Below are 72089 nucleotides of genomic sequence, written 5' to 3'. Positions count from 1 at the left end.
GCCACCATGGAGAACATGCAGAGACTCGTCCGCCGTCGTGGCGCAGCCAAAGGTAAGGTTTCTCGTATCCTTAATACTATTCGCCCAAATGAAGAGGAAGTGGTCCAGCTCACGGAGGCTGAGATCAAAGTGTACATGAGGAAGTTGGAAGCTGCCCATAAGGACTACAACGATGCACACGATCAAATCACTAACGTGGTTTCGATTGATGACTACGAGCAGCATGAGCAGCAGTATGAAGAGTTCGATATCCTTCACGATTCCGTTGCAATTTTGTTGGAGGATCAGCTCAACAGGATCAACGCAGCTGCTGTTGTTGATGCAAACGCGAGGAAACAGCAAGCACCGGTTGTGATCCATCAACCACTTCGCATGCCGGTTCCCACATTTGATGGCCGTTATGAAAGCTGGCCTAAGTTCAAGGCCATGTTCAAGGATCTCGTGGACAAGGGTCCAGATCCGCCGGCAGTTAAGTTGTACCATCTGGACAAGGCCCTAGTTGGTAGCGCAGCAGGTCTCATTGATGCCAAGACTATCAACGAAGGCAATTACGCCCACGCGTGGCAGATTCTGGAAGAGAGATTCGAGAATAAGCGTCATGCTATCGACTCTCACATTCATGGTCTGCTGAATCTCAAACGCATGACGAAGAAGAGTCATTTGGAGCTTCGTAGTCTGGTGGACGAGTGCAACAAGCATGTGGAGGGTCTCAAGTTCCTGGAGCGAGATTTCGATGGTGTAGGAGAGGATTTCGTAATCCATCTGTTGGCTGCAGCGTTGCACAACGATGTGCGCCACATGTGGGAGTCAACCATTAAGCACGGTGAGCTTCCCGATTACGACGAGATGCTGGCATTCTTGAAGGAGCAGACTTTTATCTTAGAGAGGGTTGAAGCCAGCAGTCAGAAATCATTATCAGCACCTATTAAGTCTGTGTCTGCAGCTAACAAGCCGCCGATGCAGAAAATCCATGCAGCCGTTTCTTCAAGCGAGACGGAAATTAAGTGTGATTTTTGCGGAAAGGCACATGCCAATCATAATTGCGCTGAATTCAAGGCCATTCCTGTTCCGCAAAGATTGATTAAGGTGAGGGAGCGAAACGTATGTTTCAATTGTTTGAAAAGAGGTCATCGTGGAGTCGACTGTTCTTCGGACAAATCCTGTCTGAAGTGCAAACGTCGGCATCATAGTCTCCTTCACGCCGAAGAGAAGCCCAAGCAAGTTCCAGAACCATCAAGCCAGCCGCTCCCAAAGCCGGCTGTAGAGCAAGAACCAACACCATCGACTTCGACGACAGCCACATGTTCCAGTCTGGCTCCCCGCTCGCAGCAAGTGGTGCTGCTTACAGCCGTAGTGGACGTCATGGACAAAAACTACCAGCCACATCCATGCAGAATATTGTTGGACAGTGGTTCTCAAGTGAATTTGATTTCACGAGCGATGGCAAACATGTTGGGCTTGAAGTTGAACTCCTCGAACGTCACGATGTTCGGGGTGAATAGCACACAGACTCGATCGTCTAATTGTGGTGTCGTACATCTTTCGTCGAGGTACAAGGATTTCCACGCCAAGGTCAAGTGTTTGGTAACTGATAAGGTGACATCAGATCTTCCTTCATCGGTTATCAATATCAGCGCATTGGACCTTCCCGCTGGCGTGCAGCTAGCCGATCCGAAGTTTTTCCAACCGAGTAAAGTGGACATGCTCCTGGGCAATGAATGGTTCATGAAGTTGATGATGCCCGGAGAAATTACGTTGGCTGATAATCTTCCCGTTTTGCGTGAAACCCAATTTGGTTGGGTTATTGGTGGAGTGTTTGAAGAAGGTGCGTTAGCTGATGAAGCAGTTTACTCACACACAGTCACGATGGACGAATTAAGCCAGTCCATTCAACGCTTTTGGGAAATAGAAGATGTGATTGGTGCCGACAAGCATGGCAGTGAAGAGGAGGAGTGTGAAGAGCACTTCAATGCGACTCATCGTAGAGATGCTTCCGGTCGGTACATCGTCGAGCTGCCTTTGAAGGAGTCCGTTAGCGAATTGGGTGATTCCCGATCACTCGCATTGCGAAGGTTCCATGCGCTGGAGCGTAAGCTTTCGCAGCATCCAGATTTGAAGAAGCAGTATCAGGACTTCATGGACGAGTATGAGAGTCTTGGTCACTGTAAGGAAGTGGACATAAGTAAGGATCCAGCAGGTATCATCAAGTGGTACTTACCTCATCATGCTGTGCTGCGGCCATCGAATACCACTACTAAGTGCCGTGTGGTGTTTGATGCCTCTGCGAAGGTATCTGGCCGGTCGCTCAACGACGTTATGAAGATTGGAGCCAACATACAATGCGACCTGCAGTCTATCTGTCTTCGGTTTCGCCTTCCATTACATGTGATGGCTACTGACGTGGCCAAGATGTACAGGCAGGTTCTGGTCAATCAGCGGCATACGCCGTTGTGTCGAATATTTTGGAGGAAGAGTTCATCGGATCCGCTACGTGTCCTAGAGCTGACAACGGTCACCTACGGCACAGCTTCCGCCCCGTTTTTGGCAACGCGGGCACTCTTGCAGTTGGCTCTCGATGAAGGCTCCAAATATCCTGTTGCTGCAGACATTGTGAAGAATAGCTTCTATGTGGACAACGCTTTGTTCGGGTTCGATGATTTGAACGAAGCGAAAGAGGCTCAAGTGCAGTTGATCCAACTACTCAAGGCTGGTGGATTTCATTTGCACAAGTGGTCTTCCAACGACCCTGTGTTGCTGGAGCGGATTCCGGAAGGCGATCGGGACGAGCTTGTCAGCATCGATGAAAGTGGTTCAAGTGAAGTGATTAAAACGTTGGGACTAATGTGGAACCCAAAAATGGACGCTTTGCAGTTTGTATCCCTTCCAACAATGAGTAAAAATAGTGCAACCAAGCGGCAAGTGCTGTCGCTGATATCAAGAATGTTCGACCCGTTGGGTCTAGTGGCGCCGGTTATCGTTATCGGCAAACTTTTAATGAAGACTATCTGGAAAGAAGAGTTGGAATGGGATGAAGAGCTTACTGGTAATCTGAAGAAGAGGTGTGATGAATTCCTGAGTGCATTAAGAAATGTTACCAATCTTCGAATCCCTCGTCACGTGGTTGTTACTGGGGCCGTTGCATTTGAGTTGCACGGTTTTGGTGACGCAACTTTGGAAGCCTATGGTGCCTGTGTGTACATCAGGTCAATTGTACCTGGCCAAGCTCCTGTGGTGCAGTTATTGTGTGCCAAATCGAAGATCGTTCCGAAAACAGTTTTGACCATTCCAAGAAAGGAACTTTTAGCAGCGCTTTTGCTGCATAGATTGGTGAAGAAAGTTTTGGCAGCAATAGCGCTGCCCTTTCAAGACATTTCGTTGTGGTCGGACAATCAAGTGGTGCTAGCATGGCTAGCGAAGAACCCGGAGCGTTTAGAAGTGTTCGTGCGAAACCGGGTTTGTGAGATTAACTCTACCGGACATCAGTTCAAGTGGAAGTATGTGAATACACTGGAAAATCCAGCCGACGTAGTGTCACGTGGTCAGTCTGCCGAAGTTCTAGGCAAGAACGATCTTTGGTGGAACGGACCATTGTTCTTGCGTAGTGAAGAGTATCAAGTGGTGGCACCAGAACCACTGTCTGATGAAGATGTTCCGGAGTTGCGGCAGGTCGCTGCAACATCTGCGGTGGTAACTTTGGAGAGGTTGCCAGTATTCACCAAGTACGAGTCCTTCAGGAAGCTGCAACGAGTTCTGGCATACGTTTTGCGTTTTTGCCGGAATGCAAAGGAGAAGGTGGCCATGAAGCGAATCGTCGCGCGGTTTCCAACCGTGCTTGAAATGCGCCACTCGTTGAAAGCCATCACCAGGGTGGTTCAGTTGCAACATTTTGGTAAGGAGGTAGCCATGATCGAGTCCGGTGAGTACTGCAAAAGATTTTCTGCGTTAAATCCCTTTTTGGACGATGGAATGATTCGCGTCGGCGGACGACTGCGACATTCAAATTTACCATACGGCGTTAAGCATCAGTGGGTCTTACCTAAGAATGATGAAACCATCCAGCGGTTGATTCAAGCGATACATCGTGAGAACCTACATATTGGACCGTCGGCGCTGCTGGCCCAGCTTCGTCGGCAATTTTGGATTCTGGGAGCCCGTTCTGCTGTACGCAAGGTAACACGAAACTGCGTGCGGTGTTTCAGGCTCAACCCCCCGTGCGCCAGCCAATTCATGGGAGATCTTCCCGTCGCAAGGTGCGACAAGGCTCCCGCTTTTGTGAAGGTTGGTGTTGACTTTGCGGGCCCCATACTTATCAAGCAGACTGGAAGGAAGGTGGCCCCCGTTAAAGGATACGTGAGCGTGTTCGTCTGTATGGTGACCAAGGCCATTCATCTGGAGGTGGTAGAAGATCTATCGGCCGATGCGTTTATTGCTGCTCTGCAGCGATTCGTTTCTCGTCGTGGTGTGCCAGAACAGATATTTTCCGACAATGGGACAAATTTTGTCGGTGCACGCAACGAATTGAACGAGCTGTACCGTCTCTTCAAGGGACAAGTAACCGAGTTCAAGATCAATGAGTTCTGCCAACCCCGGCAGATCGAATGGAAGATGATTCCCCCAAATGCGCCACACATGGGCGGAATCTGGGAGGCAGGAGTAAAGAGCGTCAAGACCATTCTCAAGAAGAAATGCCAATCAAGCCTCCTAACGATGTCCGAGTTTTCGACTTTGCTCTGCCAGATCGAAGCTCAACTCAACTCTCGGCCTTTATACGCTCCCTCTGAAGACCCTTCGGAGCTCGAGCCGTTAACCCCAGGCCATTTCATTATTGATCGTCCACTGACTGCCATTCCGGAGCCTAGCTATGATGGAATCCCAGCTAACCGGCTCTCCAGATGGCAATACGTCCAGCGCCTGCGTCAAGAGTTCTGGAAGCGCTGGTCCGAAGAATACCTGTTGGAGTTGCAGGTACGACAGAAGTGGAGCAAGAAGAAGGAGAACATTCTACCTGGAACAGTGGTGGTAATCAAGGATGACAACTTACCGCCTCAGCAATGGAAGTTGGGGAAGGTCGAGTCAACCTACACAGGATCAGATGGACTGGTCCGCGTGGTAGATGTGCGTACCAAGTCAGGAGTGCTCAAGCGTCCAATCCATAAGCTGGCTCCTCTACCTATATTGGACAATCAGGCTGTCAACGAGAACAAGGTTCCCGCGGGGGAGGATGTTCGAGCCGTTCGCCCCGAATGAATTTTTGTCAGTGCATCGCCCAGCCGCAGCCTGCTGAGTTGCGTGATGCACGAAAGGACATCGTGTGATGCAACCAGCCGCAGCCGCACGAAACGAGCGCGCAAAAATGAGCGCGTAAATTTTGAGGATGTTTTCTACCCGCGATTGGAAGACATCTTTGTTCGCCGTGCTTCCAACGTGTTAAGACGTGTAGTCGCAATTAAAGCAAAGTGAATTCTCTTAATATTAAAGTTATGTAAATAGGTGTAAATAGAAGTTTGAACTGTTAAGCAAGTGTTTTCATCCGGTATCGGTTCCCTGGTTAAGTGGTCGTCTCGGAGATTCGTCGGTCCGCCTATGTCGAAGTTTTTTAAGAAATACAGTCCACTCTCGTACAGTCAGCAAAACATACCTTTTCATGATTCAAAACAGACTTCAACCCAGTTTTGTACTTAACTCTATCATGTATACTGCCTTTCTTCTAAATTAAGCCTTACGAACGGTTTTCCATTTAAAATAATAGGACTTAGTATGGTGGCTCATATTGCCCCGTAGGGGGGACCATTTCGCCCCGTATAGTGTAGAGTCACACACAAAATAGTGTTTTTCAAAAATGTTCCCAACAAAATTCTAAGTAATTTTTTTTACCAAAATACAATTGTGGTATGAAAGGAAATACTTCAAACTACAAATTAAGCTTATGAATCGATTAAATTGTATTTTGTTTCTATGCATTTCAAGAACTTTTGCTTAGGTGGACCATACTGCCCCTATTGACCCTACTCAAGAATTTCTTGGAGTAAATTCTTGAGAAATTATTTTAAGCATCCTTTGAAAAATCGCTGGAAGAATTGGTAGAAGTGTTTCTGGAGAGATCCCTGTAGGAGTTCTTTCAAGTATTACAGTTGAAATCTCTATATACATCACTAGGGCAATTCCTGAAGCATTTCCGCGATGAATCTGAGAAAAACTTATTGGACAATCAAATAAATAGCCACGTAATAGTCTCTGAAGGAGTTTTCGGAGATTGTAGAATTTTGCATCAGAATTCACAACAAGCTGAATGGGGAAAAACGAGACGACCATTATGATTAAAACATAGACTTTTCATTAAAATACAGACTTTTTAAAGACTTGCATTAATATAGAGATCAATTATCAAGAGAGACCTGCTACTAGCCCTGCTTGGAGCATCTCGGGAACAATTACTGGTTGAATTCTTGAAGATGGCCTAAACAGTAATATTGGAAGAACTACTAGGAAAGTCGATAGAAGAATCACTTGATGAATTCCTAGAGGCCATAGAAATTTCTTGAAAAAGTTCTGAAAGAATCTTAGGAGGCATTCCTTGTGGAATCTCTGGAGTGATTTATGGGATTCTCCTAAGATAAATTCTATCCAACGACGTGGTCATTTTGGTTTTGGGATTTTTAAACCCCCCTCCCTCCTTGTACAAAAGCCTGAAAAAATACACCGTGGTCTTTGTGTTTAGGTAACTAACAGATGCCACCAAAACCTTATTTTTTGCAGCAAGACACCCAACATACAAACAAATTAACAACGGCCATCATGCTTGAACAAATAATGAAGCTAACAAAGAACAAGGAACACACAAATAAAACAACCAAAATATATTTTAATTCAAATGAGCGCGTCAGACAGAGTCGGACTAACTGATTTGTGTTTTATTCAGTTATTGTTTCGAATCGATACGGGTTTTGTGATTTGAATTTCTAAATGTGTTTTTTTTTTTTTATTCAATAACAGAACACTTACCAATCTTTTCCGATAACTGAAAAGGAAATTCTTCTAAAACAAGCGTAAAAATCTTTTTCTTTACTGCTTTGCTCTGGGTGTGTATCGGAGCTTTCTTTCACTAACGACTACAAACTAAACGTTATCTCCAGCTAAACGCTATGTACAGAAAAAAAATCAACTAAGGAAACTACACATAAAAACGAAAAGCTGCATTCTGCTGCATTTTGGTTCCGCTTTTGCTTCAGCTCTCTGTTTTTGTTTTCTATGGCCTTAGTTGGTTGCATGTTGCTAACGAAAAAACCGACAGAAAATCGCTGATTAATGTCTACTGAAACAATTCAATTCCAATTGCTGTGCTGTGCCTTATCGGAACCGGTACTGAACTGTGCATGCCAAGGGTTGCGCATCGCAAACCACTTCTATACAGCTTTTTACAAACTTACAAACATAAAAGAAACGATGGGCGATAAATTTTGTTCTAGGTCTATATCCATTCTGTTGGTCGATGATGGTGTGATATTTTTTTCATCGTAATTTGAGTTTCCTTTCAGTATGTTAGGTAAATGAATGAATACATCCTTGAAAAGAAGTCAATAACTTAGATTATTACCTGTTATCATTCTGTTTTCGAAGAACTCTGAAGCGTTTTCTTTTGCATGCTATTATTTCGTTAAGGGTCTTCTAGTAGGTACATTTTATGTTTTCCTAAAGATCTTATATCCATAAGAAGCATAATTTTTACTCAGCAAACAATAAACTTCATTCCGCTCTCATTACTTAGTAACGAGTATTTGTATGAGCGAAGCCACAGCTGAAACAGTCTCGCGTTTGATTTCCCATCGCACTCACATTCACACTCGCTGAGGGTTCCTAGCTTATTATTTTTTTAAACAGATTCTCGCCTTTATCTTCGAAAATTTAAAAACCGTTAACAAATCATTCTTTACCAGCGTTTTCCTCCGTTTCAGTTTTCCAACTATCTACATGACTATTAACCATTTCTGTTAGTTCAATGTTTCTTTGTCTGTGCTTTAGTTGATTTTTGCTTATATTACAAAACTAATTAAATATTTTATGTTTTAGTTTTACATGTTTCTCCTTTGCTTTCTAATATCAACAATTTTGTCTTCAATCTTTTGACCGACCGACGACTGACTGATCATTCTTGTATGCGAAAGTAGAAGTTCTTAATGGTTTATTCGCCGTTGTAGCTCACTAGCACCCTTTTAGGATGGGGATTTTAGTATCCCCTAATTGATTTTTTTTCCTTCAAGAATGTTCTATATTTACACGCGTGGAGTCGATGCTCCCTTTATCCCATACATGTTTTTGCAAACAAACCGCACCTACTTACTTTTCAAAAGCCTTTTTTCGGATGAAAACCCGTCATTAGTTCGAAAACTGCCGACGTCAAATTATATAAACCAGAATTGTTAAAAAACGAGGCTTATCCAATAGATTGCGTGACCACTGCAACAAGAGGTAAGCCAAGCTTAACTTTGAACGTTCAGCCCAAGAAGCCGACTGCAAAATGATGACTATACAACTTGGAAGGAGCGTCCAACATACCTCTTAGCCTGACAAGTCCCTACCCTGTGCTTCCACGGGTAGTAAATGGCGAAGTCGTCAAGGGTGAAAAGCCACGTTGATAAGAACAATCAATAAAAATAATGCTTCATCAGGTTAACTAGCACATTATAGCATAACATAGACTGACTGTACATGTTAAAGATGGCTACTTCGTGATTGACCAGAACGGGTAAGAATTGCACTTCGATCCAAATGAATAAGGCATGGAACTTTCCGCTTATTCTCGAAGTGCTCAATAACGATGCCGGCCAAGTTCTTACATATTCATAGATGTTTTAAAAAGTCGACACTAATGTCGAACTATTCAAAAATTATTTTTAATAATATCGAAACAGAAAGTGTGTACGCCAACATTTGTAATGACGAACCACTCAAAGATTATTTGAAAATAAAATAAACGTAGCATTGCAACGATAATAATGAATTAACATAAGTATGAAACGAGCTCACCAGTTTATATTTCTTCCTCGGCTGATCACAAATCTTTTCGCACTCGAGCAACGTGAACCGAACATTGTTGGTCTTGCATCCGTCGCTCGTCCCACAGGAACATTCAACCGAATCAAAAGACCACACACTACTCAACAATAATAATGCTTCCTCAGGTTAACTGATGACAAAGACTGCCAGCAGCTAAGCGTTGTGTACTTAGCTGGTAGTGCAGCATGTTGTCTTTGTGGCGTCAACCAGTGTGAAGAGGCGAGGAGTTGTGGCTCTAACAGCGTCACCCAACCGTTGGATCCGTTCGCTCGATACATTTCGCTCTTTCTTTACGAGCCGCTGAGCCACTGAACCATTCAAAAGATCCGATTCACTAAAAAGAGCCGTTCTGTCCATCTCTATGTCGTATAATATGGTTCGGATCATTGCAGGGTTCCGAAATCGGCTCTAGGATATTTCGGAAGTACTTGTAGATGACCCTATGTTGCATCTGTCACGAATGACCTTCCCTTGCTACGGCAATCAGGTTAAAGTGACATTAAGCGAATTAAGCCTATGTTGCATACGATTACTCAATATGGATTGAATTACACTTTTGTTGTAAAATCTTGAAGATTGATGTGTCGCATGATGTGGTTTGTGCTAATCAAATTGTGTGTCCCAACTTATGCCCCAGGAACCGGCTCCAGGAAATCCGAAACTGGCTAGAATGATTCCAAATGAGTTGAAACAGTTGGAATATACTAATTGTTTATGATTCAAAGAGAAAAACTTAGAATGTTTTATTTGATCCGAGCATATTAAATATGGAAATGTCTCAAATGACCTTCGGACAGACCTCACGAAAAATCCGTATAAATCCGGAACCCGACCGTCCCATTACAGGTCACGAAACTTGAATAGTTTTGTGATGTGTCAAAATTTTATTGAAATCGGCTGGAATTTTGGAAATAAGGGTCAAAACATCACGGAAATTTGGTTGTAACAATAGGTCAGGAACGCAAATGTTAACCTTTTCGATTTAGAAGAAAATAGCATTTTTTCTTTATTCTATGCCTTCGATAAATGCTGTGATGGCAACAAGAACAGCGCCCAAACCTTCTTTTTCTTTCTGGCGTTATATCCCAACTGAGACAGAGCCTGTCTCTCAGTATAGTATTCTCATGAGCAATTCCACAGTTCCTAACCGAAAGCTTACTTGCCAATTGACCATTTTTGCATTCGGCAGGTATACGAAGATATGCCTTGCAAGCAGGCTTGATAATACTCCTCAACATCATCAGAGTTCGGTGGCATACTCTAGAGCAGCATGCTGCCTTTGTCTCTTTGCGAGGGAGCAAAAAAATGCTGAGCAGAAAATAACGAAAAATTAGCGTGGAACATGCAGCTCAAAACACAACAGAGATAAAAAGAGTGCCATCACAACTCCCCGAGGACTGTCTTGTTCGGGCGGCACACTCGAGTTCTTTTTAAGTGTAAGTAAAGGTGAGCATCGCAAAAAGATAGAGCATCTATCTGCTGTTGTTGCACTCTCACTCGAATTTCTTGAGGATTTGTGTTCAAAATTTTGAGTTCAGTTTTTACTCCTCAGAAAAACGGCAAAATCGCCTCATCTTCAGAGGAGTTTCTATCAAGTCTGCTAGCAAGTCGAGAAAATTTCCATTGCGATAAGATCCTCGACCGATGGGATTCGAAACTACGACCCGAAGCTTAAGGCCCAAACGCAATGCGGAACCGGTTCGCCAGCAAGAATAACACCGTCTCGACTGAGCTGTCAACGAATGTAAGTGAAGAAACAACATGAACGACATGCATAGTTATAGTTCTTTCGCGGAAGCTAGAATCAAGATAGTCTCCCATCATGACGAACAGGGAAATATAGGCAAACTACTGGTTATAAAACTTTTTGTATCGGTCCTCGGGATAAAAAAAATCATACTTTAACGACAACGATTTTTAACGCGAAAAAATTACAAATAGTGGAACAGTGGTTGAAAGCCTGACTCATACTAACCATCTTATTGAGAAAAACTTTCGCTTATGAGTAGTATGGTGGAAACAAGGCAACAGTGCGATGCTAAAAAAATCTCTCACTGTTGTTCGTAGGCACGCTTAGGAGAGTTGAATTGGGCATCTTAGAAAGCCGAAGGAGATGCAGAGTTGTGAAGGAGAATTTGTGATGCAGGAAGGAGAATTTGAGATGCAGAGTTGTGAAGCCGAGCGCGCTGCAGAATCGTTAACCGTTCTGTAGCGAAGTTGATTAACGCGCCCAGTCTAGCGTATTGGGAGTCGTGGGATCGAAGCCCACCAGAACAATTCCATTATTTTTCACAATTTTACATCGCTTTTTGTCAAAATTGACTTTTGAGTCTACGGGATTTCTGTTTTTTTTTTTAAGAATTATAGCTTTCTTTCAAAAGATGGCTGTTCTTGATGAGAATATGTTATGCCAAATGTCCATTATGCTAAATGGTCATTATGCCAAATGGCTTTATGCCAAATTATCCAGACCCCTACTGGGGTTCGATTTATTATCGATTATTTATCAATAAAACGCAACATAGAGAAGTAGCGCCATATCTCCACATGATGCAGTTCACTTTGACATGAATCCCCTTTATAAAGAACTGAAAGAAGAACAATTCATATGATAACCAATCGAAAAGTGAAGTAAGGAAATGTTTTTTTTTCTATAATTTTCAGTTGTACTCAAATTGCGGTGCGTATGCTTAAGATAGCCAAACATTCCGAAACCAAATCTTAGAACTTTATTCTGTTTCTTCAGAATCTCGTAAGAAGTCGAAAGATATCACTCAGCATCCACTAACGTTCCCAATTTTAAGTGCACGTTAAGCTTATACGGGATCTCGTTGAATTTCGCTAAAATGCTCAAGAGTTTGTTAGGAATCCTCAAGATCTTATTATGAACCCTTAAATTCTGCGAGAATCTTTTCAGCATCCTCAAACTTTGGAAATTATCTTCAGACTTTTCTTAGAATCGTCAAGAGTTACTGGAAACTATCAGGATCACGCAAAAAAAAATCTACAAGATCCCAATAGGTATTCCATGAGCCGGTAGGGATTTCTTCAATCCGTCGGAATCCCGTTGAAAATAATGATCAGAAATCTGTTGGAAATATCTGCACCATGTATTAGAGATGGACAAAATGAATCGGAGCCGTTCAAAAGAACCGAATCACTAACAATTGAACGAGTGATCCGTAGCTCTTTTTGGCGAGAGTCGGTGCATTCGATCAGCAGTCACACAACGAATCAGATAAAAAGTGATCCGTAAAAAGACCGAACGGATTATTTTCTCCTATTTTCGATTACTTTTTTCAAATCGGCGTAAGTAACTTCCATACAGTTTTGAGAAAATTATTTAAGAAGAATCATAATCTGTCTTCTAAAACTGTTTTAAAATGAACAACCTTTTTAACAATTTTTCGTCGTGTACATTGCTTAAATTTTGCATACAATCAGCTCGCGTTTGAACACTAGGTAGTTTCTATTACTTTCCACGAACATTTTCTGACAAAATAATAAGTCGTTTCATTCAGTTACTTACGTTACTTAGTTACGTTTTTGTACCAGTGTAAAATCGCCTCAAGTAGTGTTTTGTTTTCATTTGTGGATAAGTCACAATGTCTCTCCATACAACGGAGTGGCGAAAGTAGCGGTAAGATTGCGAAAGTTGAAAATCCTACTTAAATCCGGAAATTCAACGTGCTAATAGTGAAAAATCGAGTTGGTTTAGAGCGGAACGTGTATAATTTCATCTGCGAAACACGTAAGCTCGATAAAGTTAGTTTGCTTTTCTGACTTAAGACTGTTTGAATAAGTTTTCGAGTATTCTCTTTTGTTCGTACCTCGGCTTTATTATAACACGCCACGCCACGATTTACGCGCCACGCCACATATGCAAGCACAGTTTGCTGATCCGTGTTCTCAGCGCTCTCCGCCTAGGCAGACAATCATGTTTCGCGCACTTGCATTACAGCGAAAGATAAACAGAGAAAAAGCCCACACGAACGACCAAGCGCATAGTTTTACATCTTTAGTTAAGATTCGGTTAGGGAAATTGGCCGAATATCGTGTTCGTGTCCTGTTAAATCGTGAGTTTTTTTTTGGGAAGAATGCAAGAAGAAAGAGGAAGCAAAAGATTGTCCAACATATGGTGTGCGAGTTGCGCGACACGGAATGATCGTTGGATCCGTTCGCTCGGTTCAGCTCGCTCTTACTTTGTGTGCCGCTGAGGCACTGAACCGTTCAAAAGATCCGATTCACCATAGTGAGTGATTCTGTTCGGATCCGTTCACTAAAAAGAGCCATTTTGCCTATGCATCCGCAAGATTCTGCTGGGATTGCTCTATTGCAGCTCAGTGTGCCACTAAGAATCTTCAAGTTCCTCTACGATTCTGTTGATAATGCTCCGCTGGCAATTGTCACGAATCCGTTGACAAGCCTCGGAGTCCTACTAGGAACCTCCATTTCACTGAGGGTCAAAGATGTTTATGCTTCATCAAAATGATACCAGCGATAATCTTGGAACTATCCGTGAATGAGAAACTTTGTAGCCCGCAGTGTGCTCTAGCTTGAGCAACGACCTGATACAGAATAAGTGCAGACACGGCATCAGACATCAGCTTTCGATGAAGTTCATCAACATCAATCCATCTACGTCGGGGTCAAGTGTCTGTTTCTGCCTCAACGAACAGGAAAAGACTCGGAATATGCCTGAATGTAAAATATACAAATACCTCCAGGGCATTTGCTACACGTTAGTCAAGAAAGGACCGTTTATCGATCCAATTTCAAAATAGGGAAATGATATGAATTTTCTTTCTTGGTATACTAATCCTAACGATCGGTTTCAATAGAAAGAATCAAAGGAAGGTATTGCACCGTTCCATCCTAGTCCACAACAAGTCCGCTTTCATGCTGATTTTAACTAACTTTATTCGTTCCGCACAAATAACACATTTCTTTGTGAGTGGCTAATGTATAAAAAATCATAGATAACGTATAAATTCTTGACCATTATTGTACATAAAGCTAATTAAAACGAGAAAGCTTCGTTCATTCGTCATGAACGTCGTTTTCTATCTTGCGAAAAGGCTTCTGCCTCCCATCATAGCGGGCCCAGCGCACTGACGTGTGGGAGGAACCGGGAAATTTGTTCTTAAATTCTAATCTAGATAGCTGGGGGCGTGTAGTGACTAAAAGAGGACAGCCCTGTGGGTGAGTGGCTGGTGTGTGCTATAGTGTTTTTCCCATGTATGTGGATTTGGAAAGAATCAACTTACTTCAACAAGGGTGAAGGAGCTTACTTATTCAAGTCGGCGGCCGATCTCCGCCGGTGTTTACTAGCTAGGGCGTTAACCACACTTTGATGGTGCGTAAGCTGTGGCGGCGGCGTGATGGTGGGTAAAGGAAGCGACGATACGACACTATTGTTGATCGTTATTTGCTGTGCCTGTTGCTGCTGCTGCTGCTGCTGCTGCTGTTGTTGCTGTTGCTGAACTTGAACTTGTTGCTGCAATTGCTGTTGAGCCTGGGCAAGCTGCTGATGCTGCTGGATATGGATTTGTGTAGCGGCGGGTTGATTTGCTGTGGTTATAATTTGTTGAGCTTGCTGCTGCTGATGCTGTTGCTGCTGTTGTTGAAGCTTCAAATGAAGTTGTTTGGTAGTCATCACAAGTTGATTGGGGGCAGCATTTGTGGTCACGTTCAGCGTTTGGCCCAATTGCTGGTTGTGATGTGTGGCTGTTGGATGTAAGCGTAAAGATGTTCATTATTATCAAAACTTCTTATTTTTTTCTTCCATATAATGGAATTGAATTCTGTTTTCAAAACAGCAGAAATATCAAAAATTGATTCAAATTTCGCAAAGTTATAACAATTTGAATTTGCGACAGAGACTTTCTTTGGCACAAACAGAAGGTGATGTATAGTCGTTCTGACACTAAACCGAATAGTGCCTTCCGCTTTTTTACTAAACCTTATGTCGGAAGTAATGCGTTGTATTGCTCATCAAATCAGAAAAAAACGAAAGTCGCTGTTTGGTTAAGTGCCAGAACGACTTAAAAAAATACGTACCTGTAATTGGTGTGGCTATTTTCAGCGTGGACCCGCTCATGCTGCGTTGCTGAGCTGCTACCCGTGCGGCGATTTGCTTGGCTGTGATCGGTGTAGTGACGGATGATACCACCGGAAGTTGCCCACTGCGTGGCCGCTGACTGATGTTCAGTAACTGAATTTGCTGACCCGGTTGACCGGTGTTCACTGTCAGAGGTGTAGCAGCACGTATGCTTTGTTGGCCTAAGCCTTTCATACCGGAAGTTACGATTTGAGCTGCAGTATGACACTCGACATTAGAACCACCATTGCGTTGAATTCTTCCGTACAACTTACCAATTGGCAAAGAGAGCAGACTAGAGCCGCCAACGCTAGTTTGAGGGTTGGCGAGAACCACTGTTTGGGTGGTGGTTTGGGAGTTTGCACCGAGTATATTGGCAGCTGCACTACCAACGGTAGCGGTTCCTGTAGCGCCTGCGGTCGTACCTGCGTTTCCGGCGGCATTCAAGGTATTCAGCTGATTTCCTCCGGCACCGGCGTTCGACACCGGCACGGACACCAATAGGCTAGTGGTTTGATGGTGACCTGTGCTACCGCCAGCGGCAGCATTGTTCGCCGCATTCAGGACACTAGCGGCTGTCGATGATCCCGTGGACGGAGCTGAAGACAGCGACAGCGATATTGGCTGGGCTAATCCTGGGATTTGAACCTATGGAAATAATATGGAAACCTGCGTTAGTACTCGATCTACCAAAACCGGGGGAACTTTAACGATCAACGCTCCGTCATCGTAATCATCGTCATCATCGAAACTACAAAAGCAGTTTTTCTGTTCAAAACTAAACAAATTTCGATGGAAATGTGTTCACTGTTTGTCGGTTGGAGAACAGAATACAGTAAAACACATTTTCCTGTAAATTTTCTTGATTTTGAACCAAAAAACTGCTTTCGAAAATTCCGAAATCAATGACGGATCCTGCCCCCTTAATGGCATAAAATCATTCGTTATAAGGTTATTTGGCTTGGCTATTCTTCTTCATATTAATCTTTACAGCACTGAGTGTCGACATCGAAGTATCTGAATTCCATTACTTCGTCATCGTTCGATCGATTTTAATGAAATTTACATTAATTAAATACCATCAGTGTACCGTAAAATCGGGTGTAATTGATCAGAAGGGTGAAATTGATCATCGTATCACACGATTTTATATATTCGTAATGGAGCACAAATATCAATGTAAGCAGCAATAAATGAACATTGATTGTCGTAACTATTGTCGAATTGTGTGTTGTGAAGTTTTTTTTGCGTTTAAGAATGCTTATTATTATGAAAATAATGTAAAATTTCAAAATCATGCACGGTGCAGTATTGACAAACACCTATAAACTTCTATTTCTAAGCAAGGATTCGAACATGGTATAAACCTGAAAGTTTGTGAGGATGCTTGAGATATATCCCTAAACCAGATTTTATTACCAAAACTCGTACCAATTAGCTCATATGGTTGAATTAATTGAATTTCTGTTAGATATCATTGAATTCCTTAGGAAATTGCATACATTTAGGCGTTTTCCGCGTAATTGTTGAAATTTAACTGTTCGTTATTTATTTAAATACTGCATTGTTAAGAATTTGACAAGCGAATTCGGATTCAGAGAGCTCAAATTTATTAAGTAGAGTTGTTTTGAAAACTAACAATAATGGCATTGACATGTGATCAATTTCACCCCGAAATGAGATCCCCTGATTTTTTATTTTAGAGATATTTGTTAACACTAAAATGACGTTTGTTAGAAAATTTCGCTACATGAGTCGATGAGGCTCACTTTCGTACTTGTTTTCCTGCATTTTGTTATTTGGCATTGTTGACATTATAGAAAACAGACTAGAAAAACCGTGAAAAATGATCAATTTCACCCGAAATTACGGTACCAGATTCCGCTCATTTAAAGGAGGTTATGTGTTCAAATGTTTATTACAAAATTACTATTGTGTCGATAGAAACTATTTGTATGTCACAACGTAGCTCCAAGTATAGATAATCAGCGGCAAAAAAGAATTTCTTTATGAAAACACAAGACCTCGTGAGCGGTTATTGGAACACTAGGTATTTTTGTGTGTTCCAATAACCGCTTATGCAAAACATTAAACAAAATTTTAAGGACATGTCGATTTTAGTATCAGCCTCAAGATCGTAGTAAGCGTTGATACCGAGCGGTTGTGTTTTTTCTGCGTCTGTCAAGATTTTTTCTCGTAAAATATAGAAAAGATGGATTTTCAACAGAATTGTGAATATTTATAGTGACTAAAAGTAGCCAATATGTGCATCATTCCTGTGACCCGGAGTGGTGCGGGTGTGTATATGCGAAACTAGATGTTGTAATCTGGGTCGGTACGGAACAGGAAGCAAGTGAATGCCAAGGATGGAAAGCCACTCGGCAGAATCGCAAAGTTTTTCCCGACAAACAAAACCAACAACGACGGGAACAAGTTCAATGCTGTGAAATTGTCTCACCGGTACAATGTACTGTCAACGTTCATCAAGGGAAAATACAGGCAGGATTTGATAGCAGCGGGTTGAGCGATCCGAAGCTTGTGGTTTTGATGGGAAACTACAAAATGGCAACGTCGGTAGGTATTTATGGTGTCGATGGTAAACGGATGTGATGTATCTACCCAGGAGATGCAGAGGTGATCACGGTATCTAGTAACAACGGTAGTCACACTAACATTATTTCTATTATTTTACGGTAAGATACTTTATTAACACTATATATGATATATTACTATATATTGGGTGTTGGGGAGGGGTAGCCTAGGGGAGTTAATTGAACTGTTGACTGGATGAAAGTGCGTGGGGTCGCCAGCCTTTTGTCATGAGAAAACAGCCTTAGTGTTGTCTTCCAAAGGTCTTCAAAGATATTAACTAGCCCTGCTACAACAAACCATCAGGTAGATCATACCATCCCGGTATGATTCTGCAGCCATAGGTAATCCTTGCGCTGATGGTGGCTAAATAATCATCATCATCATCATCATCATGTCGATTTTAGTATCAGCCTTCTTTTTTGCAGTAGTAGCTATGGTTTGACCATAAACAAAATCAGGATAAATAACGCGGGGCCAGATAGCCGTAGTGGTAAACGCGCAGCTATTCAACAAGACCAAGCTGAGGGTCCCACCGGTCGAGGATCTTTTCGGGTTGGAAACTTTCTCGATTTCCCAGGGCATAGAGTATCTTCGTACCTGCCACACGATGTACACATGCAAAAATGGTCATTGGCATAGTAAGCTCTCAGTTAATAACTGTGGAAGTGCTCATAAGAACACTAAGCTGAGAAGCAGGCTCTGTCCCAGTGGGGACGTAACGCCAGAAAGAAGAAGATTGGGACATAAACATAGTGTTGATCGACACAATAGTAATTTTATAATAAACATTTGAACGCATAACTTTCCTTAGGCCTTCCTTATCCGAGTGGTTACAGTCCGCGTCTACAAAGCAACGCCATGCTGAAGGTGTCTAGGTTCAATTCCCGGTCAGTCCAGGATCTTGTCGTAATCGAAATTTCCTTGACTTCCCTGGGCATAGAGTATCATCGTACCTGCCACATGATATACGAATGCAAAAATGGCAACTTTCGCAAAGAAAGCTCTCAGTTAATGACTGTGGAAGTGCTCGTTGAACACTAAGCTGAGAAGCAAGCTCTGTCCCAGTGGGGACGTAAATGCCAAGAAGAAGAAGAACTTTCCGGAATCTGGTGCACTGATGGTAGGTCACCTCAATCCTTAATTTTCTTTTTAGAATTATATTCCGGAGCAGAGCCGTCTTCTCAGCTTGGTGTTTTACTAGCACTTCCACATCAAAGACCTGACAGCTTTTTTTAGAAATAAGGTACCGCGGGGGTAAGTTCCAGCGTAAACCATTGATGCCATTCATAACTTTCGAACAGGAGAGAAATTCATGAAATTCAGCGATTATTATTGCATAATATACCGAAAGATTGTTAACTTGTCCACAACAAATTGATAGTGTAAAAAAGTGGCTTTTTAAATTTATTCGATGTGAACTTAAAAATCATAACTAAGGACAATGGAAATTCGCGGCAAACTTTTTGAAATTTCTCGTTTAACCAAGGCGATAAATTCAAAATTTCGCGGCTTTGTGGCGGTCCCATACTTCTGGTTATATTTAACACAAAATACACATTTTTAGTGAAAATATCTTTTATGTGTAAATGTTGCAGATTATTATTGAATATAGTTTTCATTTCACAAATTATTATGATAAACTTGATATCAGAATGGTGATGCAAAACTTAAAATATGAGTAGCAAGCCAGAAAGATTTCCAAGTTAAAACTAAACGATTATTTTCGATTTTTCTATTTTACAAACAATCGATTTTAATTAGAAGTTTTCGACGTGCGGTGTCACAAATGATCGATAACAATGATTTTCAGACTGAGAAAGAGCTTACTGGCATTCTGGCAATAGCTTGATGTTTTTAGGCTTGCAATATTGGTCAATACATTTGCAACTTTTCATACGCTAGTGTCAACCAGGCTTCCGGGAAGAGCACACATGATAGAGACAAACCATCTCTGACTGCGTGTTAATTCCCAATATCAGTCATCGATCGATAGAACCGTTCGGTTGATTGCCGTCAGTATAAGAGCACATTGAAGCCTCCTGTATTTTGCCTGTATTGGTAGCAAAGCTCAAAGCTTTGAGCCAACCCTTTTCCAGTAGAGAAGCTAGGCAAAATACAAGACGCTTCGATGCTTACTGACTTTAAAATGGCTTGCTCAACTTTCACCACCTAATTAAATTTCAATCTTGTCGCTCCCTTGCGTCGCCTATTCACCTATTCATTACCATAATTTGGTTCTATAGACTCCCTTTAGCTTTGAGTCGCATGACCGCTAAAGCCATAAAACAATTAATATATATTTCAAATATTTTTTTAACTAATTGCTGTATGAAAACTCTAATTACATAATAAATTTAGGTTGATTTTTGAGTACTAGTTGGAAGTTCAATTAGACTATGATGTTATACATTCGAAAATGCGTCAAGTTTGACGCGCATTAATTATGGTACATCCACGGTAGAAGATTGAAAAAAATCGTCAACATTCATATTGTCGAACTATTCAAAGAATATTTTTTACAAATGATGAAAATAAGGGATGTGTGTATTAAAAATATTTGTAACAACTTAAGTCGATACTTGTAGTAACGTAACTAAGATAAAAAAGTGTTATGAAACGAGCTCACCAGTTGCAAATTATGGTAATCCTTCACCGACTCTTTATTCGTTGGGAACTCAAAAAGAGAGCGCCTTACGATATTTCGGTGAATCCGGTGAATGTCGATATTAAGCTAATTGCATATATAAAAATGAAGATTTGGTGTACCTATCCACTCAAGAAATACTTCATCGAAGGATTACGTTTTTAAGAGTGATTGCGCTTAAAAGTTTTCTCGATGTCACATCCGAATTATGTCCTTGTCAAATAAAATTTCTAAAAAAAGAACCTTGCGAGTGATAGAAATTTTACAATACAGTAACGTAAATGCATCCTCGCGGTAAAAAATACAATTTACATTCATTATCATATTGTCGATTGATTTGAACAACAATGACCTGACTGAGGGAAATTGAATTGACAAGAATTAAAAGTTCATCGTTTACATGTGATTTATGTTTTTGTTTATTGAGACTCTTGAACAAATGTTAAAGTTGTTAGGAATCGTAAATCTATCTGCTATTTCACCATTCTGTCGACATTATTTGAAAAGACCGTTTTTCAAAAAAAAAACGTTCTCTAATTTTTTTTCTGGAGCTTTGCACAAAAAATCGAATTGAAGATAACGTTTAGTTGCCATTCTAAAAATATAAACCACTATATTCTTTATAACTGGAAGTATTTATAATGTCGCGAACCTTAACTATACTTTTTTTTACACATTTGCCCAACGGTACCTCATATAGCTTTCTGGGGGATGGTGATTGAATTTCTGTGGGATGGTACATTCTGGGAAATAATTCATTCTGAGAGACGGATTTCTGGGGAATTGTTTTCTGCAAAATGCTATAGAATCTTCCCAGCATTAAAAATAATCCGTAATTTTATCGGTTTTTTCCCAACGATGTGAAGTTCCCGGTTTGCTGATCGCCCTAGTTAAACCAAATGGCCCTTGGCCATTTATTGAATTATGCCAAATGACTTTAAGCCAAACTACCTTATGCCATTCGGGGTACCACCACCAAAACATTCAAAAGAATCTTACCTGAACGTTTTGCAGCCCCGGTATCGACGTCATCGCACCGTGCAGACTTGCAAAGTTCAGTCCCTGCAGATTGACCGTCGTTTGCTGGGGCTGATGGTGATGTTGTTGCTGGATTTGCTGCTGCTGCTGCTGTTGGGGCTGTTGTTGCTGTTGCTGCGGATGAAGGGTCACCGTTGGCGGAGGACTAGAAAGCGGTGATATCGATGACGATGGTGACTGAATTTGCAGATGTTGCTGAGATTGCTGTTGGGGCGTTTTCGGCGATGGTATCGTGAACTGCAGTCCGGGGCTCGCAGTCGGGAGGTTATTAGTTAGGTTTATATTACTAGATGAAGTCAGTCTTTCAATTAATGCTGAATTATTATTATTACTGTTGCTACTGCTATTGTTACTGCCTAGGTTGGAGGTGCCGAGTGCCGTGCTATTGTCCACGCCGCCAGAAGCCGTGGCCACTGTTTGCTGAGGAGATGAAGACGTGGTCGCTAGTAAAGCACTTAAACCTGACATATTGTTGAATATTATGTTTCCAGTTCCTCCCGCTGTTCCGGTATTTGCACCGCCAGTACCACCAGGAGCAACATTCACCGATGCAGAGGAGGACGCATTGGAATGATCACTACCCGGTGATGATATACCCTGTATCTGAAGTTGAATGTCATTCCCGGTACCGGTCGCGATGCGTCGAATGCCATCCGCCCCTTGAATCTGCAGCTGAATACCGCCACTTCCATCGGTGGTAGCTCCACTTACTCGCCTGATTCCCAGAGCAGCAGCAACGGCAGCCGCTGCACTCGAATTGTTCGCATTGTTTGTGTTGATGTTCAGTATTCGTTGATTTGTACTATTGATTATCAATTTACTGGTAGTATTGTTGCCTGCATTGGTAAAATTTTGGCCTTGGACTGCAGCATTGCCGGAAGCCGTTACAACGTTAAAGCTTTGCGGAAGATTGGAAGTAGTGAGAATTGCAGGAGGAGATGCTAACTGAGACGCTAAAGCCGACATTGTAACCCGGATATTGGAAGGTTGAACTTGGCCAATCTGTTGCGATTGTTGCTGTTGATGAACCTGCTGTTGCTGGTCGTTGGTATTGGCGGCAGAGGCAGGTTGTATGTTTATCAGCTGGGCCTGTCCTAGGCTTCCCCCCGTAGGGTTACTGCTCACGGCAATCAGATTCGTGTGGTTCAGTATCCGTTGTCCCCCCGGTTGTTGCTGTATCTGTATCTTCCGGCCACCCACGCTGTTAAACAGTGCTGCGGCGGCACTACTCGAAATAGTCGTCGTTCCAGTAACTTGATGGTGATGGATCGTATGCTGTTGTTGCTGCTGATTAAGCTGTTGTTGCTGCTGATGCAACTCAGTTGTGGTTTTGCCCACCGGGATACTCAAACCGCTGTTCAGAACAGATGAATTTGTCATAGCAGCTGGAGCACTGTTCAGCAAACTTATAATGGCAGCATTCGAGTTTGACTTGACTATTTGTTGCTGCTGCTGTTGCTGTTGCTGCTGTTGTTGTTGTTGCTGCTGCTGCTGTTGTTGCTGTTGCTGCTGCTGTTGTCTGAATTGATTAGCAGAGTTCATGATGCTGAGTGCAATAGCGTTGATTTCTGGATTGTTCGTATGAATAGTGGTAGCCGTGCTCTGATTTTGCTGTTGCGACTGAACGTGTTGAGTTTGTTGTTGCTGCTGCTGCTGTTGTTGTTGCTGTTGCAGATGTTGGGAAGCTTTGTTCTCGAGTCTTACCAACAGTGGGACTCGATTTCCAGTAGCTGTGGCAGTACCGGTGGCACCGCCCTGATTGATGATAGTGGCAGTTTGTGGAGCTGAGGTAAAAGTGAAGCCTTGAATGTTTTGAGTTCCTGTGGCAACATTGCCACTAGCACCCGCAGTTGTTTGATGAGTACCAGCATTGGCTGTGGTTAGATTTGATATCTGCCCCGAAGGTTGTACCAATAGCAGCGACCCATTGCTGAGACTTAACGTTTGTTGCTGGGGTTGATGTTGCTGTGTCTGAATTTGCTGTACGTGTTGTTGTTGCTGCTGCTGCTGTTGTTGTTGGAGAGTTATTGTAGTGCCAGTGGATTGCTGTACTGCATTGCTAGCGGTATCACAGGTGGTAAAGATTTGCTGATGGCCAGCGCTGGTGGCGACGAGCTGTTGCTGATGTGGATTCGCAAGTTGCTGCTGCTGCTGTTGTATGTGAATTTGTTGTTGCTGGGGTTGTTGGTGCTGCTGTTGTAACGTCGCTCCACCAATAGTGATGATGTTTGTGGAAGGTCCAGCAGTTATGATTTGCTGCTGAGTTATTTGCTGTTGCGGTTGTTGCTGCTGATGTACTTGAATTTGTTGTTGATTCCCGGGTAAGGCGCCCGGATTGGTCGTGTTAATCGTTATGTTACCGCCAGCCGATGCAATTTGTGATACCAAAGCTGGATTGGTAGCTTGCAATCGAGTGATAAGAGCATGCGTAGGATGTGACTGCAGTTGTTGCTGAATTTGTGTAATTTGTTGTTGAATTTGAGCCTGTTGCTGTTGGATTGCCTGCTGCTGTTGTTGTTGTTGCTGTTGCTGCTGCTGCTGTTGCTGTTGTTGTTGGTGCTGCTGCTGTTGTTGTTGTTGCTGTTGAACACTTTGCTCTCGCATTCCAGCAGTATGAAGCACCTTGGGGACTTGTCCTGGAACCAGATGTGTGATTTTAACCGACTTCCTGCCTTCCTCGGTGAATATTTCGGTAAATTGCTGTATGTAGCGATGTGCATGTGCCCTTGTACCGAGCGTAAATTGACACGCTTCTCCATTTCGTTCGTTTTCCCGATAATCTCTGTCCACATACAGCTCACCTAGGTATTCCGAATTGGAGGGTCGTTGGAAAATCGATAGCTTAATGTGATAAGTTCTTGTATCCCCTCGACTAACCACACGATCCGTTTCCAGAATGTACTCCTCGATTAGCTGGGGAATGCAGTCTCGACTTTCCTTCGGACCATCGTATTTTCGAGCAAATTTCTCTACGTTTACCTCCGTTGGCGGAGCCAGTTCTGGTAGGTCGAGACTTGGCACCTTCACCGATGGTGTCACGTCGGAAGGCTTCTTCGGCAGTGTAAAGCTTACCACACTTCGCTTGCTGGCCGTGTACTGGCGTGGTTTGGCTCGGTATTTTGTCATGAAATCGCTCAGCTCCAATCCAAAGCTGTGAGTGAATTGATCCGTTTTCCTCTTACGATTTATGGCAACTTGTGAGAACTTCTTCGCTTGCCTTCGGATCGGTGTAGTATTGAAGATGTGGCGACGATGCTGCTGATTGATGGCCATGATTCCTACTTCTGGGTTTGGATCTAAACATAACGGTTCCGCCGTAGCCAAAACCAATTGGCTTTCTAGAGCGATCTTCTCTTCTGGACTCCATTCGCCTTCCGCCGTCAGTAGATTCACATCGGCCAGTAAAGTCTGGAAAACCAAAAGCAATAATCATAACCAATTCTCAAACCCACCAATAGAATCAAACCGAAACCTACCTGATTGGTTGGTTTTAGCAGCACGTGGTACGTATCACAGGTAAAGATCGGAAACGACTGCCGGTAGTCCCGAATCTCCGCAATCACACAACCCGAGTAGAACAACCCAGGGCACTTGCTCTCGAACAGATCGACCAGAACGAGGGGTATTTCCTCCCGGTCGATGCATTCGAGCAGTTCCTCCTCTTCGTACGGCCACCGAATGGTTTCCTGCAGTTGCTCCGAATTGATATCCATTGAGACCGGTGCCCCCATCGAGGGTGATCCGGCACGGTCCGATGATATAGCACCACTTTTTGAGACCTATTATTGGGAAGAAATGATCATTAGTTTGCTGCACTTTGTGAATAGTGAAGTGCCCTTATTTAGCGCTTTGCCTAATTCTGCAAAATTGTCCAAAATTTTACGAGTTACAACTAAATTTTGACATTGGCTCATTTATCTGTAGGGTGCCGGTAGGGAGACACGGGGCAGTATGGACACCCTAAGGAATTTACCTATTTTGGCTGTAAAGACATGAATATTATACTGTTTTTTTATGTGCAGTATGCTTTTTAGAGTTCTTAAGCATTTGTTAAACATTGTTGCACAAATATTTTGTTTTCAAAAAAAAAAAAGGTTTAAAAATAGCTTACATTTGGTAGTCATCACCAATCTAGCGGGGCAAAGTGGACACCTCCATGGGGCAGTATGAACGCTTTAACGTTTATAGAAAAATAGTCCCGCGATCATTCCCAGAACTTCGAAAAATGAAGTACATGTTCAGGAAACCATAGTGGCAGGTGACTTTGAACATGAATAAAACCAATTTACGATATTTTTCGTAGAGATGCTTTCAATATTGCCTCCAGGTCAGTTTTTATTCAGAATTGACGGTTTTCAACCGATTTGTGGTTCCGCATCATAATCATTGCATTAAATTCTAAATGTTTTAAGATAATTTTGTGTTTTAAGTTATATTTCTTTCTTTTTAACCTTTCGGTCGTCGCGCGAATTTTTGTAACGTGAGTAATCGCACGTTGTACTTTGTACAACACCCTTGGTTTTGCGAATATCTCAGGAGTCTGACCACTTAGATAGATGACGTCTTTGGCAAAATTGATCAGTAGCTTATGGGCTATCATTATCATAGCCAAGAAATTCGGGATTTTGCCACTAGGCGGCGCTAATGAGCATTAAGGTTTTGTTTCCTAGATCTCATGATCCTGACCACTTAGAAAGATGGCGTCTTCGGCAAAGTTGTTCAATAACTCAAGGACTATCATTGTTTGAGCTAGTTGATTCAAAATGTTGCCACTAGGTGGCGCTAGTGAGCATAAAACATTTGTTTCGCAAATATCTCAGGAGCCTGATCACTTAGAAAGATGGTGTTTTCGGCAGAGTTGTTCAGTGGCTCAAATTCTTTCTTTATTTAATCCTTAAAGTTAGAGATTTATTAAAATAATGATAGTCCCTGAGCTTCTGAACAACTTTGCCAAAGGTGCCTGTCTAAAAAGTCAAGATCCTGCAGTATCCGCAAAACAAAACTTTCATGCTCACTCGCCACCTGATGGCAAAATATCGTATTTCTTGGCTCAAATAATGATAGCCCTTGAGCTACTGAACTACTTTGCCGAAGACACCATCTTTCTAAGTGGTCAGGCTCCTGAGATATCTGCAAACAAAAGTTTCATGCTCACTAGCGCCGCCTAGTGGCAAAATTTTGAATAAACTAGTTCGAAAAATGATAGTCCTTAACTTACTAAACAACTTTGCCGAAGACGACATCCTTCTAAATGGTCAGGATCCTGAAAAATCTGCAAAACAAAATTAAAACTTCCATGCCCACTAGTGCCACCTAGCGGTCAAATTCCGAATTAAATGGTACCATCAGATAGCGCTTCACCTCCAGAACAACTTCACTAAAGACCCCAAGTTTCTACATTATTTGGATTTCGAGATATGACGATCTCAAACTATGGTTTCCTCGAACCGTACATAGTGCGTTCATTATTATGCGACTTCCATGTACATTTGTTGATTTTACCGTATTATAAATGGTCATACTGTAAATAAAAACTGTCGAGTATTGTTCTTAAGAAGATTCTTGAGGAATACATTTTGGTTTGGTGTCGATAGATATCTTTGTTGCAAAATGATAGCACATAAATCACAACTGTTGTACAAAGTACAACAGCGCGACAGCCCGAAGGTTAAAGTGTCAGCTCTACTTTGTCACCCGGTGTCCATATTGCCCCACCAGTACAGTAAATATTCATATAAGTTTTTTATGTCTTAAAGTAGCAGAAAAAATCTACTATAATTGTGAAAATAGCATAAATAATTAAAGGTTCAATCAAGAGCTACATTATCGGTCAACTTGCAATCATTTGCCTCTGAAACCTTAAACATTTTTTCTGAAATTTTAATGGATGAATCACTGTTCCGACAGGCAACTGAAATATTGTGCGTACCTAAAGGGTAAAATTATTCGCATATGCAAAGTTACAGGGGGTCTCCATGCTACCCCGGGTGTTCATACTGCCCCTGGTACACCTACCAGTGGTTGCGAATTAAAGTAATTCGGTTTTGGTATTGGAAAAATCAAACTAAAAATCTCATCCCGCTTTTTTCATTAACGCTTACACAAAATTGAGTAATTGGACTAACACATCAGTTGTGAAATTTTGACCCATATTTTAAAACCTGCTCCTGGAATGACTTCTTCTTCTTCTTTTGCAAATTACACATAAAGAAGATCTGGAATACTACGAATCGTATGGAGAAAATCGACCAATAAAGTGATATTTATCTTTTCTCGGCCAATACGCTGCCATGTCTTTCCTCTCCGATGGATTTTTCCTCGTTGTAATAGCGGGTTAGATATGAAAACAAGGATAAAGAGAGAAGAAATGTTAGCGATTGTTACATGCTTTATTGCTGTATTGGCCTACAATGAAATCATACAAAATTCGCTCCTTGGATTCCCATGATAACAATCCCCATGCAGCTTACGAGAAACTCCATGGCAATGATCACTGTACGCCATGTGCGGCATTCAGGACATCTCAACAATACTGATGACGAACAACAAAAAAATAATCCAAAAAAGCGAAAACCTCAATTTTTCAATGTAGGACAATTCAGCTTTAATGCATGTGAGAAGTTCTTGGTGATATTCTCACAACGGCCATTCAGAATGGTTCGACGGATGTAGATAAAAGATCATTATGATAAAATTAACGCGACGACGATTATTGTATTTGCAACTGTTAATTTAGATAGTTTAACTTAGGGTCGGTTATTGTATATAACTTTTAAGATAAGCAGGAGTAAAGCACGAACGCGAAGTAATGACCTTCCATCCCATCTTCAAGTGCTCCCCACAAGCACAACACTTCATTCTGGCACTTTAGAACGTCCATGTTGTAACTTGTTCACACAAGAAATCTGCCTCGACCGAGTTGGCAGAACGCGCCCATACCCCTTTCTGAACCAAAGGACAGGGGCATAAATAATTCCGCACCTATAGGAAAGTGCTCAGCTAATAGATCACTTACCCGATTCGCCAAGAATCTTCGCAGCCATCTTTCAAAGATCCTTACTACAAATATGAGTTGAAAATCTCCTAAAAAATCCTGCTAATAGATTCGAGAAAATTTCGTCAATGATTTGAGTGGAAATAGTGAAGGATTTCGAAACTCCTAAACGAAATTCAATGATCTCGCCAGAAGCTGGAAAATCTGCCAAGGATTAGAAATTTCGTATGAATTCCTCGAGACAGTGCTGGTAGACTTACACTCGAACCTTATTCGACGAGCTCTCCCATAAGACAAAATCATTTAAGCTTTGCCTAACATTCACTCGTTTACAATTTCCATGCACAATCAAACAATTATGATCATGCCGACATAAATGATCCTGTCATAAAACTCGTTAAATCTAATGTTCTTTACGTCTTAGATTAAAATTAAAATTTTCCAATTTAGGCGTTCCGTAATAAATGGACGCTGCCATTTTGAGGAGAATCCTGGTGTTTCAGATGGAGTCTCCATTGATTTCTAACGATTACTACCGGAGTAACTATATTTCCCATAAAAATCTCAACATTCATTCAACTAATCGAATGAAATACATGAGTTTAATAAGAAGCTCAGCAATCTTATTGGACTCACTATAGTTTTAGCGGGATTCCTAGATACTTTCCAGAATTCCAATAAATCCTTCCTCAATCCACCTACGTGAGAATTTATTATTATTTCTATAAATTCCAGGAATACTACTACGATACCTATCCAAATAACGAGAACACTAGCGCCATCATCGGAATGCAACGTGCTGTTAAAATTCGAAGAGGAAACTTAAAATTATACCGCTCTTCCATCAGAATCTCAGTACTGGAATCTAAGAAATGATAGAAACTGATTAATTTCATGATTGCTCTAATCTCAATCATAGGATATATACTTCCAGCTAAAATTTCAAGTCACAGACGGACAACCACATAGAAAAAATCTTTGATGTCAAGCCTTCATAAAATAATGCACATAAAGGGAATGTCCGATATATCGCAAATTGACACTACAAATCGTGCATAACTTTCTTACAACTTAAGGAAGAACTTATCATGGTGAATTTTTATAATAATGCACAACCTACATGGATTTTTTGCGTAATTGGTTCGAGTCCATGGTCGCTTACGCGATGTAGAGCGGAAACATAGCAATATGTATTTATAATTTTACATGATTTGTAGTGTAAATATGTGACAAATCTGGCATTCCTTTTATGTGCATGATTTCACGCTGCATTTTACATGGATTTTTCTTTCTGTGTTAACAGTTGACAGCTCACTGCTACCCGTAATGCATAATGTAGTACAGGCTTATGTTCGAAAGTAGCATGTACTACATGTTCTAAACGTTTTTTATTCATACCAAAACTGCCGTGAATCGCAAGTCAGTCTCATCTCATGCCAAACTCGTTTTCCATATGAATATTCAAAAAATTCCAGAGGATTAGACCGTGTTCAAATCGTAATGAAACTTTCACAATTTGCTTTTTACTACGATAGCTTTTAGAGAAAAATATAAAGATGATCAAAACACGGTTCATTTTTGTGTTACATGGTGCGGACTGACATGCGATTATTTTTCATTATGGAACAATTTGACTTGCTGTTTTTTCCCTACTTTTTTCGAACAAATCTTATTATCTCATTAGGGCAGCTGGAAGATCATGGGAGATCATGGGAGGATTTTTCGATATTATGTTATGATTTTTAGTTCATAAAAGTTCCACTATCGATACCGGCACCCTACATAACGGTTGTACATCACAGTGTCACAAAAGCATATTATTAACCGTTTTTTTTTCCAGGATCCATCGATATTCGACAAACGTTGGATATCGAGTTGATAAGATTAGGTCAATTACTCAATTTATACCATTTGCTATTATACGTGCTAAATATCAAAATAAGTGAAACAACGGTAAAATTATTGATGATTTTCAAAAAATGTTTTTTAATAATTTAGTTTACTTACAACAAGCACTTTTTCGGAACGTTATTTTGATAGTCAAATTGTCGTAAATTGCTGTGAGAAATAAACCCAATTTTCAATTTCCTAGAAATTTTCTAAAATTCGCAGAATTAGGATCATAGTTGCGCTGAATTACGACGGCACTTTACGGTAGTTTCTTGCGTGTACTTACATTTCGCCCTCCATCGTTTGCTTGCTCAGTTCCTCTCCTAAATGCCAACGAATATCCTTTATTGCCGGGGTAGAGATTTAGGATCAGTGTGTTCAGGTTTTCTCGCAACACCAGTTTATCCAGCAGAAACGAGGTGTTTCTTAAGTTAATCTGTGGGAAAGAGAGTGCATGATTAAATCAAACGTCATAATCCGTCCGGAATGTTCCAACCTACCCTATTAGTTTCAGTATTGTCCTCAGCTAGTAATTCAAGATACAATTCCCTAAGTTTGTCATGTATGTTAAACCTGCCAGTAGGGTTCGAGCTTCCACCAGTCGTCGCCGAACCTCCAGAGCTCCCGGCACCGGTTTGCTGAGGGGATCCCGCCGAACCATAATTGCTGTTGCTGCTATTGCCCTGGTGGTGGTACTGATGATGATGGTGCTGCTGCTGCTGCTGATGGTGGTGGTTGTTGCTACCGCTGAAATTACTAGCGCCTGTGGAAGAACTATTGATTGATGAAGACCCTGATGCTGTCAACGATCCGGCCGAGGAAGATAGTTTCGATTTCTTTGACGGGGAACTACTGACGTAGCCGGAATCAGTTGCTCCCCTCTTATCGATGTGATGGTGATGATGGTTGCTTAACGATAAGCTGCTTCCCGATGATGGAACACCACTCGATAGGGAGGACTTGAGAAGCTGGGAAGATGAACTGCTTCCACCCGGGCCCAGGAACGAAGAAACTGATGACGAGGAGGAGGGTGTTGCCAGGAGCGTCGCTGGTGGCGAGGTTGAGTGGATTCCGCTCAAGGTCGCATAAGATGACGACGATGGTAGCGGACTCGTTGCACTGCTACTGCTGCTGGTATTGAACAGTGGAGTGGAGTCATTCAGGATCGGACTAGGTAGACTCGGATACTGCGGCGACGGATCGAGCAACAGCGACTGCTGTCTCGATGGAGACTTCCTCAGTTTACAGTAGGCATCATTCAACATGTACTGAAAATATAATAAATTGTTAATAAAGATTTCCTGACGATTCCGTAATTCCCTCGATACTCACATCAGCTTCTTGACATGATGCCGGCTCCAAGCTTTGCATTGTGGTTTATACAAGGATGCTGTTGATTCATACATTCACAATAGATTATACAGTCTTCGGAACTGTTCAGTAGGACTCAATAAGCAGTGCTTTAGTTCGACATTTCACGAGTAGGATCTGCGAAAGGAAATATGCAATAGTTATGTTTTGTACATTTCAAATGGATACGCAAAATTTATCTCACATTTATAACATGACGTGTTAACAGATCGCAAAAAATCACAAGATTTCCTTATCGATTTCGACAAACATATAGAATATTCCTCCCAACGTCGATATGAACATATTTCATTGGGTATGTACGGGTACGAATGAAAATAGCTTTTTACGTCTAGGTAATTTTTAAAGACGTTACTAGTTTGATTATATGCGTAGGGTTACCTGATATAATAGGCAGCATTCAACGGAAGAAATATAATGTAAAAACTTGGTTCTTTTAAACGTAACAAACGTTGTAATCACGAAATTATTTATGAATTTAATCAACTCTCCTGTTATCACGATTTTTCTCCTAAATTCGGATGAATTGTGAGGACAGTGTAAAAGTTGTTGTTCCTTGTTTTACTTCTCCTCCGTTTTCCAGAATGTAGATCTGGAATGATGTAAGCCGACATGGACCTGAACTGTAGCGCCACATGTATGACAATAAATTCCGGACTTATGGTGTTGATTATGTTGGAGAAATTTCTTCTTTTTCCTGAATTAATCACATCCAAAAATCTGATTCCCAGATTTTCCTCTAAAAACCATCAGACGCATAAATAAACTAAATGGTATAACGATCCTACGACTTAATGTATTCCAGTGGAAGAAAGTTCTGCCATTTAATTTGAATTTCATCTCATTCTCGGTGTTTTTTGTCCTAATGGGATTATCACAAAAGGCCGAATCACAGAAGGCCGAATCACAAAAGGCCGAATCACAGAAGGCCGAATCACAGAAGGCCGAATCACAGAAGGCCGAATCACAAAAGGCCGAATCACAGAAGGCTGAATCACAGAAGGCCGAATCACAGAAGGCCGAATCACAAAACGCCGAATCACAGAAGGCCGAGTTAAAGTTACAAAAGAATAAAGCTTGGATATAAAAAGAACAAGTCCATGCTTTGTTAAATGCAGTCATGTCAGTAAACAGCGCAAAATTTACATGCGGCGAGGCCGCATTGAGGAACTGAGGCGGCAGAAGGCCGCCGAAGTCTCTGATATCCGAAGAGTGTGTATAGCATCTATTCGGTGTGATGCAAACAGCAAATCCAGGCGTTTGCCCGGTATAATGCAAACAGAGGATGTTTTTTAAATTTTAGGTCCGACGAGCGACAGCGAGTTCGGACAGCAAGCGTTTGCATGGGATAATGCCAACATAGTCTTTTACGAAACAAACAGGATAATGATTGCTGAGATAGGGTATAACAAGTGTTTGAGTGATCATGAGAATACTAAGTTTACTAAGAATACTTTTCATCGTACAATGTCCGTTCGATTCTGACTCGGCTTCAATTTGGCGACACGGAAATCCATGTACACGAAAAAATGAATCATTATCAGTCACAAATCTTGTCAATCTCAATATTTCTGTGGGCCTTCTTAAGGCTTAAAATATTCAGAATAGGTAAATTTAATTACTGTTACGGTGATAAAAGATATAATAAAAACAACCGTTAAATTTTTAAACGGTTCAATTTAGGCAATATGAATTTTTTTGGCATGTTGCCAAAATCGAACAGGCACTGTATAACCTTCCAGTTTTCGCGAGGTTTCTACACTTATGTTGTACAAAATACAACATCTCCAATTATAGATTTTTTTTGGGTTAAACACTAACCATATTTTAGCTGGACAAACTGTTATTCAGCTAGTAATGTTACTTGTGCATCTTGTCCCGCCTTACCCTACTGTAAATGCTCATAATATTGTAGAAAAATGTGCTGAATGTTTGTGGCTCTCACTAAAATTTGTTTCAAAATTTCGGCCTTCCGTAATTCGGCCTTCTGTGATTCGGCCTTCTGTGATTCGGCCTTATGTGATTCGGCCTTATGTAATTCGGCCTTCTGTGATTCGGCCTTCTGTATGTTTCGGCCTTTTGTGTTTTCGGCCTTCTGTGATTCGGCCTTATGTGATTCGGCCTTTTGTGATTCGGCCTTTTGTGGTAGACCCGTCCTAATGGGTCTGCTGGATGAGCTCCTCAGTTGTGGTGGTTCAGGAACCGTCTGGCTATACTTCAGGTTCCAAGAACCATCGCTGTTTGTGACCGCTGGTCCTTCTTCAATTCCAGCTCATCTAGGGACCTTAGGAGATATTTCGGGACAATTTTGGTTGCTGAGAGGACTACCGGAATTATACGGACGTGCGCCACATCTGCTTCAATTCCATCGCCAAATCGGTTCTTTGCTATCTTGTTGGACAACGTTGATTGAATATTGTGGTCCAGCGATACAGCGATGTTAAAGAGTGTAACTCGTTTCATCCTTTTGTCGTCGACTACAATGTCAGGGTGGTTGACACGGATGATCTATGATCTCGCAGTCCAAGTACAGCTTTATGCATTTTTTTACAGAACCGGGTCAGGCAGGTATTTGTAGTAGGACACAAATTCAAGTTGTGCTTAAGAGCAAGCTGTTGGTGCACAATCTTGGCAACTTTGTTGTGACGATCGAAGTAAGCTGATCCAGCTAGTACTGAATAGCCGGCAAAGACATGCTCGATAGTCTCTGAATTGCACTTTCTACAGCGGTCCGCCAAGTATTCGTGCACTATGTACTACCGATAGTTCTTCGTCACAATCACCAGGTTCTGGATGGCTACCATGAAACATTCTGTTTCTGACAAGAGGTCACCCCGCACCAACCACATGTTTGACGCCACCTTATCTATGTGCTCGAGCTCCAGTCGATGGGGATGCGTTCCATGCAACTCCTTCTGCTTCCAGATGTCGTAGTTCAGCTGGTAGTCCTCCTGCACCAGAAGCAGGTCGCAGAAACCGTGGTCAGCTTATCAAACAGTGCGATAAATTTCGTGGCGGTCTGGCTTTCTACGAAATATGCCATCAGCTGCTGGATCTGGGAAGACACATAGTGCCTGGATATCGGTGACGCTTCTTCCTCCTGCTGCACGAGGCAGGGTGATTCTCTCAATGGATGATTTTGGGTGGCGCATTCGGTGCTTGGTGAACGCCACTAGTACTGCTCGTTCTATCGCCTCCAAATCTGCCTTGGTTCACTTTACCACCCCGAAACTATACGTGAAACAGCAAACGTGTTACTTCACTTTGTTGCCGGCGGACAGAAAGCTCGTCAAAATACAGTTGATACGAAATAAGTAGTTTTCCAGAAGCTCCTTCTTGATCATCGTTAGGCGAATACCTATAAGTTGCAGGAATCGGAGGTATTCATCCATTTCGCCTTCAACTATATTCCGAATCTCCTCCTGCTCGTTGACGTGAAAACAGCTGGCATCCATAACTTGACCCCGACGTAGATGAATTGACCGGCATTTGTCAATCCCAAACTCCATCCGGATGTCGTTACTGAATGTCGTAACTAACTGCAACAGCTGATGCAGCCTCTGTACTGATTCCGCAAATAGCGCCGATGTAGAAAGTGTGGGTTACGTTTGTACTACTTTCCCCACTTTTCAATTGGTGTCCATAGTTACATTGGTTGGGTGCTTTTCTAAGCGGGTTCATGACCAGGCAAAACCACAGCGGACTAAAGGTATCGCCTTCAAAAATCCCCCTTCTGATGCTGAGAATTCTAGACCGTAACACGACTGTACCGTCGGTAACGTGTAAGGATGTGCTCCACACATGTGTGGCATAAGCCTGGTGACGTACCTCGGAAGGTACAAGTGCGGTACTGAATCGTATGCCTTTTTGTAGTCGATGAACGCCATACTCGGGTTCCTTTGCTTTTGAGTAGCTTGTCCTACAATGGCTGCATCTACGACGACCTGATCTTTGCAGTTTTGCGTGTTTCTGCGACATTTTTTCTGCTCCTCGGTCATCACGTTGTTGGCGTCGCAATGGTCTTGCACCCTCCTCGCTATTACCGACTTTGTACAGATTTGAAAGGCACATTGTTGGTCTGTACTTCGCTGGGTCAGTTGTGTTTTGGTCCTTTGACAGAAGAAATGTGAAAACCATGATAATGAAATCCGGTTGCTGTGTGGGGTCTCCTAGTACCGTATTGAAGCATTGCGCCATCCACTAATGGATCGTCGTGAGTTTTTATACAAAAAAAATTGTGCACAAAATCAGTTCTTCGTGCAACCCAATTCGTGATTAATTATGGCCTCGATTCTTTTTGGAAAAATAATGAACTATGAATCTTAATAAAAATCTATCGAGCATTTCATCCAGGCCTTGGCCAGGAACCTACAAGCACCCTTCTAGGAATTTTGTATGATTCTCAATAATGTTTCATAAGATCTCCTTTGAATCTGCTCAATATCTTCAGCCATAAATCTGCAAAGACTCTCACAAGAGAAATGCATGAAAAATCTGGCAATGATCTCCAGGAAACCAACGATTTTTGCAGCATTTATTTTAGAAACTTAGGCTATCTCTTTACCATCTCTCCAGTCTCGTGTTAAGGTGAAACAATTTTGCATCCAACTTCCAAGATTGCACTAAAACTTCAAAGGCACTAATTTTGCGAAGGAAGCATCTAACAGCAGCAAGATTTTTAGTTTGGCTTTGTGCACTAGCAGACTGAAGTCATTAAATAATGCTTTTTCAATCATGAACATCTAAAAAAAAACATGCGGTGCTATTACATTTTTGAAAATGGCAATAGAACAACATAATTTGATAGCGGTATATTGTTGGTAAATGTTTATGATTTTCATGATTATTGGTAAGTAGTATAACATTTGAACAAAAAACATGCGGTGCTATTACATTTTTGAAAATGGTAATAGAACAACATAATTTGATAGCGGTATATTGTTGGTAAATGTTTATGATTTTCATGATTATTGGTAAGTAGTATAACATTTGATTCTTCTGCTTTGTTCATAATGCGGACCAATTCCAGTTTCTTTGACCCCATCGATAGGGTGAAAATGGATCAATTTTCATATATTTATAAATCAATGAACAAAAAATGAATATCGATTGTTTTTTAACATTTGCAAATGCATTTACTACGAATGTATTCACATACTGGAAAGAGTATTTGAAGTTAAGTTACGTGATATATCTCCAACAATCAACTTGAATATATTAATTTTTTACCCATCATTCTCACCCCGACGACGGTAGTTTTTCTACAATATTAGAAATCTTTTTTCTACCTCACGCAATATAATTAGGGGGGGGGGGTGACCCATTTCGCATAAGGACGTTTGGCATAATGAATGTTTCACATAAAAAATCTTATAAGAAAAGGTAGCATTTTAAAGAAGGCATATAATTCTATTTATGCCGAACGTCCATTATACGAAACTCCCGCCCCCATTATTAATAAATATTATTCAGTCTTAATCTTTTATTTTAGAATTTTAAACTCCTCTTCAGCAGCATTATTTTTTTCACTATAATATAATATTTAATCACAATCACTTTTTTGATGTTTGATTATCTTACACCATTGTTTCACATGTTCTCAAAAAACTTTTCTGTTCTAAAATCTGTATCGGTTTAAATCATTGGTCATCTGAATCCGGAGATATTCCAAGATTCCTCGAGGGACCGACACGTAGCATAACCCACGTCAATATAGCAGGCTACAGATTTTTTATCACTTTCGGTTATTCTTCTTTTTCTTCTTGGCATTAACGTCCCCACTGGGACAGAGCCTGCTTCTCAGATTAGTGTTCTTATGAGCACTTCCACAGTTATTAACTGAGAGCTTTCTATGCCAAAGTTGCCATTTTCGCATTCGTATAGCATGTGGCAGGAACGATTATACTCTATGCCCAGGGAAGTCAAGGAAATTTTCATTACGAAAAGATCCTGGACTGATCGGGAATCGAACCCAGACACCTTCAGCATGGCATTGCTTTGTAGCCGCGGATTCTAACCACTCGGCTAAGGAAGGCCCCAATCACTTTCGATTATTCGCCTTTCAAAAATATACTTTGATGAGAGCCTATTGTAAAAAATGAAACGAATTGGTGCAACCGTTTTTGAGTAATGAAATTTTATGTTTTTCACGCAGAGGAAAATATTGTAAAGGCTAAAGGATTCTGTATTGAATCAACAAATTTTATTGTTGACTCACGGCTTACCAGCAGCTTTTTTCATTTCAATAAATTTGCTTATTTATTTCAAAAAACAAATTTGTCGTTTCTAAAAATGCTCAAAAATAGCCAACTGTCAAAGACAAAAGTGAGATATTGTTGAAACAATAATTATGATTTATAGAATCTATAAAAACTATGTTTTGATTCAAAAAGAGTAGTTATTTTGAAACAAAAAACATGTTCGTTGAGTTTTTATTTGTTTTGCTTTTTTTTACTTTTCTGCATATTTAATCATCGATGTACAATTAAATTTTGTGATAACTATATCTTAAAATGTTATATTATACAAGACCATCGCTAATAGAAAGTACGTGGCGATAGTCATTTTTCACTTTGTAGTTCCAAAATACTATCGTGTTACCCTTCCTGTGTCATTTGATATGGCCTGGAGTATTGCTGGCTTAGTTCTAAAAAGGAATAATATGAAATTATTTCACTTTTTCCAATCATTCGCAAATTACCTGCAGCGCCTTTTTCATTTTTGATTTCAACTTGACTCTGTCCGTCCAAGGCAGTGATGAAAAAGATTTTCTTTTCAAGTTTTCTTCTGATACTTTTGCATATCAATTCACAAGAATTCTCGTAAACACAAAATAACAACAGTTTTTTCTTCAATCATGCAATATTTTTGATTCGATAAAACTTAATTTTTGATTTAACAAATAAAACTAATTAAAATCAAAATCGAGCAGTGAAATATATTTCTACTCGAAGTTTTGTTGTTTTAAAAATTGAACTGCATTGAACTAAACAAATAAATGGATTAATTCAATGGACTGCAATAGGCTATTTCTAATGACAGTATTTTTTGGATCAACACAGCAGTTTTATTCTGCGTGTTGATTCATCTCTTGTTAAGGATCTTGAGAAGTTCATAAAACATCATATTGTAATTTATAGATTTTTTTTGAAGACAACTCAACTGATTTATATGATTTTTTCAGAGGAGTACCTAATTACCTAACATTGTATAGCTCACATTTTATTTTTTTTTTGACAAATTAACTAAAAACTAAATTAAGACCAAAGAAATTTTATACCTATGGGAAGTGTTGGTTCCCCACGGAATATCGGAGTATCTTCAGAACCATATGACTAATGGCCAATATCGATTCAGATTTCAAAAAATTTAAGTTTTTTGAGAAATTGTAAAACATATGTGCAATAATATTTAAAAAAAAAAAAACAATATAGTTATCGGGATTTGAATATTTTTTTATGGTGAAAAAATGAAACTGCCGGTAGAGGACTTTGCGGCAAGTGTGCCATAGGGGCAAGTGTGCCACCCCTGCTTTTTTTAAAAACTACAATATATATTTTCTCTTTGAGCTTAGCAATATGTTTCCTTATAGTTCACAATACAATTATCAAAATATGAAGAAAGTTGCTTTATTTTTCACGTATTTACATCGACTTTTGCAAAGACAACCAAATTTGAGTGGATTTTTATAAGATATCGTTGTTTCTAAATAGCATGGTCAAAGGTTAATTATTAGCAGATTTTTCTTATGTACTGTAAATCGTGAAACAATTCAAATGTGTAAGTTATTGTGGCATTTGAACGAAAAAAGTATTTTGTTCTACATACGAAATCCAGTTTAGTTGAAATCTATACTTATTGGGGCAAGTGTGCCACCTATTTGGTAAACGTAAATTGTTGGAGTGAAATTTATTAAAATGTAAACATCATCAACAAAATCATTATAATGCACCAAAATGAGGCACCAGTAGTGGTTTCTGAAGTATAGTAGGGGAATAACTGACATTTTTGCCCCCAAAGTCATTTTTTCTCTAAATATTCAAAAATAACTTGTTTTCGGCTTATTAAGTACCGTTTTACATATCTACATCAATATTTTACCGTTATTTAGTGCTGCTCTAGTGTAGTATTATACATATTCGACGTAATATAAGAGTAATACATATATTCTATTGAATGGAGACAAAAACAACCATTTAAGTTATTCGAATTGAGTAATAGAGAGCTACGCATGTTTTGAACATTGTTATAAATCATCCACATTTTGAAATTATCGCTTAGCGTATAGGAAATAAAGAAAATTTCATTACAAGTAGAATTACATGCGATGTTCATTCGGTGGCCATCTTGCCCCATACGGGTGGCACACTTGCCCCATAGTGTCGAAAAATAGGTGATTTTGGATGGTATTTGAGAAGCTCCAGAACTAATACTTTTTGAAGTTATTTTCTTTTTGAATGATACAGTGGTTATGAAAAGATGTGAAACTAACAGCATGAGGCTAAATAAGTGAATTTTATAAGCTTTAGGCAAAGTTAGAGAACAATTTGCTTAAGGTGGCAAACTTGCCCCAAATTCCGCTAATGAAGGTCATTAATTTGATACCATCATAAAATAGAGTATATAAAAGCCTGTATATTTCTTTCGAATAAACCTTGAAGTTATCTAATAGTTAAAATTGGCAATTAACGAGAAATTCAAAAATTTTCGGTTCACACTAAAATTATTTCACGACCTCAGCCGAAGGATTCGATAAACCCAACAGCTTGGAATGCTTGTGATTCGTTAATTTTCAGTACCGAATCTTGGTACTTATTTTACCGAGATGTCGGCAAACCAAATTTTTCCCGAGAATCAACAAACATTGCAGCAAATAATTGCCAAAATCTCAGCTGTTGCATTCTTGGGAATACGTTTTTCGAGAGCGATTTTTGAATTTGAGTGTCTTGAGCATTTTTTGCCAGCACTGTATGTGGCGCCTCCAAACAGTGACAGTTTTGCTGAATAGCTCGTTTACCAATAGGATAATTGAAGTTGTCCATTCATTGGCATAACAGTGTCTCGCAGTCAAACAGCAACATTGAAACCGATTCCGAAACATGTGATGACCTACAAAAGTGAATGCCCTAAAATACGTCACGACCGAGAGATCGCCCCGCTAGACTAGAGCACATCGGCTCCGTCATCGATAATCGGACGGCACACATTACCAAGTGTCAATGGGACCTCTCTTAGCCACAGTCGTTCGCTCTTACGTCTGTCCACTACAGACAATTGGAGAGACGATCGAAGGCTTCATCGACAAGGGTTTTTATCCGATAGGAGCGCTGTGGTTTTTGGAACCGATCCAAAACAAAACTTACTTTCCTTATGCTTGCGCTACAATGGATTGCCACTTTTTTGACAGCGGATGCCAATGCTAGAGAGTGAAGTTTGCTCATACCTACTAATCGAACAACAGAGCAGCAAGCAGACACAAACGAAAAAGATGATCCAAAAGAGAAATCTCTCATTCAACGTTAGACCGAAACCAGGGGCTCACAATCTTCGAGTCGTTGCGGCCCATGACTAAAAAGTATACGATGGATTTCTGTTGTGGAAGCTCAAATCGGAATAATACTTCTGTTCAGCGAATATGTGTTTCTTGAGTAAGGTTCCTATTTGCTCAGTACCCTCTGAGTCTAATAACAAATTAACTCAATAATGAAATTAATTCGATTTGGAAATTGCTTTTATTTCAGTATTTAAATAGCTGACAAAACTTTGACACCAAATTTGAAACTTATCCAGCTATAGACACATAAAACGAAAAGCTCCGTGTCATAAACTTAATAAATGCGTAATGTTAAGATTAAAATTGGAAAACACAGACCTTATTACTGTTTTCATCGTACCCTAATTATATTAAATTAATTTTTCATACTTACGGCTTAAAAATGATAGTGACCAAACAGAAACCGAAAGATATAAAAGTTTTCCCAAGATTTTTTTTAGAGAATCAGACCCGAGTTCATTCAGCTATTACTGCCGTGAATCGTAAGTCAGTCCCATCTGTAAAAAGTAGGCATTGAGAAAATGGGCTGTGAAGTTTCCAAATTCGTTTTCCATACGAATATTCAAAAATTTCCAGAGGATTGGGTCATGTTTAAATCATAATAAAACTTTCAGAGTTTGCTTTTCACTACGATAACCTTCTGAGAAAAATATAAAGATGATCAAAATTCGGTTCATTTTTGTGTGACACAGTGCGGAAATCTGTAGTGGGACTGATATGCGGTTACTTTTCATTATGGGACAATTTGACTTGCTATTTTTTAGTAATATTTCCGAACAAATCATATCATCCCATTAGTGCAGCTGAAAGAGCATTAAAAGATATGTTGAAAATCGACCTTAACTCAATTTTGACAAAAATGCAGATGGGACTGACTTGCGATTCACGGCAGTATTCTCTTAAGAACTTCAGTAGAAATTTCTGGAAACGTCTTGGACGTTTCCTGGAATAATAGCAGGGTGAGTTTTTGGAACAATTCTTGAGAGAAACCGTGGAAAATGGCTACAACAATGACTGAAGAAATCAGAGCGGTCTTAAAATTTTGATTATTATCGTAGTTGTATGTACCTCAAATCTTTTTTTACGAGGATTAGCATCCTGAACACAATTTCACAACTTCAAAATATCAAAATATTCTGTCGAGAATTTTTAGATTGTATGGTCGGTCTTCAGAGACTAAATGTTTGTATTTTTTGCTGTATGTATTTTTTGCTGTATCATATGGAACTTACAGGGCTGGTTTGAGGTCAGAAAGCAAAATAATAGTGACTTTGATGACTAAAATTATCAAAAAAAAAATTACCAAATAGTGATTATCATAACTACAAATAAAAGTTTAGAAGCGAAAATATAGTCTTTATAATCAAGAAAATTAAAAATTGCACATATAATGTAAAAATAAAAGAGGAAATTACCTTTAGTAATTAGAAATATGTCTTAACAGTTAAATGCTTTAAACGTATAACTTTACCAAATTACAACAGATATTAAACATCTTCAAGAGATAGAGTGCACCTATCAAACATTCTGATAAATCTTGTACGGGCGCATAAAAGCTAGGCCGCAGAGCTAAGCATACGTTACAACTTTGAACCTCGAATTCCAGTCAGTAGAGAAAATCTCCTGATAATTCAAAATGATTCCCAAAAAACGCTTTATGCATTTCTTGGGAAGTTCCAGGAAGAGTTCTAGACTAAATTTACGATGATAAAGGAAGATTGTTTAGCGAAATTCTCACAAGAATTGTAGATAAATTCCAGGACATTTTTGTGGAATTCCCGCCCGACAGAATCGAGAATTTGAAAAAAGAAGAGCAAAAAATCCCAGTAAGAATTTATTTAATATTTAACCCTTACTTTCCAAAGTCCGAAGCTTTATCTGTTTTTGATGAACTGGAGAAACACTGAATCAAGTGATTCCTGTGTAATAGTTATCAGTGAATGATTTGGACGTATTACAATAATTTAGATATTATTCAGTATTTAAAGTATACGAAACAATCGGATCACAGAAGATTTATAAATAACGCATAGTTTCAATTGATTTCGAAAAAATAACCCATGCGCATGTGTGTTTAAGCTACCTTTATAGAAAAGCGTATTTGTTATAGAGATAGTCGTTGGAAATCGTAAAGATAAAAGGGGAGGCTTAATCCGCGAATGAATGTCTGGCGCATTTGTTGAAATTTATTGTGAAACTAGCTTACCTGACGTGGCTAGCCACGTTCCAACAAAATTTTAAAACGAAAAGCTAATGTCGAATTCGTTTCTGAACCTAGATTGGAACTGGCGAAACCCGTTCTGAATCACAGTTTCAACCCTAACCCGATTCAGGTTTGATCGAACAACAAGTTGCATGACGTTGATTTGTTTATGTGTTTATCACCGACCCAGTTTCTAAAAACGAAAACGACATAAGTATAATCTTTCAAATTGCATGATACTGATGATCGTTAAATCGCCTAAATTTATGCACTGGCCATGCTCCCTCGGGCACTTGGCCTATATACTGCTGTAATGTCTAATCTGAAATAATTAAGTCTTATATGCTGTTGTAGTGTTTCTTCTGTAGTGCAATATTTCAAAAGTTCTAGAAGATTCTATGAATAGGAAGTAGAATCTTGCCGAAAATTCTAAAATATCCTTCTGAATAGCTGTTGCATTGTCATTTTTCAAAATCACAGTTTTGATGAAGGGACCACTAACTCATGGAAATATCGAGTCATGGAAGAGGAATGTTTTTGGAAAGCTGTTTAGGGGACCATCATAGCAAGCATATATTTTTTTAGTACGCATTCATGAGTCGATATTGAGTCATAGAACATTTACTTATGGAGGTTTTACTGTAAATTAATAAAACTCGAATATTTGGCGCACATTCATCTCATTAATGTTTATCTTGCTTTATGCGACATATGCGAATTCGTTTTTGAACCTGAGTTGAAGCTGGAAACTCGTTCTAAATCAGATTTATAACTTCAATCCAATTCAAGTTTGACCGAACTACATTTTGCTTGAAGTTGAATTGTTTATGTTTTAATCACCAACCAAGTTCCTAAAAACACGGAAATAATGAAGGGTTTAATAATACTCTATGAATTCAATGAACAATGTTCCAGAAAAACTCCAGAATATTCTGTCGAATAGCTGTCATAGTGCTCAATATTCAAATTTAATATTCTTATATTAAAAATGATTGTTGTAGTGCTCAACGAAACTTTTAAAAGAAACATTTCAAAGCGTTATTGACAGACAGACAACTCTGAGATTATATATTTTTATATGATGATGATTCTTTCTTAATAAATTTCTGAACCTGTTACTTTTCATAGACATGCTTTCTGAACCAGTTTTTGACAAATTTGATAAATAATTTATGTTTAAAATTTCAGAGAAGTTTCAAGCTTCTTTCTTGAAAGACTTTTGATAAGCTTCATTCAAAGGGCAGGTCGAAGATCTTTTCAGACTATTTTCCTTTGATTGCTTCTAAACAAACTTAGCGGGTTTATCAAGAATTGGAGCCGACAAAACGTTATCAGAACTTTTATCACAAATTCCACGTTTTCGAAAACATATCCGAGGTATAAAGAAGTCCAATAATAATCGAGATTTTGACACCGTGCTTCTGGAGAAATTCTTGTACAGAGTGTCTATTCGTTTACAAAAATGAAATTTCCTAATAATTCCAGGGTCGAGAATTGCTCTAAAATATTTAAATGATCTTGTCTTCAAAAACTTAAGCACAAAAAGTCTAATGAGTATTTTCGAAGTATTTTCCTTCTACTAATTATTGAAGCTTTAAATTTTTTTAACATCTTGGTTTAATATTTTGGGAAAAAAATTAAAATAAATTAAAAAAGGGTATAATAAACTGAATGAAAAAAAAACCTTATTTGTTAAATACACACATCAGACATGAAACAATGAAAACATGTATTGAGGTATGTTTATAAATTTATCTGATGGCACCAGTAATCAGCAATAATGCAAAACATAAATTGTATTCAGTGATTATTCTGAAGTTATAACATGCCTATATTTTTATCTTAACGGTGAAGTCATCATCGGTGGATCATCATTGGTGTGGATTAATCTTGTAAGCATTGCTCGCATCTACCGGAGTCTTAGTACTTATGTGCATCAACCTACTATTTTTGAATTGTTCAGAAATTTTCAATTATATTATCGGATATACTTTTTCATATTTATTTGAAATTGAAAAAAAAAAGATATTGATATAAGTGGCGTATCCAAAAAGCTACTCTGGAGAGCGTTTTATATTATTACCCAGACAACATTCAGGGTAAAAGAAATATTTTATAATTGATGTAGAATGGGCAAAAAAAAAACAATTTTGTGGAAGATTTTGAGATGTTCTCAACCTTGTTCCATGAATTGGAAATAAATTGAACTTGCCTTAACTAGCTTGACGATCTAAAATCCTACTTTGCTTTACATATCCTGAATAAAAGTCATTAAACAATTGAAGAATTAAACAGCTTAAGTAGCGTTTTGATAGTGGCGCAGCCATTTTTTTTTTGTGAATAAAGGGTTTGTGCCACCGAAATGAACATATTGTATCATGTACTACTGATTCAAAATAAATTCCATGATAGTGGTCGAGTTTCCCTGAGAAATCACTCCAAAATCTTCAAAAAATATAACATCTACTTTTGCGGATTTTTTTTAGAAGATTTCCTACAGTAATAACAGAGAAAATCGGAGAAAACATTAGTAGAACCAGGGAAAATTCTGTGATAGTCCTTAAGAAAATGTTCAGGGTAATCGTTGTGAATATTATTGGAAATAGTAGCATGCAATTGCTCATGGATTGGCTGGAGAAAAGTTGTAGACAAAAATTCTCTAAAAAGGGAGCCGGATCTTATTTATCGCACTTTTGATTCACTTCGGCAGTGGGGTTTTTGAAAGCTACAGACACCTACAGAGTTCATATTTGGCGTCGTATTGAAACGCTTTTTATTGCAAAGTTTCAAACAATCCGACCGAGAAAACCACCCACGTCAGCGTGGATCATGGAAGTGCCCAAGTAGCTCTGGACCCTAACCCTAAAGAAAACAGCTGAAGCAGTTTGTGAACGAATTCCTAGAAAAAAAAGGTGAAGGAATTTCTGGAGGGATCCTTGCATCCTGAAATCATTTCTGAAGAAATCTCTAGAAGAATTCTTGAAGGTTTTCCTCTGGAATCTGAGCAGAATTTGTTTAAAAAGCAGTAGGACAGTCACATGAAAGTTTTTTATAGCTTTTTACTGTAACCTCCGGAATTTTGCAAGCAAATTAATGACAAAGTGACTTGGTATCTTTTCTTGAACAGAGGCTTTGGAGAGCTTTCCTCATCGAACTTGTCAGTTAAACAGCCGACTAAATAGATTGAAAAAACAATCGATTGTTACACCAACGCTTATGGAAGTTTAACACCACAACGCTCGACTGACTAATCGCCAAATTAAATCTGGTGACCGACGAAATCAGGCGTTTAGTATGTCAACTTGGTTGGGTTTTACTTTAAATGCCGATTTATCTACCTATTTAGTAGACACATCATATTTAATCGGGTGATATTCGGTTGATTCCTATGTTAAACTTCCATATGCTTCGGTGCAGCAAGTGATCGATTATTCTAGCTGTTTAGTCGGCTGTTGAACTGTCAAATATTTAATAGAGGCCATTGAAATTAGAGAATTTTTTTTAAATTACATACATAGTGACGATGTCTCTACAAAAAGACCACAATTCAGCCCTGCTATTTTAAGTCCTACGTTTTAGAAAAACAAAAAAAGTTGTTGAGTCACAAATTTACCGTTCCTTTTATTCGTGGTAGATCATTTAGGTCTTTTCTTTAGGAAATTCAGGAAATTTCTTCTGTCATTACGACAAATATTACTGCTCATATTACCGTATGTATTTTTTTCATGACTTTCACCGACGTTCTAAGAAATTTCTCCAAGATTTATGCTTTAGAAACCTTAAAGAATTTACCTTTTTTTAAATAACCACAGAAATTACATCACAGATACGCAATTCAAGTAAGCAAACATTTTCAGAAATTTTTGAAAAGAATACTAAGCCCTTCAGGAAATTCTTCCATCGATTTGCCTAGGATCTATACATATATAGGATCTATAGAGAACTTACTGGAGGGATCCCTGTAGGAGTCCCTGAAAGTTTTCCAGAAGCAATCTCTGTAGAAACTAGTTACTTACTAGAAGAATTCCTATAGCTTTTCATCGAGGAATCTGAGAAGAAAAGTCGTGTAGGTAATAATCTATGAAGGTGTTTTCTCTGCAACCTCCAAAATGTTTCACAAAGACTCACTGCGAGGAGAATACAGAAAAAGTGAAACCATTTTAGGTAGCTGAAAAATAAACTAAAGATACCTTAAGAGAGAGAGACAAATAAAGACTGTCCAAGTCTCTAAGAAGGGATCTGTTATTCAAACAATGTTATTGTAGCACAAATTTAATAATCATTCTACACATATATCATATCATTTACATACATTTTTTATTCAAATACGTAATATCTTGTTGTTATCAATTATGACGCGAGGTATCGTTTGGGAACCTCCGTTTTGTAAACACTATACAGAAAACAAAAGAAAACAAAATCGTACCTTTAATCAACAATTTTGCAATAAAATATCCTGAAAATCTTCGATTGCCGCAAAATCACATCAGAGCAGAATCCTTTGCAGAACAAATGCCGATGGTGTCTATTCCTCTAATATTCCACCGGAGGTCATCGAAGAAAAATGTTCACTGGTCTGGTGCGCCGTGTATTTTTGAGCTCACATTTTCTTGTTTTGCGATCTTCCAAATAACACACACTAAACGACATCCAAAGAGACGTCCTCTTTTCTCACACGCAAAAAACACTGTCCGAGAGATCTTCCTTCAGGCTATTGGCTGTCGCTGGCCTTTGGCTCGATACATTATTTGGTTACCCCCCTGTAGGGTAAGGATCCGATTGTAACTCTTTTCCGTGCGGTAAACAAACGCTCCTGAGCGATTCAATGAAACACAAAATCCCCTTTCGTAATTCATTCAAAAAATTACACTCACAGCATTCCGAACCCCGTCCCGATACTCACAATATTTACTACATCACGTCAAAAATTCCGACAATTTCGAAACACAACAATTCCGCACTAGCACATCGCAGTAGGCCACTAACAACTTTTCACCCTACACTTCTTGAGCTGCTGCTGCTGCTGCTTTTCGCCTACTGGGTTTTAGTGTGATGATGGTGAGCAGGAAAAATCCTCGCGAAACAAAATCTCGATCCTCCAAATTCGCACCGGGATGCTGCACTAAACCCGACGAATCCGAATCGATTTACTGGACGCCACCGCGGACTACACAACCGACCGATCACTAGCGGAATAAACCATTTTATGGGTCTCAAAATTGGCCACTTTTCGGACTTTTTCTCCTTCCCGTCGTCGAAGGTCTGCGCTGCAATGGACACACAATATAAAGTAGTAGGCTTTTCTCGTTTTCACACACCACCTCTTCGCACTGAATTTTGACAACTGACAGATGCAAAGAACGACGACGACGACGACGGAACGGGTCTGCGAGACGATATAGGGGTATCTGGGATAATATGCACGATCGGGAAATTAATTCTCAATTTGTCAAGAATAAACAACTTTTAAGTAAATAAAAACCTGATTTAGTACTATACCATTTAATTCCACTAGAGTTTGTATCTTTCGACAGAGACGCGTATTTTGACCTCAACTATTAAGCAGTTTTCGGTTTCGTGTAATTGACTCGACTTTTGAGTGAAAAATACAACGCAGATTGACGAAAATGTTGTAAATTGTTCACACCCTGAGAATTTTACGAGTATAATACAAGAATACAGGGAGATCTCGCGTAACAATTCAAAAGGGCCAATCCTCAGATCGTTGACTCTGAGAAAATTCGATTTGAATATTATTCACCACATTTTCAATTCCTATTTTTCAGTATTCAATTCAATCAATGTGATTTCTTGCTAGTTGAGTGACGATTTACTATTACTACACGCTAATAATTGATTTTATTCTGAAAACTGACAAAAATGTGGAAAAAATGATAAGTTTAAATGCTTGGCCCATTTTCGATTTTCATCAAGGCATGGGCCTTTTTTATTGGCCAAAATAGAATTTTATTAGCGTGCTTGGCCCAAGGCTAGGCCTTTTCGGTTGGCAATGAATGAGCAAGAGAGAGTCATTGGCCTCTCACCATGCTAAGGCCAATGACAGTTTGCGAAATTTTCCGATTGTAGGCCCTCTTGATGGAGCGAGAACCAATCATTGGCCTTTTCGAGTGGGGGCCAATGAATGATTTGGAAAAAAGCGGTTATTGGCCGTTTTGAAAACCGAGTTTATAACGGTAAGTTTTATGATTATGTTGACAATGTTTGCATAGTTTGTGGGTGTTGGGAGATGCTATCGAATGGTATCAAAACCCGATTTGTTTACAATTTGATCATTGGTCCTTTAGAACTGTTACGCGAGAGATATAACAATCAATTCGAAAAGCACGGCTCTGATGTAACTTTCCCAATTGTGGGTTTCAAAAGTGATAAAATGAAAATCTATTACAAGCCTTACGAACATTATGTTTAGAAAATAATTTAAACGGAAATAATGGACTACATTTTTTTATGTTGCGTGTCTCTATAGAACAGGATATATATAGGAACACAATTGAATAACAGTTATTATTTTGAAAGAAAAATGCATTCCGTAAAACTACCATAAGATCTATAAGGCAATCTGGCATTTAATCACCATTCTCTTTTCTGCTACCGTGCGTATGAAAACAACAAGCAAAATAATCCATTTGCTCTTGTTGCTTGGAAGAGAAGGCTGCGAGAGCTTTATTGTTTAATCTCAATTTAGTATGGAAATTTTTTCAAAATTCTATTCTAAAGATACATGAAAGTTAGGGATTTACATGACAGAAAGGGAAATGGCTCATCCATTTTAATTGGTGCATTTTACGCCATGCCCCCCTACAACGACATGCGAATCGCGAGCTGAGCGAGAGCGAGTGTACAAATACCTCGCAAGGACCTTTTCTTTCTCAGGTCGCCCCAACTTGGGTACCCCCTGTCAGCTGATGACGTGAAAACCGTACGATCCGACAGGCCGGACACAGCACCCTAACGGTGCCTGTGACATCACAGCCCACGCACACAAGCGTGACTCCATTCATGGGGCGGCCCTGGACCGCTATTTTATGACAGAAGCTTGGCGAATGAAGATCGCTGCGCTGCAAGTTTGCGAGTGTGTGTGTGTGCGCGCGTTTCACATGTGCGGTTCATGATTAGCGGTGAGCCGGTGTATGTGAATGAAAAACTGACAGCACGGGATGCAGGTATTTTAATGAATGAACCACTGGAAGCCCAGCGGCTGAATATCATCACAGTAGGGGAAAACGTAGTAAAACAATGGAAAAGATAAAACGTATTCTGATAAGAATATACACCTTCTACTAATTCTTATTTTTACGATGATGATACTCTATGTCAGGGGAATTCAAGGAAATTTCTATTAACTAAAGATTCTGGACCAACCGGAAATTGGATCCACACATTAGTAGCACAGTCTGTGCCAGTAAGGCTTTGCTTTGTAGCAGCGGACTTTACTGATAGGCCTCCAAGAATCAATATATCAAGGTTTTCATCCATAAAAGTAGCCTTCGGCAGCTTGAATCAGAATGGCCAGTGGAAAGCCTATTTCAAAATCTAGGTTACATGCCAGTATTTAAAAAAAATTTCTCGTTTTAATTATAAGCTAAAAACGTAAATTACGAGAATATTTACCATCTCTAACGATTTTGAACTTTGTTATCATACACCATTGATTATTAAGGTTATAAGAAAATCAGATTGTTTATTGCATTACAATTATGTGGGCCTACTAACATTGATCCTTCTAAATTCGATTTTGATTAAAGATACTTTAACGTTCATTTTAAGTATTTGCGAAATGTTTCCATGATAATATTTATTTGTTGAAAACAAATTTATGAACCACCCATTGGGCAATGTCCAACATTTTGCTTGGAGTCAATGTTCCAAGTGTTCATCAACAATAAGTTACTCGAACAATACTGGGCATTGCGCGATTATTTATCGCGACTATGATCTTGAAAACCTTTAAAAACGCTTGTACATCGTAGCAGTTACTTTTTTTTTTTTTTTTTTTTTTTCAATTCGTTTATTTAAAGGCTCACACGCCGTACCCAGCTTAACAGAGCCGATTACTGTTTTCTAAAGGTTCAGAACCTCTATGATCAGATTGTGCTTTTTTCACCAGAAGATGAAACGATTTCCGTAAGACCAGTGTTTGGGAAACATTGATCAGCGCAAGTCTTTTTCGTTCCACAAACTTTGTTCGCCCGCCTCGATCGCCGTCGCTTGTTTGTCGTTTTATTGTTCTCGGTGGATGAGCTCGATGTATTGTCATCATCAGTCCATTCGTCGTTGTTCGTTTGGTTTTCTTCATCTGGTCCGTCCACGTCAACAAGAGTTGGTGACGTTTGCCGATCATCGTTTATCGGTGGGAAATCATCCTGCGTAAACAACCCGTCGGAAGATTTCGATGATGTTGCTGGTGTGTTGTTGGTTTGGAATGTTATTGGTGATGTTGCTGTTGTGGAAACCGGACATTTCCTGCCGGGATGAGGCGTTTGGCCGCATGAGTGGCAGGATTTTGGCTGGTTGATGTAAGACACCATTGTTGTCTCATTTCCAATGGTAATGACTGAAGGAACATGGCGAAGTAAATTCATCCTCAAGACTCGCACTCCATTTGATAGTCCGGGAAAATAGTGCTTCCACTTTTCATTCCTGATGGAAATCACCTCACCATACTTCAGCATATGATCGGCGATTTCGACGTGGCTCATTGACGGTGGGAGGTCATGGACTCGAACCGTCACCGCGTCACAATCCACGAAGATAGGAATCCGAAACTTTGTGTCTCCACAAAGCATTGTTCGCTTCCAATTATGTTCTGATTGGTAGCGAACGACGATTTCATGAGACTTCATTTCAATGAGCACACAGTTACGTAAGTGATGCAACTGTATGCTCTTGATATCCGCATATTGGAGCTTTAAATCGTTCTCCAAAAATTGTTGCACTTTGGCCACTTCAGGGCGCACTGGGAGAACACTGAAGTCGACTACTAAGGTGTTTTTTCGTGCACCGGGCATTTTCGCGAGACTGCAAACTAGAGTGGAAAAGGCAAAGAATACGTCTGACGCGCGCGGTGTCTGGCTGGCAACTGGGTAGCAGTTACTTCAAAGACAAATTAAAGACCTTCATGTCCCTTGCAAATGCCCAAAATTTTATGGCTCATAAGGTAATCTAGAATGCCGTGAAAAGTGTACTGCGATGTGTCAAACTTGGGTACCTTTTGCACTACCGAGGGAGTACCTAATCTGAGCCCGAGTGCGACGGACCTGGTTACTTCATATCATTGTGGTGTCTTCTGCGCGATTATTCCAAGGAGTTTGTGCGCGGAAGACACCAAAATTGTTTGGATTAACTGCGACGATCTAAAAGCGTTTTTTTTAAGATCGTCGGTGCCATTTTTTTGCACCTCAAACAATGAGAGAAATTTATTTGTAGTTGCAAATCTTTGGACGATAGATCGTAAGTTTGAAGTTTATAAAATATTTCTTAAAACTAACTAAAACCGCCATAGCTAGCCACAATAGAATCGTAAATGTTTTGATGAAATGTTGATTTTATTATATAACATGTTCTAGCCACTACTTTGGCATATAGGAAGAAATTAAGACAAAGAACATATGTTGAATGGATGCTAGATTGAAAATCGATTAATTGTTACGAAAGTAGAAAAAAAAAAAATTTTCATTTTGTTTTTGTACATTATTCATAATCGCGAAAATCTGCTCTAGTATTTTGATATTCACCATATCGACATATGGAGAGAAAATCGGGAATCACATCGAGATATGGAGAGGAAATTGTATGCAGAATGAAGGGACTGAAGCAATCATCGACATAGGAAGAGAAATAGAGATGTAGAACATCGAGGAGAACTCTTGCTTTGTTCTTCAAGGGAAGTCCTTCCGCCTCCAATTCTTTCGATATACAGGGCTGGTAGCAAAAAGTGGTACCGAGAAAAGTTATTTTAGTGACCAGATTTGACAAATAAGTGACTAAAAAGTGACTTGAAAATCAAACCGTAATCAGTTTTATTTCAATTCTACTATACAGTTTTACAATCAATATGATAGAGAATATTCAATATTATCTACTGCAGGTAGTAGGTCTAATTTAGTACCATATTTGAAATTGTTTATTGTACTTCCAAAATTTGAAGATATTGTCAACATATTTTTCAAACAGAAAAATTAAAATTTACGTGAATAATCCTTTTTTTAGCAGATTTCCCATCTTTCCAAAATTCCGTGAAATCAACAATTTTGTCATTTCACATATTTTCATCCAAACTTTAAAAAAAACGACATCGCTGAGATTGAATTCATTGTAAACTGTGTAGATTCCAATTTTTTTACATTACAAGTTGATAAGAATCAAAGATTCAGTCTAGAAACATTAAAACAGGGTGGCCACCAAATATTCATTTTGAAATTCCCGCTTTTTTCCCGGTTTTCCCGGTATAATTTTCAAAATTTTCCCGGTTTTTAATTGAAGGGTTCGAAAGCAAATGGTTAATTCTTTGGTCATTTTTTTTTCATTTAATATACTAAAAAATTCTACTTCAAGCTTTTCAACGGTTTTTTAGGTGATTTTTCCAGCCAATAAAAAAAAATACTCGAAAACGATTAGCTTATTTTTTTTAGCTCCTATACATTTAATTAGTATGGAATGAAAAATTGCTGAAAATACTCGATCTTCTCATGACTAGGCTTCTGTCACTAACATCCCTCTGCTTCTAACCCCATCAATTGTGTCAATAAGGCGGTTTCTACTCTTTGAACTTTTGATTCACTTAAGTAACTAGCCGTCCCAGCAAACTTTGAAAACCAAAATCCCGAAGTTTGTGTATAATTTGCATTTCCCGTTTTCTCAACTTTCTTGGAGGATTTTCAAAAATATTATCCCACTCAAACACGTCGGAGCCCTTGCGGAAAACAAAAGTGAACTCGTGACAAACAAACACTATTCCATCCTATTACCATATTTAAAGTATTTCAATTGATAATATTAGGATTTTTTTTAAATGAAGAGTTTACTGAAGTAAATAAGCTGAAGGTGAGGATGAAACAAAGCCGCAGTAAACTAAAGCAGCTGAAGAAAATTTTGAATCCAATATGTTTTAGCGCAAAAAGTTTCAAAATTCTAACTTTGAGTCTGATAAGTTAGATGAAAAATCTAGCCTTGATTGTAAGAGAAAATAACAATAAATATTTCGAAACATTGTCAGCCAATTTGAAACATTTCTAAGAAGTTCAGTGTAGCAAAGTAGCTTATTTCTACAAGATATTCAATTATAAATGTTTAAATGTTATTTGTCCACGATTACAGATGTTAAATGGCAATATCATCAACCATATTAACTTTCAATAACTTGTTTTTGGTGATTTATAGATGTTTGTTCAAAATTATTTTCCCGGTGACCATCTCAAATTCCCGGTTTTTCCCGTCTTTTTCCCGATGGATTCAAATTCCCGTTTTTTTCCCGCTTTTCCCGTTTTTCCCGGTTCGGTGGCCACTCTGTTAAAAGCATATAGATGAAGTTTCGTCAAATCTAATGTTCACAGAATAATGCTTTCTATTCAGCTTTATTAGATTCTACTTTAACGTTTCTTCCTAATAAGATCAATATTAATTGTGGGCTTCGTGGCCGTGCGGTTAGTGTCGTCAGGCAATGAGCGTATCGTGTCATGGGGTGTGGGTTCGATTCCCGCTACAGCCATTGAAACTTTTCGCGAGGAATGTTTCTCGGATGTACCATTGGAGCATGCTTGTCCGTTGTATAGTGTTAAGTTACAGTCTGTGCAGCTAAATGGCTGAAGACGGTGTCCGTGTCTTTAATATTTTGTGTAACTAGATCAAGATTAAGGAAAATGTAATTCTTGGGCATTAGTAAATATTTCAAACTAAAATAATGATAGAAGATCGAATATGATTGAAATGCTGCTTAAAACCAATGTATCAAAGACGCGTCATTCGAACGCCTACTAAGAGAGAAAAAATAGTTGATATAAGCCTGAGTGACATTGCTTTTACATCAGTAAGTTTAATGGGAGATACGGTTGGCCGGATAGCCGTAGCGGTAAACGCGCAGCTATTCAGCATGACCAAGCTGAGGGTCGTGGGTTCGAATCCCACCGGTCGAGGATCTTTTCGAGTTGGAATTTTTCTCGACTTCCCAGGGCATAGAGTATCTTCGTACCTGCCACACGATATACACGTGCAAAAATGATCATTGGCATAGTAAGCTCTCAGTTAATAACTGTGGAAGTGCTCATAAGAACACTAAGCTGAGAAACAGGCTCTGTCCCAGTGGGGACGTAACGCCAGAAAGAAGAAGAAGAACGGTTGGCCGAATAGACATTTAGCATAAAGACGACAGCCCTAATAAGCTGTACTTCTGAGTTATGCCGTTAAAGTAGTAGTTATTAGCACTAAGCTTCTAATATTTCAAACAAAATTACTAGGATACTTCCATAATTCACTTGACATAGGGGGTTATAGTTGGTCGAATTGTAACAAAATATGCAATAGAAAAATTAATACTGCGCATATTATAGTCAAATATAAACTCTGTGACTTTCAAAAACTTCCTGCCAAAGTTAATCAAACATGCCAAGAAGAGGATCCGACACCCCCAGTATGCTAATTCTTTGAAAAAAGCATCACGCAGAATAATACTGTAGGGTTGAATCTAAAAACTCACTTATTAGAACCAACAATTCTGATTTGAATTGAACCAACCCATCTGGTGGTTCGTTTCTAAGTTGGACTTTTTTTGAAACAACAAAATTCTGCGTCGAAGGTAAAACTTATGCTCGATTTTAATTTCAACAAATTACAATAGTTGTTTCAACAATACCATTTTGTTGAATTAACCAAGTTATCACTGTCGCCATTTTATAATGAGAAGATAAACAGAAAATTTTGATGCGAAAATTAAAATGTGCTGAAAATTAAAACCGAAGTGTCCGTGCGATATTTGGTGGCATATCATATATGATTATAATTCAATTTAATGACATCATCATTTCAGTAATCATATGACAAAAAGAATTCTACTATTCTTGATGGTGATGACAGTGTAAAGTGGTGTAAATATAGAAGGAAGAAAAGCTATAGGTAAATATTTGATCAAATTGCAAGACTAGGTAATATATTTTATTTATTTTTTTTTCACTTCAGAATATCCCAAATTAGCTTCGACCGGTGGTTCAGCTGTGGCGATGGTATCGGACTAGATCTTGGCTTACTATAGTTGGCTGTTATAGTTCGAAATACATTCAATTATCATTATTATCTGGAAAGCTCTTACTGCATTAAATTGTTAGAAATAATAACAAAATTTATGATTTTTCATCAATGCTTTGGTTTCGTTAATGTCAATAAACATTATTGTAGAAACAACAATGTTTTGGTTTTTGTTTCAACGCACATTTTTTGTTACTTCAATATAGGGTGTTTTTAGAATCAACAAATTATATTTTTGTTTCAATTTTATTTCTTTTTGTTTTTGACAGCTGGCTATTTTGAGAAATTTTTAGAAACAAAAATTTATTTTGTAGGAATAAATGGAAGTAATCATTGAGTCAACAAATAATACCAATAAGCCGTGAGTCAAAAATAAAATTTGTTGAATCTATACAGTCCGGAAGCACTGATGATGACAAGGACGCATTTAACGCGCAGCTCGAAAATCAAATGGAAGTGACCAAAATATATACGCGTAACGCACTGTCCAAAATACATAAAACACCCTAATTGATGCTGGCGAACCGGTTCCGCTTTCCGTTGCCGTTCTGCTATCATTGCGATTGGGCCTTTACTTGATTGTCAACGAATGACCCAACACTAAGTTGACAAGCATGTTGTAGTTCATGTCTGGCGAACATTAATGCCGTTCCGCTATCATTGCGTTTTGGACCTTTAAGCGAAGTATATGCACTTCAGCAGAAAAGTAATCGCCTATCTCGATGCGTGGGAAATTTCTTTCAAGTAATGCTCAAGAACATCCTTTTTCTTTGATCGCAGTACGCAAAAGAAATGTCAATTCAAATGGAGCTTAGGCGGCATCCATAAATTACGTAACGCTCTAGGGGGAGGGGGGAGTAGGCTCGAGCGTTACGGCTCATACAAAAATTTGAAATTTTCCATACAAAAAGCGTTACGGAGGGGGGGAGGGGGTCAAGAATTTCCAATTGTAGCGTTACGTAATAAATGGACGCTGCCTTAGTGTAGAAAATTTCTTGACCTTTTCTTGCGTAGAAATTTTTACTTTTCTTGAGCGGAACAGCATATATAGCTTTAAGCCTGATTTGCTGCTGAACAGGAATCGCTAAAGAATTTTCTCGATGATTCATTGCAAAAATTGTCTACAGCGACTCCCGTTTGAACTGCCATTACTTTTCAACGGCGTAATGCGATCAGAAAAAAGCGCATTCTTAAACAATTCCTTGCAAGAATTTCCCACGCATCAAGATAGACCGAGAAACAACTTGTCAGCAGCGAATCAGCCTTTAAAGCTGGTTTGCTACTGACAAGAAGAGGAATCGCTTATCTCGATGCGTGGATAATTTCTTCCCAGAAATGTTTCAGAAAATCCCATTTTTCTGATCGCAGTACGTTTATAATTAAAATGGGGCTCTTTCTTGACCCATTCAGTCAAGGAATCTCTTTACTTTTTTTTGAGCGAAACAGCATACTTAGCTTTAAGGTTGGTTTGCTACTGACAAGAAAAGAAATCGCCTATCTCGATGCGTGGATAATTTCTTCCAAGAAATGGTCCAGAAAATCACATTTTTATGATCGCAGTATGCAGTTGAGAAGAAATGTCATTTCAAATGGGGCTCTCTGTAGGAAATTTCTTGACTCATTCAATCAAGAAATTTCCTTACTTTTCTTGAGCGAAACAGCATACTTAGCTTTAGGCTTTAAATGTTATACGACCTTTGTATGGCTCACACGCAGATAATTTTTGTTGTATAATCTATCGAATTCATGGTAGAATTAAGAACTGCATTAACGATCTTCAACCCAATTCAAAAATCCATTAAGTTCACTATAATTTGTTAAAAAATACTGAGCAGTGCAGTAAATGTGACCATATCCATAGTAACATCCACTACAAAGCATTGTATTTGAATCCGTGACACCCACCGTACAACACGGTGTGGTCAATAGATGAGAGGGAGGCACCGATACTACACACAAAATATGACACAAAGTTATTTCGAAATGCAAGAAAACTCCAATTTGCCAACGACAATTAAGGCAGACTTGATGTAAATCGTTAGTTTTCTTTTGTTGAGTACTTTCGATCTTTCTGGACAAACATGGAAAAAGGGCCAAAGTTTTCTATGCAGTAAATTTTCGTTTTTATTGGAAAAAGTAAAATTATGAGTATTTGAATACTTTATATTCAATCAGAATAAAAAAAGCTATCGTGACAATACTTTTGAATATTGCGGCGCTTATATTAAATCCACATCCAGCGGCGGCGGTAACGCGCAGAAGATATGCGCGCAATTCAAACGCAACGTCAAAATTCAAGTAGGCTTGGATTTTTTCGTTCTTCAAGGACGCAAATGTTTCAAATTTGCTAAATCTGAAAGATTTGGTGATTTTCATTATCATTGCGACGGTATATCGACATTTTCAGATAATCGCATTACGTGGATTTATCTTGCAGAGCACAATAAGTCGATTACTTGTCACATTTGATAAAATGCTAAAATATGTTTTGATCATTTACGCGCTTTTATCGTGTTTGTCCATTGTTTAAGATCTGGGCTCACAGTGACAGTTCGTGACAGCAGAATCTCGGCTCACCTTGACGTACATACATTTCATATCGGTTTCTCCCTCCCAGGTCAAAAGTATAATGCTAAACTTGTCAAATCTAGAATGTTTCTAGTCATAAATACTACAACTCTAATTAAATAAACATAATATATTTTCTTGTGTAGTTTTGTTGACTATGTTTTGGTAGAGTCAACAGATTAATGTACTCGGTTGAAAATCGTTGGTGCAGTTCTTAATTTTACCATGGGGATTCAGTAGTTTCTACAATAAAATTCATTTAAGTGCAAGCATGCCACAATTGCAGTCGATTGCTTGTTTGATGACCAGTTCTAACCACAACTGACCCACAGTGTGCGGCGGCCAATTTGGCAGCATAAGATACAGCTTTCGTCTCCGATGAAAGACGACGGCAGAATGAGAGAGAACGCATGCATGAAAAGGAAATCGAGGAAAAGCAAAAAAAAAGTTCGATTTGGTAACAACAATATTTGCAAAATTCCCACAAAATGATGCTTAGAGTTTGATTTATAGACTGAAAACATGCTCCTTACCTTTTAATTGATGATATTCCACCAAGAATAATAGATCCGGACAGCGAAATCCTCCGTTAAAGTAAAGTTAAAATTTCACTCCTCCACGCATATTTTTATTCTTCACTCCTGCACGAAAGAGGCTGGCAAAAGGCGAATCCAATTCACGATACACTACGTTTCATCAGCACAGTTATTTGGCGATTTCATGCAAACCGGAGATCTCTCACTGGCGAAAACAGAAACAAACACTGCACTGATCTATTGTTTATCGTCTGTGCGTACAATTTACAGTCGGGGCGATCGAAATTTCGCTGAAATTGATTATGGAAATGAAGACAAAAATTTTGCACCACTCCACCACTAGTTTATAAACACATTTGACGCACACAACGGACTTTGACAGATTTTGTCAAACGCGAGTGAACGAAATTCATCGGGAAGACAGCAAACCGCGTGAACAACTGCCCAGTGGGCATCGAAAATGCGAGAGAAAGCGGATGCACGGAAAACTTCCAACGTTGTGAAATGGACCAATTGGATTGTTAAGTGAAGAAAAATCAGTTTTTTGTAGCTTGATCGAACGAGGGCTTATTCACAAATTTCATAACGCTAAAGGAGGTGGGTGGGTGTCCGTAAATTGTTATAGGTCATAGACAAATTGTATTATATTCATACAAAAGTTGTTACCAATATGTCAATATTTTGCGTTATGAATTTTATGAACAAACCCAGAGCACTTTTTGATACACTGAGACAAATCGATTATCGAAATACATTCCTCCTTCAAAATCGCACTCATGCCACACATGCCTCTTTTGTTTCCGCCTTCTCACAATAAAACTGTAAAATTGAATAATAAAAAAGACCAAAATACAGTTTTGTGTAACTCATTCTCTTTTTGTCACTTGAGCGTTTTCAATTTTGCGAGGCAGTGCAACTCTGAAAATATCGATTGAAATGATTGAGAAGCAGTTATTATGGCATTCTATACGTCTAAGTAGTGTCTCAGACATGCTTCTACAAATCATTCTACATTTTAAACTCCATTCCAAAGCTTTATTCAGGAATGTCCAATGTAACATTAGAATCGTGTTTATTCATAAATGTTACATAGGACATGTGGTTGGTTCTCTGATCAAAGGTCCAATGTAACAATTGATTAAAAGCGATGCAGTTTTGAACATTGGTCATTTTGTTAAGCTTTTAATAGATTAATTTGTTGTTAATATATCAGAACGAGTGTTCTAGTGTGCTGCTAAGTGGTGCAACGCAAATGATTTGCAATGATAATCTCGATTTGTTTACATTTGTTACTTAGGACGTTTTAAAAATTTACGCGAAAATTCAATCAGTTCTGCTCAAGTTTCCAATTAATATTCTACAAACTCACTAACCTATTGTTGAAAACTATAGGTAATTGAAAGTCTACACTCAGAAATAAAAATAGTCACAGAATTATTAAAGTTTATGCATTAATGACTATTTTCTATCTGCCTCTCTTTTATTCTGCTGTGAACTTTTACACTAACTGTCATTTCGACTGGGTTGAGGCTTAGCGATGCTTCAAACCAGGCGAATTGACAAATAGGAATAAAATTCTCTGCGTAATCAATGAGAGGCAGATAGAAAATAGTCATTAATTACTAAAATTATGTAATTATGTAATTACCCGTGTTTCTGAGTGTATATACTATACACTGGCTTGGTTTAATAAAATGGTTGAGCTACTCCAAATCTGTTTGTGTCGTTTTCGTTGTTGATGTTCACGAGTTCATTTTCCATATACGCGTTATGTGTGAAACTATATAGATTTTTGCTATGTGGATTCACACATATTTTTGATTTACAATACCTCATATTCAGTTTAGGAACCCTTCAAAGAAAAACGACAATTCTACAATGCTGTTTAACCCCTCTACCGGCAGCTTCATTTTTTACCACAAAATAAATATTCAAATCGTTATAACTTTTTTGTTTTTCAATATTTTTACACCATTTTTTCACAAGTTCTCAAACATCTCTTCTAGTTTAGGAATCCGTATCAATATTAATTATTGGTGATCTGGTTTAAAAGATATTTCGATGTTCCTTGGGGGACCGACATTTTCCATATTAAATGTCTTTGGCGGCCATTTTGTTTTTGATCAATTTATCAAAAAAAAATAAAATGTGGGCTATATAATGCCAGGTGCTACTTTGAAAAAATCACTCAAATCGGTTCAGTATTCTTGGAGATATCTGAAAATTACGATATGATCTTTTTTGAAGTTTTTAAGATCTTTATTTGGCCAGCGTGGTTCCAGAAACCTAAATGCTCATTACATAAAGACGGATGCACCAAATTACTTCATTTTTTCACAACATACTCTCATTCATGTATTGTTCCGAATGATGAACATCCGAATACGATTAAAATTCTGTAGCCTGAGAAATTAATGGGGGGTTCTAGTTACGGGTCGGTCCCCCAAGGAATTTTGGAATATCTTCAAAACCAGATGACCAATGATCAATATCAACACAGATCCTAAAATTAGAAAAGTTTTTTGAGAACTTGTGAAAAAATGGTGCAAAAATATTGAAAAACAAAATAGTTATAACGAATTGAATTTGAATTTTGCGGTAAAAAATGAAGCTGCCGGTAGAGGGGTTAATAAAGACTTATCTACCTTCATAGAACCTCTCTTTTGTTAACAACTTCGCAAATATTCAATATAACAATATTCTCTTGACATTTTTGTAGTAATGGAGAAGAAACAGTATAAATAAAATAATAAATATGTAATTAAATAAACAAATTTAATAGACCATAATAATACAAATTAAATAAGCAAAATGAAAAACGTTAATGATTGTTTAGCAACACGGTTCGAAAAGGCCGTAAAGCTTCGCATATAACGGAGTAACGAAAATTTGGTTGAAAGCTTCGCGTGGACGAACCACCAAGCTGAGTGCGCTCATTCTGTGTACGACTTTTGGAGAGGACAGTGCGTCGGTTCGGTCGAAGAAAGAAAAATCATTACCGAATACCACATTTTTTTTAAAGACACCGACACGTTAATGCCACAGACAAACAGACGTCACACTCTCATCATTGTGCATCGACCACCTTTTTAACGGTCGATTCAAAAATATGGTAGGTGGCCAATCCACCACCTGCAGCGCTCGCATCGTTTTTGTTCACGTTTGACGTTTACACACTACCGCCATCTGTTGGCCTGTCGGCCAAACGAACTAGTTTTAGCATTGGGCGTACATGTCCTCGTGACTATGATTTTGATCGAAATTTGTTCTAAGTGTTACGTCTGTTTGTCTGTGTTAATGCTTTCAGTGGACGGTTATGCCTTTTGAAGGAAGCACTACATTAGACAACGGACTAGCATGCAACGCCCAGTGACACAATCGGAAAACGTTTCTGACGAAAAGTTTTCCTGACTGAAGCGGTAATCGAACCCAAATTCCTTGACACGATGCGGCTAAATGCTCGGTAACACTAACCGCACGGCCACGAAGCCCACATTCGAGTGCTTTTTAGTTGGATTTTTTTTTTCAAACCAGCGAACATCCAACCATCGAGTCATTCCATGTAGCGGCCCCCAACGAGCGAATCCCCACTGTAATACGAAGAGAGCAACGGTGATTGAAAATATGCCCAAATGAAATATCATAGTTGATTTGACATTTATTAGACGCTGATCCTTGGCTCTCTATATACATTTATTTAAGGACAAAATTTTAATATGAATTATATTGAATTCTTTAGTCAAAAACTTCAAATCCAGATTTCTCGAGATTAATCCCAAGGATTTTTATTTTAAATTGGAGATTGACCTCAGGAATCGAACCCTCCCAAGTAACATTAGTAGCTGAATTTATTCAGCTGAAATATGGTTGAGAATGATGTGCTTAACTCTTATTCCGCTTAAATGTTTGTTGGGCTGTACTCAGTTTTGAAGGACTTTTTTTTATAATAATGGTCTGTCGGGGCACCGTTCAAATACTATACTTAGAAGCAAATTTTTCTTTGTAACAGCCGTAACATACTAACAATACTTCAGCATGGTCTTTTATTGCTAGAGCACAGCTTGTTCTAAGGGTTCATTCTTAAATTTCATAACGCCAAAAATGACACTTTTTGACACCCACCCACCCCTTCGTAACGCTGTTTGTATGAATATTTTACAAATTTTGTATGCGTTGTAACATCACGAGGATACCCACCCACCCCTTCAGCGTTATGAAATTTGTGAATTTATCCTTAATTGCTCCACTTATGATAATTGAGGCGGTTCAAAATTTATAAAAAAGTTTGAAAATCCAATCTCTCATATCCTCTATACAATCATTACCATAATAATAGTATTCTGTGAAACTTTCAGCTTTTTCTGTGAAGATTCAAAGGTGGCCGAAAGACGTAAAAATGTTGTTAGTATTGTAATGTAAGTACAGATTTATCATTCCTAGATGAAAACTCATTCCACAAACCATAATAGCACACAAAGTCATGGAAAACCATTTCTCCCATCAGTCGGATTGATTTGATCTCTTCAGCATCTACCTTTGAAAAATGAGTTTTTACTATGGAATGATAACTTTGTACTTATATCACAGTAGAAACGTGTTTGAAACCTTTTTCAAAATTTTTCCATAGCAATTTCACCGAAAAAGCTGAAAATTTCACAGAATCCTTTTTTTAAGAAAGGTGAGGGAGAACCGCCCTAATGACCATTAGTATAACCATTAGTATAGCTAGGATTTTTTTCTGGAAGGGGCCTAGGGCCTGGCAAATTCTTGTTTTACAGAAGTAATATAGATTGCTATAATCACAATTTTCACAATTTTCGAAGGTTGCATAGATTTTAATTAATTTTATTTGTCTGTTATTCCGTCTCATATCGCTGCATATCAGCGATGAAAATAGGAATTCCTTATCTAAACCAGTAAAAAACTCCTTCAAGTATTTTTATTTATTTATTTATTTTTTCAATTATACTTGTAGAGTAAGCGATCACCCTTTTAAAAATACTTCAATCGGATTTTTCGTTGTTCACACCACATCCTATCCAGTTCATACACATGTATCTCATAACGTAATATGATTTAATAACAATAAACAACAATCAAAAACATAGTATCCCCGTTAAACAATTCATTTAACTTAAACTAATTCCCTTCATTTAGCCAGCTCATGCACTCAGTTCGGAATCTTGATAGTGAATATATAGATTTGATATCTGTTGGAAGCTGCTTCCAATATGCTTCCAAGGAATTCGCGAGGAATATCCATTGTGATTATTCCACGGACTTTTCAGGTAGTCAACCATGTGCTTTAAAGAGATTTCTCTGAGAATTCTCAACGGGATTTCTTCTTGACTTATTTCCGTACTTTTTCAGTTTTTCATTATTTTCGTAGTGCCCAGTGCTTTCATTCTGGAAGAGAATTCTTTTACCACTTTTTCTTGAGTTCCTCCTGGGATTTCCACTGATATGCATGTTTGGGATTAGTAGTTATTATTCAACAGATTTTTCGTGATGTTTTCTTTAGACTATTCTGATCTGAAATTGTTTTTTTTAATATCATTCAGATACAAATCTATTGAATGAATGATTTGTATAGGATTTTCAGGAAATACTGACAGATTTCTCCAAGAAATATTACAAGGAATTCTAGGAGTCTCATTGAAATTGTATTCAAGATCATCAAGTAAGGACTCTTGCCACTAATTTTTCAGCGAGTTCACAAACAGTTTTTCGAACTTTACCTTTGAGGTTCTTCCTAATGTTTCTCTTCAGCTTCCTTCAACAAATCTTTCAATATCTGTCTAGGAAATTCTCCATTTTTTTATAACATTCTTACCTCTTTTTACAGAAAAGTCTGCCAGTGTTTATTTTTATTTCTCTTAAGATCAATTTGATGTTGCTCCCCGCATTCCTTCGAAACTCTCTCTAAAATAATACTTTGAAATTTCTTCAAAAATGCCTACCTAAGAAAAATTAACAAAAATCAATCATACTTATAAAGTTTTTTACAGAATACTTTCAGCTGTTCTTTCAAAATCTCTCCCTTGAAAATACTTTCCCGAGCAATTTGTTCAGGGATTTCTTCAGAGAATTTTCTTATTGTTTCTCCTAGGGTTTCGTTTTAGAATTTTTCCAAAACAATAACCAGACATTCATGCTAGTATTTTCTAGAGATTTTACTGCTTCAAACAGCGCAAGGAAATTTTTCCACATAATTACAATAGGATTTTGTAATCCATTCTTTAGCTTTTCCTAAATAATTTTCCAGAAATTCCTTCAGGTATTCTTTCAGGTTCTATAAATTACTACATATGCTTTCCTATTGCTAGTCCCGATGGACTGCTGATGGGATTCTTCAATGAATAACATTTAGAAATTTATCCACTCTCCATTTTTGGTTCAAAAACTACTCCAGGAATACTTCAGTATTTTTGAGAGATTTATTTATAACTTACTCAACGAATCACTCTTTATCCTTAACCAATGTATATGAGAATTCTAAAATAACACATACAAAAAAGTTTTGGAAAAAATAATTTAAAAAAATTGTTGGATAATTTCAGTTTAAATTGAATTTGAAAAAATACTCAATTCTGTCGGAAAATTCTTGAACTCGCCGCAGAATTTGGAAGAAATTTCTGACGATGTACACGTACCACACATAAAATTGAATGTTTTTTTTTTGTTAGGATTTACTACAAAAGTTCTTGTTTCAAAGGTAAAAACCGTAACATAAGTTTTTACTGAATTTAAATCTTGTAGGAAATTTTTGCATTACTCTGAAAATTTGTTGAAGAATTCCTGATGGATTTTCAAAAATTAGCAGCCGTACATGTAAGAATTATGCATTTTTTCAAAACACCTTTTAGTTTCTTCAGTTTTTGTTGTTGTTGTTGCTTTTTGGAGTATGGAATAAAATGTGCTAAGTTCCTCTAGAAAGCGTTATACGTTATACTAATGAAGGAAACACAACAAATTGTTGAAGCAGGTAGAAACAATGGACCAATGCACGAGTTCACTCGTTGACGTTTGAGCGGTGCCGTGTTGACCATGGAAACGAATGAATTTGGTACCACTCAAATGTCAAATTCATGAACTCGTGCATCGGTCCATTGATGAACAGTGAAAATTAAATGATTGATTATAATAGAGGTGAATGATTACAAGATAATTTAACCCTCTTTGATGATTAAAAAAATCGCGAGAAATTTTGTCAGATTATTTTTTACAAATTATCTTTGAAATCTAGAAGAATTCCTGTCTTGATTTCTGGATTCCTCGGATGCTGCCAGAAAGCCTCTAGGACTTCCAACTTGGAATTGCATAAGAATTTATTCAACTCCAGAATATGGATTTATTTTTTAAGGTAGATCTCTATTCGTTATTTATTATTGAATACCTCACTAAACCCCTTTCCCATTCCTAGTTTTGTTGCTTCTCCCCAAATTCCTTTACCGCTATGTTGATTTGAGGAATACTTTTGTCCTGGAGTTTTTCAACAAATTTCATTTGAAGACTCGAAGGCAAGAGACGTTTTAAATACGCTTTTTGTAAATAATTCTTGCATAGTCTGGGAATTTGAAGCTGAATTTACATGAAAAACATAAATTCAATTTCTGATGGAACTACTCTGAAGGAGTTTTTATGAACCTAGTGAAAGAAATTATGAAAGTTTTTTGAGAAAACTATTTGAAGGAATTCATAGAGGAATTTCCAGTAGAACATTCAGGGCATAGTTTCCCAAACTGTGGGTCGCGACCCCTTGGGTGGTTGTTAGCCATTGTCAGAGGGGCCGAGAAAAAAAATTGTTTAGTATTTTCTTACACTTCGAATACATTTATTTGTGGTTTTTCGTGAACAGCTATTTACGTCTCTGTAAAAGAGGATTTTAGTTCTTTGTGAAGATGATTGTCTTTAAAGTTCACTATCATTCACTATTACCATTTGAACAGCACATTGAACAATAAAAAAATAATTAAAAAAAAAAGAGCTATTCTTTGAAATCTCTTCCAAGTGATTGAGCCGCAATCACTGCTTCCTTGATCTTGAAAGCTCGTCTGAAGTTTCGATCTTGTTCTTAAGGAATACCTTTTTATTTGAATTTTTTTTTGAATTCTTTTCTTTTATTAGTAGCTCCTTATGTAGATTTTCAGCAAAACGGAGATAAAAAAAAAGTGAATAAATAAGTATTATAAATATATCTTAGTTACCTATATAAGATTGATCTGCAATACTGGACAGAATAAAGTAAGTATTGGCAGTTTTTATATACGTAATAGCCAAGATTGAAGTTTTGAATCCGGATATTAGAGCTCCGATTAACCTAGAATTTTCATCGCAGCTTGGAAACAACTTGAAATTTTCTGTGAATTTTAACACATCTTTTTACCAATAAACATTTGAGTAACTATATTTTCTAATATTGTCAAAAATAGTTAAACTTTGAATCAGAAATATTTTTAATTGACGAATTTGTGGAATAACATTTTTCAGTACATTTATTGTTTTCAAAATATTTGTTGGAGCGTTAGCAATTCCGTTTTTGCAAAATTTGGAGATTTGTGATAACCAAAAAGTTATTTCTGAGCTGCAGTTCCAAAGCAATCAAAACACTAGTAATCGAGATACATGCCTTCAAATTTGACCATTTTGTATAAAAAAGGGCCCACCAGTATTTTATTCTTTCCAGTACTGTATATTAGCCTCATAATTGTTTCTATTCTTGAACTATTACACTAAAATTGAATATTGGGTATTTATTCCTTACAATGAATTTGGAGATTTAGGACACAATACTTTAAATGTTCAAAAGTGCTTTGTTAGTCTTCATATGCTTAAGGTTATCCACATGCTATCTGTTATACTAAAAATCCGGTCTACTTTTGGAATTTTATCAACATATCAATGAATTTAGCCAAACAAATAAAGTTTTATATATTTTTTTATATGTCAGTGCTAGTGTAGTCATGAACTACTTAGATGCTACAAGGATCACGTTTTTTGATCAATTTCTTATTTTGGGAGAGGAATCATATTCCGAAAAATCAGTTTGCGAATAAAAAGAAGGCATAGAAGGAATACTTGTCCTCTAGGAGGAATTCACTCTGAAAGTTTGAACAAATCTCACACACTCAAGTTCTGAAGCCACATCACGATAGTCGTTTAGGAAATCGATTGCAAAAAATTCATCAAAGAACATCGATGGGTAAATTAAAAAAAAGTCTGCTACTTATCTGTCAGAAATCAGTCAAATATTTTTTTGGAATTACATAGGAATTTAAAATACCCTGTTCCTACGCCATTGCTGAAAACCCAATGCTGTCTAGGTTCTTGTTCTCTACGCAGCACATGTGCGTCTGGAACACACTTTCCACTTTCTTATGCGTATGGCTATTACTCGCGCATGGCGTACACTTACTCTCGGGAAGAGCATCAACCAGAGAGCGCGCAAATAGGCGGCACATGCGGTACTTTACCTATCCATAGTCCGTTTGAAGCGCGAATATATTCCCTTTGTACTAAGTCGTCACCTCCGCAGTCTCAGCTGAGCAGCGTTGAAGAGTAGCTCGTAGCTCCTCCCGTGGGATCACGATTTTCCTGGGCTCAAGTCGCGCGATATTTGTTATAGTTTTAAAAAGTGAAAATTACCCATCATTTAAAGCCGACCAAACCGCGTTCGTGTCAGTTAGGTTTATTTTTGAAACACTGTAGAAACCGTAGTGGACAAAGTTAGATCGTTGGAAGTGTGGTTGTGAAACGAGATCAATGATGCTGCTGAAAAAGATTCCGTTATCAGGTTGGTTCCGAGAGTGATAATGGTTTGTGTCTAACATTAACAAGGAATTGGCGAACAATTTGCAGTATTAATATGAGTCGATCGTTTCAAGGAAAAAATGGCGAGTCGTACGTGCGTTCTGTCATGTTTCTTTCTTGTCTGCATGGTGTCCAGTTCACGATCATCGCCAGTTGATCCACCGCTGCAAAACATGCGCCAAAGACGCAACGGAAAGCAATGCTATGATAATTGTGGTTGTACTCATTCCATGTATATCTAGTTGATTTGAACTCTCGTCGGTCTTCGCAACGGAACTCGATCGTACAGTGGCCGTTGCATTCTATCTGCATTTAAAAAGTGAATCGCAATTTCTTCAACCGAAGACGGTCGAACAAAAGCAAAGAAGCAAAACAGTACTGACCTTTGGTATCAACCTATGGAAACGCGGTTGACGTGATCGTTATTCTGACCTTGCATGTATTACAATCAAGCTGGCGAGCCGGCCGGGCAGTTGAACGGGATTTGAATTGAATTTTACGATCGTTTACTCGATCACTTATCGTAGGCTTTCGGACGCATTCTCGAGACCCATGTACTGCTGCGCGTGTGCTTTCATTTATTAATTAATTCAATCGCAGTCCGCCCGGTATGTAATTACGATCAACAAAAGGAGCAACGCAACCCTAAGCTTTCAAAACACCCAATAATCTACATGTTCGAGTGTATACTACCATGAATAAAAAAAAATTCCTGAGAGTATTCAACTCCTTAAATTTTACACATATTACAAATATACACATATCTTATATATTTAGATATTCGTTGCGTTTGTGATATGTTGTGGCTAAATTGAATTTGACTTCTTCCATTTTTCAACCAATCATTTTCAACAACGAGGAGGGCTTGTCCAACGATTGTACGCTCGAACAACAAATTTAGAACAGAACGAAAATAAAAATATAACACCGATCGCCTAACGAAAACGTTTATACGCACTTGGTCTCCATCCTCCAACTCTCCAACAAGAGTATGGGTTGAAAGGCATGTAGCGTAAATTTCTCGGGTCGCCATGTGGGACGTGTCACTTAATTCTTGATAAATTTTGATTGATTTATACCAGAGGTTCTCGACCTGCAAAATGCGACTTAGTATGTTGTCATACATGAGGTATATGATTCTGTTTTGAATCTACAACCATGAACGTTTCTAGAGGGGTGCACGGGGCCGTTGCACACCTCCCTCCAGCCCTTGAACGACAGAACATAAAATGGAAAGGTACCGTGGGGTAAGTGGAAACAGAAAAATGAATAGTCAACTTCATTGTCATGTACAGCTAACGTGAATAATGTAATTCAAGCTTTTTTCTGTGGGTAACAAATGAGGGACTAATATACTTCAAATCGTCATTTATTTCGATTTTTATAATTGTTATGTATTGAGCATGAGGGACTTGAAAATTGTTCCATTTGCCCCACCATAAGTGGATCACCAATGAAAAAAATCTGTTCTCAAAACAAATGTGGCGTAATTATGTATAGTTAGAATGATATTTCTCTCGTTCTTGTTATTAGTGCTAGTTTTGATAAATTTTGATACTTCAAATTGAAAAGTATATTTGTTTTATCAAAATATTATATAAAATATGTAAACATTGGTTCACACTAATCCGAATAAAAAAAAACATTGTACAGTGAAACCTCCATGAGTCGATATTGAAGGGACCATCGACTCATAGAAATATCGATTCAAGGAACAGAAATCCTTAGGAAAGCTGTTTCAAGGGACCATCATAGTAACCATGAAATTTTGTTTCTAGTATGGTTCCATGAGTCGATATCGAGTCATGGAACATCGACTCATGGAGGTTTAACTGTACCTAGAATAATTTGGAGTAGATTCATCCATTTATACACATAAGTTATACAAAAATATTTAAAGATTATTCCCAACGATGTTTTCGAAAAACTCGTAGTTTAAAAAAAATAATAACATTCTCTCTTGTATAACAAACTTAAATCTTTTAATGCTATTTATGAATATATTTGTAAAGTCGATGGGGGTGATAATGGATCTAGGGGGTGAAATTGGGTCAAAACGGAAAAATATGATTTATGAAATAATGCAGCTAATAATGCTAATATTACTAAAATTGATAATTCATATGTTAGGGAACATATTATTACACGTAATCCATCAAAATATACATGTTTAGAAATAGTAGTTTTTGTTTACTATATCAATAGACTTGTATGTTAAAACTAGATAAAATTTATCTTAAACATTAAATTTCTCCTGTGCAAAGTATAACACATGTACTTTAACCTGTATCGTTGTATTAGTAGAAGGTTGAAAGTCTTTTCACTACACTTGACACGTATTTTCCGGAATCTAATTGATTTTTCCACAAAAAAAAATATATTTTTTTCGGTACGGTGTCTAAAACATTGAAAATGGGGGTGAGATTGGGTCAAGCAAGAACGATAGTCAATTAAATTGCAAGACCATTTTTTTGACATT

General features: G+C 38.5%; 1 protein-coding gene across 7 annotated transcripts; it reads right to left on the bottom strand.

The window, feature by feature from the left end:
- Nucleotides 1-12873: 12873 nt before the first annotated feature.
- LOC110679609 (polyhomeotic-proximal chromatin protein) lies at nucleotides 12874-60168 on the bottom strand. Of its 7 annotated transcripts, none has more exons than XM_021854863.1 (9): nucleotides 48343-48786; nucleotides 47866-48252; nucleotides 31645-31800; nucleotides 30813-31580; nucleotides 30599-30748; nucleotides 24905-25207; nucleotides 21390-24836; nucleotides 15115-15802; nucleotides 12874-14781 (listed from the first exon to the last, which is right to left on the bottom strand). In XM_021854863.1, exons 3-9 carry the CDS (start codon nucleotides 31681-31683, stop codon nucleotides 14342-14344), a joined length of 5835 nt encoding a protein of 1944 aa, XP_021710555.1. In that variant the 5' UTR covers nucleotides 31684-31800; nucleotides 47866-48252; nucleotides 48343-48786; the 3' UTR covers nucleotides 12874-14341. The 7 variants fall into 7 exon arrangements, with proteins under 7 accessions (XP_021710555.1, XP_021710559.1, XP_021710554.1 ...); XM_021854867.1 differs by having other exon boundaries at nucleotides 15115-15369; nucleotides 15430-15802; nucleotides 47866-48785; XM_021854862.1 differs by lacking the exons at nucleotides 47866-48252; nucleotides 48343-48786 and adding an exon at nucleotides 59798-60168.
- Between the last annotated feature and the right edge of the window lie 11921 nt (nucleotides 60169-72089).

The sequence above is a fragment of the Aedes aegypti genome, chromosome 3, assembly GCF_002204515.2.
Source record: "Aedes aegypti strain LVP_AGWG chromosome 3, AaegL5.0 Primary Assembly, whole genome shotgun sequence".
Classification (NCBI taxonomy): Eukaryota; Metazoa; Arthropoda; class Insecta; order Diptera; family Culicidae; genus Aedes; species Aedes aegypti.
This window is presented reverse-complemented; position numbering and strand designations above follow the sequence as displayed.

Bases quoted from the DNA above. Each gene is read 5' to 3' on its own strand.
- LOC110679609 (XM_021854862.1), bottom strand. From the start codon at position 31,683: ATGCAAAGCTTGGAGCCGGCATCATGTCAAGAAGCTGAT. The intron at 30,749-30,812 runs GTAGGTTGGAAC...TCTTTCCCACAG, and splicing joins ACAATACTGAAACTAATAGG to ATTAACTTAAGAAACACCTC. The intron at 25,208-30,598 runs GTAAGTACACGC...TCCCAATAATAG, and splicing joins CAAACGATGGAGGGCGAAAT to GTCTCAAAAAGTGGTGCTAT.